This window comes from Denticeps clupeoides, unplaced genomic scaffold (genome assembly GCF_900700375.1).
Source record: "Denticeps clupeoides unplaced genomic scaffold, fDenClu1.1, whole genome shotgun sequence".
Classification (NCBI taxonomy): domain Eukaryota; kingdom Metazoa; phylum Chordata; class Actinopteri; order Clupeiformes; family Denticipitidae; genus Denticeps; species Denticeps clupeoides.
This window is the reverse complement of record NW_021629767.1, coordinates 53,137-108,275: the sequence shown is the minus strand read 5'-3', so window position 1 is coordinate 108,275 and position 55,139 is coordinate 53,137. Positions and strand designations below refer to the sequence as shown.

General features: G+C 43.8%; 3 protein-coding genes and 2 pseudogenes across 16 annotated transcripts; 4 read left to right on the top strand and 1 right to left on the bottom strand.

The window, feature by feature from the left end:
- Positions 1–415: 415 nt before the first annotated feature.
- On the bottom strand, positions 416–871 carry LOC114773753 (5-hydroxytryptamine receptor 7 pseudogene; annotated as a pseudogene).
- Positions 872–2,666: 1,795 nt separating this feature from the next.
- Positions 2,667–5,027, top strand: LOC114773755 (C-factor-like; annotated as a pseudogene).
- A 3,615-nt stretch (positions 5,028–8,642) lies between these two features.
- Positions 8,643–17,637, top strand: LOC114773752 (pantothenate kinase 1-like). 2 transcript variants are annotated; one of them, XM_028965924.1, is made up of 7 exons: positions 8,643–8,955; positions 11,478–11,830; positions 12,055–12,308; positions 13,856–14,032; positions 14,131–14,254; positions 15,329–15,454; positions 15,574–17,637. In XM_028965924.1, the coding sequence occupies exons 1-7, from the start codon at positions 8,745–8,747 to the stop codon at positions 15,631–15,633; spliced, it is 1,305 nt and encodes a 434-aa protein (XP_028821757.1). In that variant the 5' UTR covers positions 8,643–8,744; the 3' UTR covers positions 15,634–17,637. The 2 variants fall into 2 exon arrangements, with proteins under 2 accessions (XP_028821757.1, XP_028821758.1); XM_028965925.1 differs by lacking the exon at positions 8,643–8,955 and adding an exon at positions 9,238–9,569.
- A 2,069-nt stretch (positions 17,638–19,706) lies between these two features.
- LOC114773751 (monocarboxylate transporter 12-B-like) lies at positions 19,707–23,160 on the top strand. Of its 2 annotated transcripts, none has more exons than XM_028965923.1 (8): positions 19,707–19,893; positions 20,028–20,155; positions 20,268–20,371; positions 20,462–20,605; positions 20,778–21,146; positions 21,922–22,162; positions 22,252–22,511; positions 22,863–23,160. In XM_028965923.1, exons 1-8 carry the CDS (start codon positions 19,870–19,872, stop codon positions 22,991–22,993), a joined length of 1,401 nt encoding a protein of 466 aa, XP_028821756.1. In that variant the 5' UTR covers positions 19,707–19,869; the 3' UTR covers positions 22,994–23,160. The 2 variants fall into 2 exon arrangements, with proteins under 2 accessions (XP_028821756.1, XP_028821755.1); XM_028965922.1 differs by having other exon boundaries at positions 20,004–20,155.
- Positions 23,161–25,586: 2,426 nt separating this feature from the next.
- Positions 25,587–51,296, top strand: LOC114773749 (actin-binding LIM protein 1-like). Of its 12 annotated transcripts, none has more exons than XM_028965913.1 (25): positions 25,587–25,799; positions 33,961–34,095; positions 35,528–35,711; positions 36,475–36,584; positions 37,234–37,360; positions 38,180–38,273; positions 40,657–40,744; positions 40,905–40,963; positions 41,548–41,592; positions 43,018–43,095; positions 43,393–43,551; positions 43,672–43,716; positions 43,804–43,839; positions 43,960–44,089; positions 44,984–45,091; positions 45,578–45,625; positions 46,687–46,812; positions 47,291–47,376; positions 47,695–47,815; positions 47,910–47,965; positions 48,065–48,125; positions 48,812–48,819; positions 49,116–49,190; positions 49,949–50,029; positions 50,110–51,296. In XM_028965913.1, the coding sequence occupies exons 1-25, from the start codon at positions 25,706–25,708 to the stop codon at positions 50,221–50,223; spliced, it is 2,268 nt and encodes a 755-aa protein (XP_028821746.1). In that variant the 5' UTR covers positions 25,587–25,705; the 3' UTR covers positions 50,224–51,296. The 12 variants fall into 12 exon arrangements, with proteins under 12 accessions (XP_028821746.1, XP_028821747.1, XP_028821742.1 ...); XM_028965909.1 differs by lacking the exon at positions 25,587–25,799 and adding an exon at positions 27,885–28,254; XM_028965915.1 differs by lacking the exon at positions 25,587–25,799 and adding an exon at positions 29,975–30,354.
- The last annotated feature ends 3,843 nt before the right edge of the window (positions 51,297–55,139 follow it).

Below are 55,139 nucleotides of genomic sequence, written 5' to 3'. Positions count from 1 at the left end.
GGGGCAGTGATGGCCTAGCGGTTAAGGAAGCGGCCCCGTAATCGGAAGGTTGCCGGTTCGAATCCCGAGCCGCCAAGGGCCACTGAGCTAAAGCACCGTCCCCACACACTGCTCCCCGGGCGCCTGTCATGGCTGCCCACTGCTCACTCAGGGTGATGGGTTAAATGCAGAGGACAAATTTCACTGCGTGCACCGTGTGCTGTGCTGCTGTGTATCACATGTGACAATCACTTCACTTTTTTTTTACATTTTTTTTTTAAATGCTGTAAATGGAAATGTAAACAATGACAATCACTTCACTTTCACTTTTTCACTTTCTTTATGAACCAGAAGAGCACCAGTTAATCTAAATATTGTCTAAAGAGGTAAGTCGCTTTGGATAAAGTAAAGTAAATGTAGAATAAAGTGTGGCGACTCACCGGTCTATACTGATCAAGCACAGCGTCATGATGGACGCGGTGCAGCACATCACATCCATGGCGATGAAGACGTTGCAGAAGAACCGTCCGAAAACCCAGCGGCCGCCGATCAGGTCCGTGACGCTGACGAACGGCATCACGGCGAGCGCCACGGACAGGTCGGCCACGGCCAGCGAAACGATCAGGTAGTTGGACGGCTGCCGCAGCTTCTTCACGAAGCACACGGAGATCACCACCAGCAGGTTGCCGCACACGGTGACGAGCGTGAGCGCGGTCAGCGCGCCGCCGATCAACACCTTCTCCGCCCGGCCGCGACTGAGGATCTGCTCGCCGCAGCGGGACGAGACGTTGGCCGCCTCCATCGTGGAGCCCGGAGTCGCCGCGGCCACGACCTCGCCGGCGCCGTGCGCGACGCTCAGCATCCGCGGGACGGGCGCGTCGGAGATCAGCATGTCGGGGTCCCCGGCGGGGTCCCTCCGTCGGCGACACCCGGCACCATGACGCGCGCCCTTCACCCACCAACTTCGGGAAGTTCTCCGCGGCGCGAGCGTGCGCTTTTACGCGCGGCGAGTTGGCACGTGCGAATGACGTCATGCGTCAAACTGCCTTCGTTCTGTGAACTTTCTTTTCACACGCACCTCGCAAATGTGCAGAAACACGAGAATCTTTCTGGACTTGGTCATTAATCTAAGAAATGAATAGTGTGCTGTGATTTATTTCTCCAAATTACTCGCATTAATAAATAATATGTAAATAATATGTGTAAATAATATGTAATTAATGTACAAAAATAATTATTTTGTCGCCAGTGTCCCTGGTAAACGTAGCACCTAAATGACGACAGTAACACACTTTGTCAGATGGCTAATCGTAAAACCTTCCCAAGCCCTGTTTATCCGGCCCAGGAACACGTCGCGGAAGGAGACTGCGGGGCATCGGTCATATAAACGAGGCAAAATGTCCCCGGGGTGGATCTGGATCCAGATCCGGACCAAAACTCCGGACGCCGCTACTCTAGCGCCATCAAATGGTCACATGTTCTCTGTCTGCCTTAATGCGGAGAGGCTTGTGCAAAGCACCATGACAGGCGCCCAGGGAGCAGTGTGTGTTGGGACGGTGCTTTGCTCAGTGGCACCTCGGCGGGTCGGGATTCGAAGCAACAACCTTCTCATTACCTTCCATATACTTGTTTGGCTTGCTATAATTATAATTATATAAGTAATATATATATACACATATTATATATATGAACGAAAGAATGAATATATGGAAAGAAACGAGTGTCTAGGTTCGTGGAGGTAATGCTGTGCTATGTGATAGTCAGGGGGAAAAGATGCTCAGACCAGGGGAGACAGTTGAACTTGCTATTATATTTAAATGGAAATAAAAAATAACATGTACACACTAACAGCCGGCATTCACTATAAAAAAACAAAACAAAAAAAACGTCTCTCTTATTAAAACCCATAACTTAATAATTAACGCGTAACAATATTTATAAAGTCTCTCTCTTTTTCCTTCTTACCAAGTTGAGTTGTGTTTTCTCCTGGTCAAAAACGATTGCAAAGTGCTGAGTTGAGTTCAGATTTCTCTTCTTAGTCAGTGCGTTATAATCTAGTAGGTTTTAGTCAGTAAGTCTTAGTCAGTAGGTTTAGTCAGTAGGTTTTAGTCAGTAAGTCTTAGTCAGTAGGTTTTAGTCAGTAGGTCTTAGTCAGTAGGTGCACCCAGGTAACAAAGTCAATGTCAGATCAAGTCCTACCACACCGGTGACTTGTATGATGGAGAAGGAATGGAGTTGTTCCCTCTCAAATTGGGGAAGAACATCCCTTTCCCGGTGGCTCGCCATCCCCCTCGTCAGGGAGAAATCCAGCTTTCAATTTCCGACCTCCAAGGAAGGCTCAATAGGAAAAAAAAGACACAGACATTCACAGGTTCTAGGTAATTTCAGGTGCTGCCTTGTACTGACTAACTTGCTAACACAAAATGAGGGCGGGACAAATCTTGACAGGCACCCAAATAACTTTAATTAGTCGTAGTCTGGTTTACCATGAGTGATAAGAACAACAAAAAAAAAACTTTTCATAAATTACACCCTCCCTAAATGAAACGAGGGACTCTTTCTACTGGGTTTCATGTGACTGAAGAATATTCAGATTTGTTTAAAAACATTTTTGGTTTGTGTGTTTCATATTTAAGCCCCTCCCCTCCGTTTCAACACAGGCCACGCCCCTGTGACGTAACCGTGTCATGGCCGCCGTGGCGGTCGTCCAGGGGGCCAGCAGGGGACTGGGCTTGGCGTTCTGCAGACACATCCTCCTCCACAGACCTTCCGCGGCGCTGGTGGCGACGTGCAGGCGGCCGTCCGGCGCCGCGACCTGGCGCGCTGTCGGCGCGGGCAACCCCGGAAGAGTGACCGTCCCTGCAGCTGGACGTGGGCCGGCAGGAGGACGTCAGGGCGGCGGCGGACCGCGGTCCGGCAAGCGTTCTGGCCGGGCGGACTTGGTCGTCAACTGTTCCGCGACGCTGCACCCCTCCGGGAAAGGAGAGACGAGCTTGAGGGACGTGTCTGCCGAGGTGCGTTATATTAAATAATACGGCAATAACCAAATAATAGGAAGGAATCAAGCTTTTCAAGTGACAGAACACACCAGACTGATTGTTGCTGATAAAGTTCCTCTCTACGTGTATGAAGATATTCCACCATCAACAGGCATTTCCACAGTTTTCACATTTCACACATTTGATGGCTTTTTTTTAACTCCACATGTGTTCATTCATAGTTCTGATGCCTTCAGTGAGAATCTGCCAACGTAAATGGTCATGAAAATAAAGCACATTGAATGAGAAGGTGTCATTCAATCCATATATATGGACAGCCACCCCCCAGTGGGGGTTGAGGGGTTAAATAAGGATGCTAGTGTAACAAACTCACAGTGTGTAACCAACTCACCTATGAACCAGAAGAAAACAAAGTCACAGGTTCAAACCCCACCCACTACAATTTTGTGTCCCTGAGCTAGTTGGATGCATTAAAAAAGTCATCAAATGGGTGAAAAAAGTGTCATACCCTTATCATCAGTATTGAAAGGGGCAGTCATAAATGTAAGTGTAAGTGGGGTTTGAACCTGTGACTTTGTGGTTATCTGCTTTAAAGGCGAGTGTCTACAACCCAACCTGTACTCTGCACAGTGATTACACAATTGACTCTAATCTAATATGTCCCTTTTAAGGATGTCATGGCCACCTTAACAACAAACTCGGTGGGTCCTCTGCTGATGGCGAAGTACTTCTGTCCTTTGCTTCAGAGGGGGGGTGGGAAGTTTGGTCAGCAGCACCCCGAGAAAGCGAAGCAGCACAGTGGCATTTTAATAAACATGACGGCCAGAGTTGGATCCATTGGAGATAATGGTATGTATAACAAGAATATTTAAGATTTTTTTATTTTAAGTTTAAAAATGGCATAGTCTGCCAGACTATAATAAGGATGGACTATGCCAGACTATGCCACCTCACAGCGAACCCACAAAACTCTTGCCATATGTACATATCTATATGCATATAGATATAAAGTCTTGATCACCACAAAGTGAGCTCCATTCAGTGTCAGTAAAAAAAACACAAGACATTAAATATCTACACATTAAATAAAAAAGCAGACAATTAATACTAATAAAGGACTGACTGAGGATGTCATTGTTGAGACCTGTCGTTGCTGTGAGTGCATTTTTGTGGGCTGGAATCTCTAGCATCTCTAGTATACTATCAGATACAAGAGATAGTGAGCAATAAGCTTGGACAGACACACTCCACACCCATTCACTCACACTTACGGACAATTCAGAGTCACCAATTTTACCTAGTGTGGATGCCTATTGTTGGAGGGAAGAAACCGGAGAACCCGAAGACCCACAGGAAGAAAATGGAGAGCAAGGTCTGAGATGAGATGCGAACTCACAAACCTTGGAGGCACTGAAACCATTTTCCCATTGAAAAAAAAAAACTGTTTTGCTGTTCCTACACAACATAGTCAGAATGTGATACTGTACAGTATGTCTAATTCTGTGCTGCGTATGTGCGTGTTGCCACCCTACAGTTCTAGGAGGCTGGTACAGCTACAGGATGTCCAAAGCAGCACTCAACATGGCCACTAAGAACCTGTCGATCGAGCTGGGCCGAAACCGCCAAAAGGTGGTGTGTGTCTCCCTGCACCCAGGCACAGTAGACACAGACTTATCAAGGCCTTACCACAAGAACGTCCCCAAGAACAAGCTCTTCAGCGCCGACTATTCTGTGCAGTGTCTCATGAGCATTATAGATCGTCTCAATATTGACAAAACTGGAAAGGCGTATGCTTGGGATGGTTCAGAAATACCCTGGTGAAGGACTTCACATCAATTCTCTCTCTCTCTCTCTCTCTCTCTCTCTCTCTATATATATATATATATATATATATATATATACACACACACACAGACGACTATGGCTGTTATTTTATAAACAATATTGTGACTTTTTTTGTAGTAAGACTTTTAAGGGTTTGGGTATCAGGCAAACAATGCAATAAAGTGTATATATTTGTAAGAGTGGGCAGTCATTGACAGAAGCAGGAAGGATGAATAAATCTTGTAAAAAAAAAATTTAATAAAATCATTGAAGTGTCCTGAAGATAAAATGCTGGCTCGTTGAAATCATGTTGCTGTGTATTAATGCTGCTGCTGCTGTCGTGGCCTCTAGATGGCGACATTTACTTTTGTTCGCATGGGTTTAATCTTTCAGAAATACAGTACAAAACATCAAAGAGCTGAATACACTGAAATACAGTACAATACACACAGTGGGGCAGTGGTGGCCTAGTGGGTAAGGGAAATGGACCCATAATCAGAAGGTTAGCTGCCCACTGCTCACTAAGGGTGATTGTTAAAAGCAGAGGACACATTTCACAGTGTCACTGTGTGCTGTGCTGCAGTGTTTCACAATGACATTGACAATCACTGGAAAAGATTCAGATTCAAAATACTGATGTTGGCCTACAAAGTCAAACATGGGGCAGCGCCATCTTTCCTCAGAGCCCTTTTTATACCTCGCTCTGCACCTCACACTCTCCAACCCTCCTGTACTGCTCGCCTGGTCCCTCCACCGCTGGAGACACTCGTCAAGTCTCTCCTCTGATGTGGCCACAAGGTGGTGGAGTGAACTTCCCCTCAAGGTCAGAACAAGTCGCTTTGGACAGATGCTGTTAATATAAATGCAGCTGTGCACACAAGAGCTCAAAAGTTTAGGGTCAGTTAGAATATATATAGAACCAGTCAAAAGTTTGGATGCGTCTTCTCATTTATGGGTCTTGCATTTTTTGTGATTGCCATTGTGAAACGCTGCAACACAACACACAGAGACACAAAATTTGTCCTCTACATTTACTGAAAGTAGCCTAGCGGGTAACACATTCACCTATGAACCAGAAGACCCAGGTTCAACCCCCACTTACTACCATTGTGTCCCTAAGCAGGACACTTAACCCTGAGTGTCTCCAGGGGGGACTGTCCCTGTCACAGGTAAATGTCGTAAAGGCAAAATGTAAATGAAATGATTGTCATTGTAAAACACAGCACAGCACACAGTGCACACAACAAAATGTGTCCACTGCTTTTAACCCATCAGGCATGAAAGGCGGAAAAGCTGTGTGTGGGGAGCACTGTGAGGGGACAGTACCTTGGCGGCTTGGGATTTGAGCCTGTTTGAGCCCGTCTTCTAAATGCTGTAAATGTAAATGTTCATTTATACACACTTGTAGACCTATGTACATTCATACATATATTTATAATCAGTATATATATTTAGTATAAACATATTCTACAACTTGTACAAATAACAAATTTGCACACATCCTTGCACATTGTTGTTGATTTTGTTTTCTTCCTTGTATGTGCTTGCACGTACTTGTCCAATAAACATGATTCTGATATTGGATTCTTCAAAATGGCTCCATCACAACCGCCCCAAGTAGGAGTGTCCATTTTTGACTGGTACTGAATTAGGCCTATGTATGTGTAACAGAGTAGTATGTGGTTAAATTATTTTAAATGGTGCAATGATACCCTCTAGTGGTATCAAGGTACAGTGTAGTAGGAGATTGCATGAAATTGCTCAAAGCAATTCAGGACACTGAATGGGTAGGTCACGTTTTGAGAGGTCTGGCATAAACTATGTTTTACTGGGTTATAAGTACACAGAAGCCATTATTTATCATGCAGTTTGGGTAGTGATTCTTGCTCACTATTTTGAGATGATTCCATGACATGGGGCAGTGGTGGCCTAGTGGTTAAGGAAGCGGCCCCATAATCAGAAGGTTGCTGGTTCGAATCCCGATCTGCCAAGGTACCACTGAGGTGCCACTGAGCAAAGCACCACACACTGCTCCCCGGGTGTGAATCTGTTAAGATTCATTCATATAAATTAGTTAGTTAGGTGGTAATCCGGAAGTACACTACCCAGTAATTGTATTTGTATTGGTGAGTCTCATGTTTCACTGTGTTCATGTGGTTTCTTATTTAATTCTAAGAAAAAGGGTTCACTTGAATTATCCCTGGTGCTACGGATAAAATGTGTTAATGCAGATACTAAGAGTTTTGAGTACATTATGCTTAAGTGTTCAGTGCTTTTCATATCACTTTATGATCACCAATGTGAGAGGCCTTATTTAGTTTGTTTTGCTTATTTGTACCTTTTATTACATTTACAACCAAGTATGTATCTGCATGAAGTTGTGCAAAAAAAAAAAGCAATTCAGGACACTGAATGGAGAGAGAGTTATCCAGACCAACCGTAGGCTAATTCCCACCTACTCCACTGTACCTTGCATGTATTACAGAAAATTAAAAGGGAATTCGTGAACCACCCGGCTGTCCAGGTGTCTAATGGTGTATGTGGAACCGGTAGAATGGTGCTGCGGAGGTGAACCTGTCACATACGCCCTTATCCAGAGCGACTTACAATCAGTAGATACAGGGACAGCCCCCCCCTGGAGACACTCAGGGTTAAGTGTCTTGCTCAGGGACACGATGGTGGTAAGTGGGATTTGAACCCGGGTCTCCTGGTTCATAGGCGAGTGTCTTACCCCAGTAGGCTACTAGCACCCCTGTCACGGGTGGGCTGGACATGGCGGTGAAGGAGGACGCATTCGCATGATCACAGGACAGGGGTTTAATACGAACTTCACAAGACAGGGGAACATGAACACGCACAATGACCCGACGGCGAACAGACACGAACAGGATAGTTTTATACAATTATATAAATAGAGAGCAGGTGAACACGATCAGGGAACATTACACGAGACGAACATGAAACTCCGGTCCGGACCCCGGATCCGGAGTCAACCCCTGCCGGTCCGGATCATGACAACCCCACATGTAGAGTGTGTGAGTTCTTAGACCAGCTCCACCACGCTCACCTCTTCCACCTCCAGCCAGACTCCTCCTGTTTCCATGACTTGCGACGGGACAATATGACAGGTGTGCGCGCATTCAGGACGCCGCGTAACTTAATCCGCTGTGGGGGGGAAAAAACACGCCACGCAGCGATGGCGCAATTCCAAGACCTCGGACAAAAACAACAATTGTCGCCTTATTCGCGCCAGTTGCGGGCGGAATGGGCGCAGTAAGGCGCGCCGCGTGGTTTCAATGGTTGGGGGGGGGGGGTCATTTGGAACAAAAGACTGCGAATATGCTCCCTCGTTTACGATACGTGAACAGCAATAGATTTTCTTTCTTTGTCACATTTTTCTATCACCGTAACATCGCCGATAATAACAAATGATAATAAATGAGAACTAAACCATGACTTGAAAATCACAAAATCACTCTGCGCTTTTTACTGCTCTTTTTTTGTGGCTCTTTTTCTCTTTTCTTTAAACATTGTAACTCATTTGCACACCTTCACCCTACCAGTTACACATATTTTATGTTAAAAACGTGAAAGTGTAATATTTGTTTATGTTTGCAATATTTGCATATTGGTTCATTGTTTACTTGCAACATTTGCAATACTGTGGTCTGTAGCGGTCGCAAAAAGCATTTCACTGCATATCATACCGTGTATGACTGTGTATGTGACAAATAAAATGTGAATTTGAATTTGATTTGATTCCTGCGCCGCCTGTTCTATTTATAGCCGCCGCGCGGCTGCAGGTGGAGCGGCGACGCGCAGCGCGCCCCCGCCGCAGTCGGTGACGTATCACGCCGGCCGTCGGACCGGGAGGCTGCGCGGCGGTCGCGCGACCGACGGCGACCTCCGCGTCCTTCGAACGTTTCCCGCGGCGAAGGTTACATGGCGTTCTCGGCGGCGATGGACGAAGCGGACTTCGCGGTGGACCAGGGCGGCCTGCAGAAGGCGTTCCGCTCCCCGCTGGGCCACGGCGCCGGCATCGACGGCCTCCACCACAACCACCACCTCCTCTACGACCCCCAGGCCAGCGGCTCGCCGGCGAAGCGGTGTCGGCTGCGCAGGCGGGTGGACTCGCTGAAGAAGAACCGGCCGCGTGAGTTAATATTATTATTATGATTCTAATTATTATGATTATTATAGGCGGCCCCGGTACAGGCGCTTCTGTCCAGATCGCAGTCGCTGTCGAGGCTAAAGTCACGTTTTTTTATTTATTTTATTTTTTTATTATTACTATTCTATATTTTTGTTTTTTCTCTCCTCCTCCTCCTCCTCCTCTCCCCTCCCCGCAACTGATTTGCCTCATAATGCGTCGCGCCGAGCGGCCGAGGCGGCGTCCGCCTCTGTTGTTGCGAGTCCTCGGCCGCGATTGGCCGGCCGCGGGTCAGGAGGTGTGTCGACAGCGCTCGTGATGAAAGGGCTCGGCGCGTCGCGGCCAATCAGCGCGCAGCGACCGTCTTCACGCGGTCGTGGCGGACACGCCCACCGCAGACATGCGCCGCACTTCCAATTTCTTACACGGCAACCAAAAAAAACCCAAAAAAAAACAGGAAAGAAAAAATCCCGTCAAAAAGTTCTCGACGTCGCTGCGCGTTCAAACGGCTCTTTTAAGAGTTTAACAGTTTTAATCGCCATTTACTTTAAAATTCCTGTTATTTTCGCACTCACCTGAGCTTCGCAGCATGAGACTCATAACCACCAAGAAACCAGGTAAGCGACCAGGCGACAGTTTCTGTGTGACAATGTTTCCTTGTTGTCGTGCTCAGGCTGGAGGGGAACGCGGTGTGTCCAGCACGCCACTCGTCTCTCCTGAATTCCTCCTCTCCGTTCCTCTCCCTCTAATCCTGTCTCTCCACATTCCATCGCTGCATCTTTTTATTCGTCTGCTAGTGGGATAAGAAGAGTCTTTCTTAGTCCCACAAGCGACTCTTTACAAATAAACAATGCTTTAAACATTGGTTTAATTAAATGTTATTAACTGTTATTAAATTGTACTGAACATAATTCAGTTTGAGGAATCCCAAACCTCCGTGATAATGTAAAATCTATGGTGGGGGGGACAGTGTCCACCATAAAATGACACGACACCCGAAAACAAAGTGCACGTGAACAAAGTGCCCTATTCGTTACTTTATTTTGGCAGAGTCGCTTAACTTCTCTGCCTTGCGTTGGGTTAATATGCCTGTGAGGGCCAAATCAAGGCAGAAGTGCAGCAAGTTTGCTAGAAGCCGCCTTGTGTCACCGTTGGCATGTTGGTGAGATCGAAGCAGGATGAACTTTAGTAACCTTCACCGTCGTCCTCACCGTAATCAGTTGTTTGGTGTAATGGGGGACAGAGGTGGATGGTTATAATTTTTTTTTTTTTTTTTTTTTTTTTTTTTAAGAACACAATTCTTACTTTAAATGTTTTTTTTTTTTTTTTTTGTGTTTTTTAGTCTATAACCCCAGTTTCTATGTGTTGACTTTTTGCCTTTATGCTCGTTCACTTTCCCTTTCTTTTCCTTGTACTATTGTCATGCTTTTTACACTTCTCCTCACACTCAGTTGTCCCCCACAAGTGCCCCTGCCATGTTCTCTTGGTGTCACCATGGGGAGGTAAACAGACCTTTCACCCACATGAGCCGTTCCGTCAGTCACAACGTCACACTGTCACACCATCAGAGGCTTTCCAGTCACCGGATCACTGGAGTGCAGCCCAGGTCCCGGCCACTGAGCTGCGTTGTCAGCTGGCGGCGTTAATTCCTCACACCTCGCCCAGTCCGCCGCTCTCGTCACACAAAGCACATTACGTCCGCGGCGGGAATGAGGAGCACGAGCGCTTTGCCCGCGGCCCACAAAAACGAGATTTCCGGCTGGCGCTCGTAGAGTAGAAATCTGTTGGGGTGTGACGTGGCCCGGAACACCGGCGGTAATTACAGGTAATACGTTCAAGCTACACCAGCTGCGGCATCCAGACTCTCGTTCCACGTGTCTGCAGGTCAAAGTTCATATGCAAAGTCATTATTCTTTTAAAATGTGTTAAATAGCTTGATGTTGAAGTAAATTTACTGACAGCGTGTTTTTATTCTTCCAAAATCCAATGATTTCTGAAGGATACATTTTATTGCAATTATTACACGTCTGGAAACATTCTAAAATATAATAAAAATGTTTTATGCTTGTTTATTATAGTCAGCTAGGTTTTACCATGTAGTCTCAAAAACGTGGCATTACCACGCTCGGCCACCTATCTGCGTGTGGTGTCGCGTCACTCTCCTCTCCGGTGCAGTCTCCATGGCAACCGGTTGCCAGCGGAGGCAGAGGCAGTCTGACCGGTGGCGTTAACCTAGTTCACGGGACGGCACGTTGACACGGAACATGCGTTCGGGCAAAACCCCTTCTCATATTCGCACTCCTCACCGATCCACGTTTCATTGAAAATTTTCCATGCCGGGGCGGAAAGCCAAGTAGGTTACTGCCTCCTGACATGTAATACTTCACCGTTGTTTTAAAATGCCGGCTTGGTTTTCACAGTGAACCGATTTAGTAAATTGTGCAAATCACAGCCAACATATTCGTTTCAAGTTGCAATATAATCATTTTTTTTTTAAAGCCCCGTTCTGGTCTTTTATCCAACAGCCTTTCCCTGGTTTGGGATGGACATCGGCGGGACGCTGGTGAAGCTGGTTTACTTTGAGCCCAAGGACATCACTGCCGAGGAGGAGCAGGAGGAGGTGGAGAACCTGAAGAGCATCCGCCGCTACCTGACCTCCAACACCGCCTACGGCAAGACGGGGATCCGAGACGTGCACCTGGAGCTGCGCAACCTGACCATCTGCGGCCGCACCGGGAACCTGCACTTCATCCGCTTCCCCACGCAGGCCATGCACCGCTTCATCCAAATGGGACGAGACAAGAACTTCTCCAGCCTGCACACCACGCTCTGCGCCACTGGCGGCGGGGCCTACAAGTTTGAGAATGACTTTAGAACGGTGTGTAAGACCCTTAACCCTAAGTGTCTCCAGGGGGGGACTGTCCCTGTAACTACTGATTGTAAGTCGCTCTGGATAAGGGCGTCTGGTAAATGCTGTAAATATAAATGTAAATGAATCTGGCCGTACAGCCGTAGCTCTGATTTGTTTGCACAGTAACTTGTAACTTGTTCATTAACCTTTGCTGCCGCGTCCCCGTCCCCAACTTTTTTTTTCCTGTCTAGATGGCCGATCTGGAACTGCTGAAGTTGGACGAGCTGGATTGCCTAATCCACGGCCTTCTCTACGTGGACTCCGTCGGGTTCAACGGTCACCCAGAGTGCTACTACTTCGAAAACCCCTCGGACACACAGAACTGTGTGAAGAAGCCCTGTTGCCTTGACAACCCCTTTCCCATGCTGCTGGTGAATATCGGGTCGGGGGTCAGCATTTTGGCCGTCTACTCCAAGGACAATTACAAACGAGTGACAGGAACCAGGTCAGTGCTGGACGAAGCGGGAAAACGGCGAGTTTGGACCTTTCCAAACCGGCCCTTTCAGATAATCTGCGACTCGTTCACACTCAACCTCGTGGTCACAGTTGCTTAGAACAAACACAGACGTGCAAGACTCTCGTTTAGGTTGCGCAGAGATAAGCAGTCCAGATAAGCAGTCTGCAGCTTGCCAAACCCATTTCAGAAATTGCTCGGTGCGATAAACCTTTGTCCCTCGCGGCAATATTGCATAATCTACCTTTTTTATGCAACATGAATTGGCATGATGAAATGCGGCAGACGCTTATTATGAAAGTGGCGGCGTTCTGATCTTGGCCTCCGTCGAACCGTTCGTGCAAACAGACGTTCTGTGCAGGCTTGCTGAAGTCGGACGCGGGCTCCGCTCCGCGGTGGAAGCACTGTATGTAAAAGGATCGGGATGAAGGACGAGCCATACAGTGCCCAACGTGACACCGCCGCTGCGAGGACTAAATTAAGCGCTGTGTCCCTCGCCGCGTGAAACCCGGCTGACACCAGAAATAGGCTTGACGGAGGCGCACTATTTATGTGGGGAAAGGTTCAGCTTCAGAACTGGACTCGGGCCCACAGCGGGTCATCAACGGTTTATGATGTGACCTCTGTGACCCCCCATTTAGAGTGCAAAGATTACTGAGGCCCTAAATTCTCATATTCTACGGAGTTCCCGAGTGAATTTCTCTTTTCCGTGTTTACGCCGTTTTTTTTTTTTGTGAAAATGCTGACATTTTAGCCCAACATCCAACCGGATGTATAACCTCAAACGCATCCTACATACACCAAGAAATCCTGTCTACGGTGCACATTTCTAATGAAAAGACGAGGCTGGAGAACGAGGCTCCAAACAAGGAGAGCGGGGAGTTACAGCGCCACCTACAGGTGTGGAGGGGGATTAAAACGGCGTTCAGGACGTTCTCTGCGTCTCCGTGTGGACGACAACATTTCAGATAGCGCTCCCGCGAGGACGCAGGGTTTTTTCTTTTTAAGAACCGAAAACCTGTTTTAGAGAAAAGCATTCTCGGGTAGGGTGGGCGGAGCTTGAGTGAAGGAGTGAGATTACGTTTTTTTTATGGTAAGGCTGTCGGTCCATCTCCTCACAGTAGAACCCCAAGCGAACAAGTCTGTTTTCTGGGAACCTGTGATGAGGCGACTGGAACAGACCACCCCTGTTTCCAGCCGGTCTGGGCATTACCTGGGCATTCACACGACTTTGGTTACTGGGGCAGTGGTGGCCTAGTGGTTAAGGAAGCGGCCCCGTAATCAGAAGGTTGCCGGTTCGAATCCCGATCTGCCAAGGTACCACTGAGGTGCCACTGAGCAAAGCACCGTCCCCACACACTGCTCCCCGGGCGCCTGTCATGGTGCCCACTGCTCACTCAGGGTGATGGGTTAAATGCAGAGGACAAATTTCACTGTGTGCACTGTGTGCTGTGCTGCTGTGTATCACGTGTGACAATCACTTCACTTTCTTTCTTTCTTTTCTTGGTTATGCCTCACTGCTGCTTTTCTCTTCTCAGTTTGGGTGGAGGTACCTTCCTGGGCCTGTGCTGCTTGCTCACGGGCTGTGAGACGTTTGAAGAAGCTCTGGAAATGGCCAGCAAAGGTGACAGCACCAACGTAGACAAACTGGTGAAGGATATCTATGGAGGAGACTATGAGCGGTTTGGTCTTCAGGGATCAGCTGTCGCTTCCAGGTCATTAAACCGGCGCATTTCCAAACACATACTTGACCCCGTGTGTGAGATTTCATGTGTACAGCACGTCTAACATCTTGGGTGTTTACCTTTTGTAGCTTTGGCCACATGATGAGTAAAGACAAGAGAGAGAGCATCTCTAAGGAGGACCTCGCCAGAGCCACGCTGGTCACCATCACGAACAACATCGGCTCGATTGCACGGATGTGTGCTGTCAACGAGGTACGGTGTTGGTAGACCTTGCTGCGGGTGTGTGTGTGCAACTCGTAGATCAGATACAGGCTTTAAAAAAACGTGTTTTACGGCGCTGCTGCACCAGAGGAAGGAAGTGGAACGGCCTTCCAGGTGGCATCATCTCTCAAGCACAAGAAGTCGTAACACTGATGCTGCGCTAATTCTGTGTTTGTTGCTGGACACGTTTCTAACTGAATGGCATATTGTTCATTTTAGAACATGGGGTAATCTTGGCATGGAGGAGCCAACAGGATGAGCTCTTGGTACTCTGAGCTTCTTTACAGTGTTGCCTTGTAGCCTGGTGATCAAGCAGCATTGTACAGGGCTAACAGAGCACTCAGAACACCACTGCAGAGCACAGAATCGTGTGCAAACCCCATTTTGTGGCCTGGTGTGTCTTCTGTGACCAGTTTTGTGCAACATGATTTTTCAGGTGTAATAGCACCTCCTGCTGGACTTGTTCACTAATGTATAAGTGAGGTGAAAGTGAAGCGATTGTCATTGTGATACACTGCAGCACGGCACACGGTGACACAACAAAATGTGTCCTCCACTTTTAACCATCACCCTGAGTGAGCAGTGGGCGGCCATGACAGGCGCCCGGGGAGCAGTGTGTGGGGACGGTGCTTTGCTCAGTGGCACCTCTGATGCACCTTGGCGGACCGGGATTCGAACCGGCAAACCTTCTGATTGCGGGGCTGCTTCCTTAACCGCTGGGCCACCACTGCCCCCCCCCCACCCCCCCCGAGACGAATCATGCAAATTTCTCAGATGCCCATTTTGACTGGGCATCTGAAGTGATACATATTTAGGAGACAGTGGTGGCCTAGCAGGTAAGGAAACAGACCTGTAATTGGAAGGTGCCACTGCTCCCCGGGCGCCTGTCATGGCTGCCCACTGCTCACTAAGGGTGATGGTTAAAAGCAGAGGACATGTTTCATTGTGTCTTTCACTTTCAAATAGATGGATAAATCTTTTGTTGTTGTAGTCCTGTGTGCTGGGCGCGGGTAACCCTGCTTTAAAACATGCCTGAGTTCACCCATGTCTTTGTTTACCTTGCAGAAGATTGAAAGGGTGGTGTTTGTGGGGAATTTCCTGCGGATAAACACCGTCTCAACAAAGCTGCTTGCTTACGCCATGGATTTTTGGTCCAAAGGCCAGCTCAGGGCACTGTTTTTAGAGCATGAGGTGAGCAAGATAATTTGTTTAACCAATTGATTCATTTTCCGTTGTGCAGAGATGGAGCCATTAATGCATTGGAGCCTTTTAGATTGACTGACTAATCTCTGTCTGTCTCTTATCTTTAGGGATATTTTGGAGCCGTTGGGGCGTTTTTAGAGCTGCTGAAGTCCTCGGAGGAGCCTTGAAGAGACGTATCTCAACTTCTGACCTCCACATAGAATGACTGTACAGGATCATGGGAATATGGGTAGGGGGTTGGACAGATGGTGGGAGGAGTCTTTTCATGATGTATCACTATATAATATTAAGTAATATTAGCAATGCCCCACCCATTTCTGGGTCTATATATAAATAACTTATCGAGACATACTTTATTATTATTATTTTGGCTTGGAAAGCCCAAATCTTGTTCTTCTGTTTTTTCTTCTTCTTACGTGGATACACCCGTATCCGTGTTACGCCCGCATGCGTCTTTTCCCATAGAAATAACATGGGACCACTTTTTGACGAGCTCCCTCTTTGTGTTCATTCACTTTATTTCCCAACTGGCCACGCCCACATTCCTCCTTTTTAATCTCCTCTTTTTTTTTCCTTCTTTCTTTCACCCATTCACCTATAATGGGAAATTTCACCAGTCCCCAGTTCTGCACATTTGACATTAGCATTTGATGCTAGCATGATAGCATTAAAATGCTAATATGCATACAAAAACCCAAATTTCTTTACTAATTTTCCTGAAATTATTTTAATAACAATTCTGCTTCACCCTTTTTTCTCTCATCTCCTTAAATTTTACAATTTCATTCCCCAAAATTAACAAATTTATTTTTAAATTGAAAAATAATCTTTTCTTCTATTTATCGCTTAATTTTCATAGAATTGGCTAAAATTGTACATTTAATGTAACAATGATTCCACTCTTCCACTTCTTACTTTCATCCTCTCATCTTCTAACCTTTTAACTGCTTTCCAAGCCAAAATCCAAGTTTGTTCACAAACTTTTTTAGTTATTATATTTTTTGTTGATGGGGCAGGAGTGGTGGGGTCCCTTTGGGGTACTGTGTGTAAATAGCTTCTAGGGAGTTCACCAAAAGCCAAACCCTGCTGACATTTTATGTGTGAATTCCAGCCTTCTGGCACCTTATCTTTTAGTTTTTACTCTGCTGGTTCAGGTGAGCCATATACTGATCAAAGTTCAACATTGCTTTTGTGCTGTTTTGTGCTCCTCCTCTGCGTTTGTCTGTCAAACCTTAAGAGATTTTCAGTGTTCGAATGTTGTGCTCTGCCTCGAGATTTTTTCTTTTTTTTTTTTTTTTCTTTTCTGACCTCTCGCAAATGATCATGGCCTTCATAGCCTCACCTGCCTGGTTTCTTTACTTCTGTATGCAATACCTCTGATATAGTTTAGAATACGCTTTCATATGTTTCCATGAACTGCTGAGTTCCTGACCTCTACAAAGAAATGCCTGCATTATTACTGTACATTCTCAACATAATGGCTACAATGCATTTTTGAGTCTATGCATTTAGTTTGAAAAGGTTGCACTGGATGGTTGTATCTGTTCATGTGGAAGGAATGTTTTTGCATGAACCTCCCCCCTTCTGTTTCAACTGCTTTTATGTCCATACAAATTTTATGGAATGGACATTTTCTGTTTTAGGTCGAACAGGATGTTACAGGACGAACTAGCTGACTGTAATCTATATTCCCTGAAATATATATTCACCTGTCACTGAAAGGGTCCACTTAAACATTTCAAGAAATGCACACATGCACTGTTAACCTAAAGCCAAAGTATTCTGAGAAAATGCCAGTCAACCACACCTCTATGTGCAAAGTCCAGTTCTTAATATCTGTGTCAGTTTAGATTATAGAGTTTTCAGAGAATGTCTTTTGTATGTCTTTCACCAGATTTTTGTCTGTTGTTTGAACATATTGAGAGATCTCTATACCCCTTGAGGCTAAGTCAAAATTACCATGCTGCCCTCATCACATGTGCCCGTTTATTCCTCTGCGCAAATACTTTGTCAACTTGCCTTTTTTGTCCATTTGAAGTAGTACACCCTTTTAAAAATCTCTATCCAAGATGTTGTCTTCCTCAACTATAGATTAGGATAATTTAAGGCTTTACTGCGCTGAACATGATGCACACTGGACATGGGTCTTACCATCCCTTTCAATCTGTGTCCCCAGTTAAGGCCTGCTTGTGCCACAAAAGTAAATGACCGACAGTATGCATTTTGTACACACACACACACATGTGCCACAGCCAGACACGATTGGTTTGTCCATCAGCCAATACGTTTTCAAATGGGACGTTTGAACTTGGTTCCAACTGGTCTAGCTTTATACATTTTTTTGTATCTCACTGTGACAAGCAGACATAGAATTTCAGAAAGACACACCGTATGCCTCTATCACCTCGTCACCATTACGTTTGACCAGTTCTGAACTCCCAGGTATTCTTCTTCCAGCAATAAGGCAAATCTGTCAAAAGTGTGTTGTTTTTTTTGTTTTTCTTCCATTTGGCTAAACTATGCATTGACTGGCTTATCCAGCATGTACTGCTTTTTAAAAAAAATCTCTGCGTCCACCTTTTCTGCAAGTAGTAGCTTTGTAGCAGCGTACTTGTTGACTTGCTAAGCTTACAAAAAGTAGTTTAGAACTGGAACAAAGGATGGGTATTCTGTTGCTTTTCTCCCTTTTCCCTTAGTCTTGGCTCTGTTTGTTGCCTTTCCTTTATTATATTTTACTTTATTATAAAATCTTGGCTTTGTGCATTCTCATTGTTTTTCCTTTGAATGCCACTGTAAGGCATTACATGGCCCATTTGTCCTGTTTGAAAAAAGATATAGTATATCTGAATCTTGCATTTGGTCTGAACATCTGTGCAGTCGGTGGGAGTTGTAGAGCCGTCGGTTCTGGGTGCAAGCCACGCTGCAGTGGTGTTTAAAGGTGTCTGGATGATGGTGTGTTCAGCTCAGGTTCTTTTTAAAACTTGCTGCATGTCTCCTCTAGTTTTGTTTCTATCTAAATGTGTGCACTTAAGAAAATGAATCAGTGTTTATAATCAGCGAGAACCTGATTCATGTACAGAATTCTGGGTACAGTTTGATTTTTGTTTTTTTGATCATCCTCATATAGCACATGTATTGTACTGTAAAATGGGATTTTTTTTTTTTTTTTTTTTAATGTTTTGATGTTGGTCGTGTGATCCATGTGTATCTATTGTTTTAAATAATTTCTATGTAAATTACTTGCAAAAGAAAGTATAATGTCACACAGGATTCATTGTCAGTAAAGGAGCACTACTGTTTAAATTAATTGCATTTAAATACATGTGGTAATATAATTAGAAAACAACTGGATTTGGATTTGTGTAAAGCATACTGCTAGCCTTGTTTTATGTTAATTTAAGTAATGAGTATGAGGCAAGAGACAGTAAAAAAGTATTCCTGACAAATGTTTGAAATCTGATGTTAGTCTGCTATGCAGTCACAATTTTTTCTATCATGTTTCATCAGTCATACGTGTTGAGTCTGAAAATAATTGGTTCCATTCTTGATCACAAATTTCAATGGATTTTTCTTTTAGGTGTGGAAATGTATTTTTAAAAGTCATGGACCCCAGAACTCTGCTAACTGTTAACATAATGGGGTTTTAATTGCTTGGGAATCTGACTTTTAAAAATGTTTGCTTTGTGGGATACAATATGTGTTACATGTTCCTGATATAAAGGGCATTTTATATATATATATAATGTAATAAATATGTTTAGCAGTCATATATGTGTTTCCGCTTTTATTAAAAAAAATAAAAGTATATATATTATTCCTGCATTATCATACAAACAGTACACTACTTTTGTACAAAAGAGAAAAGGGCTGTGGTGTTGCTTTTGATTTTAAAAATTAGACATACAGTACCCGACACACCTACTCTTTGTTTGTAATGGAGATTAAATATGAGGCCATTTTAAAGAATCCAATGCAAGAAACATATGTAGTATTTGTTTTTAATAAGAAAAATGCGACCTCTGCTTTTAACCATCACCCTCAGTGAGCAGTTGGCAGCCATGACAGGTGCCCGGGGAGCAGTGTGTCAGGATGCTGCTTTGCTCGGTGGCACCTTTATTTTCTTATTACTACTTCTTGTTTATTACATGTGTAACTCACATGTATTATTTCATAGTCCTGCATCTTCTATATAGTAAAAAAAAAATATGCAAGACCCATAAATGAGTAGGTTTGTCCAAACCTTTGACTGGTATTATATGAAATCATATCTAAATCTAAAATTTCGTTAGATTTCAGTGCTGCTGATTTGCAAGACATCATTCTGAGGATATCTCTGTGCCCATAGAAACGCAGCAGACACCATTGGGATTTGGTCTAAGGAGACAAATATCGCACCTGATGCCATGAAGCTGTGTTTGTGTTGTCAGGTCAGTGTTCATGAACAGCTTAACCACGCGGCTGGCAGTTTTCTTAAACTGCCATTTCTACCAAACATGGCATGATCATGACATTGCTTTAAGGGCATTTCCTTGTTCAGAATCATCAGGTCGTGTGTTCACAGCGTTCATGGACTTGCACCATGGACAAAGGCAAAAGGAACCTTACCCCCATTCCCCCAGATGGAGGATGGGGCTGGATGATCGTGGTTGCCTGTTTCCTGACCACCTTCTTTGCCCGTGGAATCACCAGGTGAGAACATTCTGACTTTAGAACCAGGTGCTGCTGTTGCGTGCTTGGTCAGCAGGTGCCGCTGTGTGTTCTTGGTCAGGATTGCTGCTGAGATGTTCTGGACTGGTTACAGGTGCATATCCGTATTCTTCGTGGAGTTCCAAATGCAGTTCTCGCAGGACTACTCGAGGACGGCATGGATCCACTCCCTTGTTGACTGTACAACAATGTTATGTGGTATCTGGAAGGTTCCGACTCATACAAATGGCTCACATGCATGCCCGATTCTTTTAACTTGCTAATGATGAAAGGCTCATTGTGTTTCAGCTCCTCTTGGAAGCTTAATTGGGGCACGCCTGTCCCATAGAATAGCAGCCATTTTGGGTGGAGTTCTCGCCACCATTGGCTTTGTGTTCAGCTCATTTGCTACTACCATGGAGCACCTTTACCTCTCACTGGGCATTATTACAGGTGAACATCTTCCTCTGCATCATCTACATCTAAAAAAATCTCTGATTGACCCTCCCTCTAAAGAACATTGAAGAACAAGATTAAAATAGACCGCTTTTAAAATGGAAACAAATGAAATGCATGTCATATGTTTAAGTTCTGAGCCAAGCGTGCTTCCTGTTTTTATTTGCAGGAATGGGATTTGCTCTTAGTTACACACCTGCAGTGGCCATGGTGGGGATTTACTTCCGCGAGAGAACGGCTTTGGCTTATGGTATAGCCATGTCAGGCAGTGGCATTGGAACATTTCTGCTGGCCCCAGTCGTTCAGCTGCTGATTGAGTATTACACGTGGAGAGGGGCGTTGCTCATTGTTGGAGGACTCCTGTCTCACCTCTGTGTATGCGGCGCCCTTATGAAGCCCCTGGACGAACGAGAAATCGGATCAGGTCAGCTGGAGACCAGATTCACGGAGGTGTTACAAGCTAATGAGGCGGATGCGGCCGAGCCAGCTAATGTGGCTCTTCAGAATGAAAGGCCAGCAGATCCATTGCCGGCGAATGGTGAGTTAGTGGCTATAAGTCAGTTCAGCGTGTGAGCGGTAGGAGACAATAACAACAACTGGGAAATTTAAGCAAATTATATCCCTGCGATGCATGTTTCAGTGTTTAAATATATGTAGGTGTGTCACGTCAACTCTGGCTCCACCCCCCACGACACGCCCCGCCTCCCCGGAGTATTAGGGTCTGTGTTTATGTCTTGTGTCAATAGTAGGCGAGGACAAGGTGTAAATATATTTAAAGTAGATTTACCAAAATAACAAAAGTGATTCTATTTTACCAATCGCTGAAACAGACTCGAAGTGAATGTTGTGTCAATCAAACAGTGAAGTTAACTGGCCTGTTTATGTGTTTCCTGTGGCAAGTGTTTCGATCTGAGCAGATGGAACAATCAGTAATACACTGTTTAAGGTGACAGAGACGTCCTCCTTTCCACGGATATGTCCTTTCTGAGACTTGAAAATTGCATGGGCATCAGCACGGGCATCAGTTCCACTTAATTTAATACAATTAAGCATCATGCATGTCTGGTGTATCACACCATTTTTTCCATTTTGATTGACTGCTTGTAAATTTGTTCCCGTGATTGGTTAAAGTGTTTCACACGTTGTAAATTAGCTTTACGAAATGTTAATTTGATTTGCACTTGTCAGCCATCGTAATTTTAGCCCTCTGTTAAACCGTGATGAACTTTTCAGACTTTTCTTGAGCCCTAGAGAAGAGTGTCAGCGAAGTGAATGCAACTTCCTTGTTCCCGTTGCTGTAACTCTTGACACAGGTCCCTCGAAGAGCTTCCAGAACCATGCACACCAGCTGTGCCCGCCGCTCAAGGCAGATTTCCTGCTGCTGTCACTGTCCTTCTTCTTCCTGGCATGTGGGTGCACTGTACCCTTTGTCTACCTGGTGCCCTACGCACTCGGTGTAGGTTTAAGCAACCAGCAAGCTGCCATTCTCATGTCCATCTTGGGTGTCACTGACATTGTGGGAAACATCACTTTTGGCTGGCTCGCCGACAGGAAGTGAGTTCACCCATTGTTCTCACAACACCGGCGTTGGCTTTTTTTCCAGAAAATTCGAGTCAGTGTTTGAACATCATCCCTCTCTCCAGGTGTTGGAGGCCATGTCGGCTGGCCAGTTACATGCTGGCGGTGGGGCTGGAGGGATTGTCCTGTCTCCTTGTACCAGTGCTGCAGGGTTTCCCGGGGCTGTTGGCCTTTGTTCTGCTGTATGGGTACTTCGATGGCGCCTATGTGGCTCTCATACCTGTTGTGACCTCTGACATCGTGGGGCCAGCCTACCTGTCTTCTGCACTTGGACTAGTGTACTTCCTGCATGCAGTTCCATACCTCATCAGCCCACCAATAGGAGGTTTGCAATGTCAGATACACATACCATTGTCCAATGATTAAGTGAAAATAATTGTCAAAATATAGTTAAACCGTAGTTCCAGACAGGGTGTCTTTGCATGTCTTATTATTTCATTACATTTGAGTTTTTACATTTTTTGCAAAAATATGGTCCTTTTTCCTGAAATCTTAAAGGTAGAAGACTGTCAGGTTAATGAGTAAAATCAAACGAAAGAATGAATTTAACATTCAATGTGTATGACATAATTACATGGAATTAATTAGAAAACATGGGTGAAAAAAAAAATTACAAAGTATTGTATGTGTGTGCGCTATAGTTAATATCTAATATTCTTATTTATTTTTTTGACAGGTTGGTTATTGGACACCACCGGTTCATACACGGCAGTGTTCTTCTTGAGCGGTTCTTGTCTTATGTCCAGCTCTGTGGCCCTGGCCATTCTCGCATTACACCGCTCCAGAGTGAAACCAGCACACCTCTGAACATCTGCCAAACATTTAAAACTGGACGTATGTTCAGTCCAGGGTAAACTAACACGGATTGGGTGCTTCATGTGACTAAGAAAGTTTTTTTTTATATTGTATTGACTATTGTGCACATATTTTTGCAAATATTTGAGTTATTAAAATGCTGGTCCTTCTCTAGCAAATTCACACAATGTAAATCTTTTATGAGTGTTGAATATGTGACACACACTTAGTATATTCTACCTATGTAAAATGCATAATGCGTAAAAGTCTATAGCAGAAGAATTATGTTATTCCAGAATCTGCATTGTCCATAGTCAATATTCCTGTTATTGCTTTCACCAACTTAAGTAACATGGGCTAAGTGCTCAGTGTCCCATCGAGCCCGAAATACCGAACCAACCTTCCCTTTGCACGTAATAAGTAATATTTTGAAGCTATTGCAATGAGAATTTAATATTTAGCATATGGAAACAAATGAAAGCCCTTCCAGCACACAGTTAATTGACAAGTTGACATGGGAGTGTGCCTTGTGGGTACTGGAAAATTACAGCACAAATTTATAATTGTTCATATTTTATTTTACATTTTTTTTTGTGTGTTTTTACATAAGGGTTAATAAGTACATCAATATTTGAGGCTCTCCAAAGCAGGGAGCTTTGTCTCTCTCTCTCTCTCTCTCTCTCTCTCTCTCTCTCTCTCTCTCTCTGTACACACACTGAGGGGCCACTGAGCAAAGCACCGTCCCCACACACTGCTCCCCGGGCGCCTGTCATGGCTGCCCACTGCTCACTCAGGGTGATGGGTTAAATGCAGATGACAAATTTCACTGTGTGCACCGTGTGCTGTGCTGCTGTGTATCACAAATGACAATCACTTCACTTTCACAGACATATATATAATTCTATAATAATTTTTCTCTTCTATATAATAACTTTTCTATGAGTAACAAGACAATAGACAATACTCAAAGTTCAGTACCTTAGACAGCTCCCTGGACATTGTCTCATTGGTTTGCGGATCTCTGTCCACAGTTGACATGAAGACAGCTGGCATGGGAGTAGATCCAGTTTTAGCCTCTGAAGGTCAAGCCTACGCCCATCAACCACCCTGCAGCATTCAGAAAAAGCTGGGCCGGGCACAGTAGCTGATTTAAGTGACCGATTGCTGCATACAAAAGGGACTAATGATGCGTGGCCATAATTGAGAATAGGGCCATGCAATATTTAGTGTTTGCATTGTATTGTTTTCCCAGAACAAGTCATATTTTATTTATTAAACAAGTGCATTATTCAATATCAAAAAATGAGGCAGAATCGTTTGAAAAAAAAAAAAAAAACTACACAAATATCCTGGTTTGACATGCAGTAAATGCATAATAGTATACAGAACTATGTTTTTGTTTTTCTCCGATGCTGTTGGTGTACATGCTGTTATGCAGCTTTGTAAAAATTTCCTCAACCAGCAGATGGCGCCCTTTACAAAGCTTCACCGCTCTCTCTGACCCTCACTCATTTACATTTCTTGCATTTATCAGATTCCCTTATCCAGTGTGCCTTACAATAAGTAGGGACAGTCCCCCCATGGAGCAACTTAGGGTTAAGTGTATTGCTCAGGGACACGATGGTAGTAAGTGGGATTTGAACCTGGTTCTTCTGGTTCATATGGTGACTACAACCACCCAGAGGGTCATAGGTGATATCTGGCGCCACTGCCAGATATCACTTTCCATAATGGCTTCTAATCACAGTCTATCCTGGGACACACACACATACGCACACCTTTCACTCACGCAGTCACACCTATGGACAATTGCTCAGTGTGCAACCATCATCGCAGCAGACAACTTTACTTGCTTCTTGTTAAATGAGGGATCAGAAGTCAATGGCCACAGACACTGGAAATGAAGTTTATACCGTATAATATACCATATAATATACCGTATAACATACCGCTAGCTCTGACCGGCACGAGAGCGTATTCGATAAGTGTGAGTGTGCAGAGGTGAGGAGGCAGGAGGCTTCAGTAGAAAGCATGTGCGCCGCGGGCCGGACGAGACTGCGTTGGAAACAAAGAATTTCCGCCGTTTCCTGAGCGGCTTTCAAGGGCACAAGCCATTTGCTGAGAGTGTTTCTTTCAGTGAAGCGCACGGTCCACATCTGTGGTACCAGAGGGCGCCTGAAGCTGGGATTGCCCTGTGACAGACAAGTCTCCAAAAAGAGAAAAACTCTATCGATGCACCATAATTCGTTTTATTTCCAGAGAGTTGACGTTAGGTCTCCGTTAATTTATGGCCATGGTCAACATTAAGCAAGCGCAAGTGGTAAAATGTAAAATCTTCGTTGTTCCCAGGTGACAAAAAGCCACCAAGGCCCCAGTAATTAGTGGTGGTTATGAGAGCAAGAGGTAGAAAACGTGTACGTCCTGAAGGCCTGTCTGCCCCGCCCGCCCGTACCTGTTGCTCTGCAGCAGAGCCCGGTGGGAGTGTGGGGCAGCATTGCCGCGGTAACCGGAGCCAGTCCGCTCCTCCTCCTCCGACGCCGGCCCAACCCTCCTCACACCTCAGCACTTTCCTGCGCGTGGGCGTGCCGGTGTGTGAGGGCGCAGGCCCTGCCAGGAAGCTCCCAAACGTGCGTGCGCGTGCACGGCCTGAATTATTGATGAGGATGGCGCGAGCGTTGGAATGTTCTGGCGGGGCGAGCGCGTGAGTGCGTGAGTCCGGCAGAGATGGGGGAGAGGAGTGCGGTGCGGCAGCAGCATCCTCCCTACGACGGGCTCTGCAACTACGCCCAGAAGATAACATCCTGCTTCGGCCTGGACGGTAAGGGGACAGGGGGCAGCGTTATTACATGGATTACATGGAAATGACTGAGTCTGTGTGTGTGTGTGTGTGTGTGTGTGTGTGTGTGTAATTTCCCTGCCTGTGTTCGGGTCTTTTTTTGTCGCGGTGGTGTGTGATGCTGTATAGCGCACAGTGCAGGCTACACGCCGAGAGTCGAGTCAGGATGAGGAGAGGCAAGAAAATGGGTCACATGTGCAAAGTCATGCTGTGCTGCTGCTGCTGTATGCGTTCAATGCATTGAAAAGGTCGTGCGGTGCATGGACTGGCATTCTGAGTCCGGTTCAAAGTGCTGTTCTAAGGACATTAGGACGAAAAAATAAGCCACACCTATAGAGCTCCATATTTTCCAAGGCACGGAAAGGCACAGCGGCATTGCATATACGTTCTATTTAAACCGACTGATTCAACTTCTCTCGACCCCATTTTCACGGGGCATCAAAGAACCAACCAAAAATGGCGGGTGGCCCTTACAAAGCAGAGTGCTTTATCATGGCGACCTGAAAAGTGCGCTCTATAATTCATAAGTTGGCCCACTACTCAGAGGCTGATGAAAGTCAGAGGAACATCGGTCATCCGCCCCTCTGTCCAAGCCGACCCCAACCCCACCCCCTCAGCAGGCAAGAACATGTGATTGCGTTTTTTTTAAAGAGAGAGAAATAAGAACGATTTAAGATTTACCCACGCAAATCTGCACAGCGCGTACCATCATAATCCAAGCAACTGGAGACTAGAGTTGTTTCTGGCAGCCTGTCTTAATTTTAGTTTTAGTCTAGTCTCTCGTCAAGCTGTCATTTTTTGTTTTTATTAGTCTTAGTCTAATTAGTCATTTTAGTCTAGTCACGTTTCAGATGACTAAAAGTCTGAGCATTTTAGTCTTATTGAAGCCACAATTATCCACGAATATTTGAGTCAAATTTTAATCAACAAAAAATTATGAAAACTAAACTAAAAAAATTGTTTTAATCAATGAAAATTATATTTTAGTTTCTATTTTTAGTAAAATTAATTCTATTTAACCCATTCAATATTGTACAAGTACTTAGTAGAAGAGACAGAAACATAAATTTATTTTATTCAAACACATTTCACATTTAAAACAAGGTTATCTCATTATTATATTGTTTCTACCTTATAGACTCAAAAATACATAGACTCTACATCCGTCCAGTGGCCACATTTCTCCCCATGTTTTTTGACCACACATTCTGTTTTCTTTTCCACTTCGTTGTAAAGAAAGTGTGTCCAAAGTTGGCTTTGTCTTTTTCTCCCAGCCATCTGCAAACCCACCACAAGCATTCTGAAATCGAATTAGTGTAATTTCATAACTCCACATATGCTCATTCATAGTTTTGGTGCCTTCACTGAGAATCTACCAACGTAAATGGTCATGAAAATAAAGAAAACACATTGAATGAAAAGGTGTGTCCAAACTTTTGGCCTGTACTGTATATTTCTTTATAGCTATTGTCACAAGAACAGCATTTAAGTCTCGTCTTATTTTTGCCATGTCATAAAAGTATTTTGTCAAAAAAATTTAGTTGACCAAAACAACACTACTGGAGAGACCTCAAAAAACAATTTTCTTTACAGGGGAAAGGGGCATTAATACTGAAGACAGCCTACCTTCACATAAAACCTCATGTTTATTAGTAATAACTACATAATTAACTGAATCATGAAATATCAATCACTAATTTTAAAGTCCATGTAATGCACCCAGCCAAATACAGTTGTGCTATCAGCAAAAAATAGCACAAGGAATATTACCAAATAGTTTTATTTGTCTGAGAAATTCAGTGCCACTAATGATAATATGCATCATGCATTCAGAATTGCAAAACCAAACATCATATTTTTGCAGGTGCTTGTAAGTTTGAAAGATGATGACTTTGAGATGAGACACCTGAACCCACCCTCCTCTGTAGATAATTGAGGCGACTCCACGTCAACAGTAATCTTCTTATGTCAAGGCAAGGATCCTCCTAAGCGGAGTTACATGTTGTGAGCTGCTTCTTGCCGCGTCGCTGTCTGTCATCAGAGCCTGTAGGGCAGCACTGTGAGGGTCTGTCCATGTTCTGGTCTTCTCTGAAGCCATCGTTTGCTTGGAGTACCCGCCACTTTTATTTATTTTTTCTTTTTTGCGGGGGTTTCCACCGCTTGATGTGAGACTTTGAACAGGACAAGGCAGAAGCAGCCATGCCCTCTCTGCCCACCCTCAACAGCCTGGGAAAGCTTTGTGGTTCGAGCCGCAGCCAGAACGTGAGGCATTGCCATGTCAGACGCCGCAACTCAGTCAAACGCATGTCTATCATCGAGGATGGCCATTTGGCAGAAGTGCTCTACCTCATTCCCAAGCAGGCAATGATGGAGCAGCTGCCTTTCCTAAACCCACGTGACTACTACCTGAGTGACAGGTTGAATGACATTATGCCAGGTAGGACATTTGGGGCATGATGAATACAAAAGTAATTTTCTTCATCAGCAATAAATTATATGACTTAAAAATGAATATTACTATATGTTCAATTAAATTATAGTGCATTCCAGGTGGCACCTGCACATCGGTTGTTGATAAAATATCAAATAATGTAATGTAAAAATCAACACTAAACATAATCTTAACAGTTCATTAACAGTTCATACTATTTATGAAAATGGAATGGAATTATAGTAAGTAAGCTCTTATTTCCATCACTTGCTATAATTAGTTTCACATTTATTTTGACCACAGACACCTTTTAAGTTAAAATTATTTAATGCTTTTCTAGGGGGCTTTAAGGCTAGTACCAAAATGCATATTTTGTGGCATAAAAAGCATCAGCATCAGGCTACTAAAATGTGGGTACAACAGTTTTATAGATGAGCAAGGGGATAAGTCTTGTCTCTTTTCCATGAGGATTATCTATGTTAAAAAGTAAGATTCTAATCTGCAAATATAGTGTTATGTTAAACATCAAATTTTATATATATATTCTGATCTGATCACACTGTATTATGCTTATTTCCAAATATTCTGTCTGCAAAATCTGGGATTAGTGTTGTCGCTTGATAGTTTGGAATCTACATCAAATTAATTATTACAAGTAGTGCTGAATGGAGGCCCATTTGGACATTACAATATGCATTTACACTAAAAATGTACAGTAATTTTTTTTAAATATACAGAAATATTTAAGTAAACGTTTTCATCATTTATGATGTAGTCGTGTGTCCCACCCCTCTGAAAATGATAAAAATAGGTTGGCTGGACTATTTTGGGATTTGAAAAGGGCTGCATTTAAATGAATTAGCTACTTAGGTAGTGAACCATGGGTTATGTAAGTGTAGGTAACATTACACCATCACCCTGCTAAAGCTTGTCCTCGACTGTTCTGTCTACATTATCGTCAGTATGTATTTTTTCCACATTAAAAGACATCGACGTGCAGGATTGCAGGTCTAACATCAATATTATAGTTCATAAAGCATGTGGTGAGCACTGAAAATCTCTTAAGTGCCATTCAAGGTCTCCTCCTGTGCCTCCTGTATTATTCATGACGGCATAGCATGAATTTCATTGAAGGTTGTACTATGGAAGCCATGAATCTCTATTAGAACTAAAGTGCATCCTGTGGAACTTGAAGATTGTCAAGGTGCCTTGTTTCACGGGATGGTTTTGACTGTCAGAAGAGGTTTTAAGAAGATTTGTTGAGCGCATATCTGACAGTGGTTATTATTGGCCGGGCTTTAAAGGCAGTCGTTCATGTTGTCCTGTGCTCTGCAGGATCTGATTATAGAGCTATGGAGAAGGTCCGTGGTACCAGACATCATCAGGCCAGCTTTCCTGCTGCTAAATCCTCTGCTAAGTTGCCTGAAGTCGCCAGAGTCACTATTGTACTCCGGTTTGTTTCGTTTGCTCCTGAAGGACAATATATATAGAAAGGATTAAAAACGAGGCAGTGGTTACCCCAGACGATCCCAGTGTGCAGTGAATAAATAACAGAGCTCATTAATAGTCTTATGGAGAGAGCGTTAATGGCCGGTTAGGATGGCCGGAGTGGTTAGACGCTTTCAATTATGTAACAAAAAAAAAAAGAAAACATTCCTGCTACTGTTCAGCCCAACACGGCTGCATTAGAGCCTTGAGAGTAATTATGGCCATCCTCACCACGAAAGGGAAGAAGGTTCCTTCTGCCCCGTAATGTACAGTGAGTGTGTGTGCATCAGAGCGAGAGAGAGAGAGAGAGAGGCTTGATGAATCTGCATTTATCACATGGCTGCAGCAGCGAGCAGGATACCGCAGTGGAGGGATGGGTGAGACCGCGACAGGGTGAGACGGAGCAGGCGAGGGGGAGGGGAGCCAGAAGGAGGGACAACGGAGGAGCCCAGAGGCAGACCACCACCTCGCCGCTTTTCCTCTTTTTTTGTTGCTTCGGTCACTCTGCTGCTCCCAGTCTCCCTGTGTCAATGCACTCTGCTGCCTTTGGGTCCCTGGGGTGATTTTTTCCCCTTTTACTGCACACCAAAGGACTAATGGTCATGGTCAAGGAAAAAGGTAACGTGGGTCAGAATTGTCTATTTAAAAAAAGTACATCCTTCATGATGTCCGTGTGTGTGTGTGTGTGTGTGTGTGTGCGTGTGTGTTATGTGTAAGTGAGAGTTTGTTCCACTGATGCAGCTCATCTGGGGTGTGAACATGTGCTCTGTGTTTAGGACTGACACGTGCAGATGCTCTGTACAGTGCTGTTACCGTGGGAGCCTCTCCCTGAGTTCTAATGCCGTTTTCGGTGGAGTTCGGTGGGTTGCAGGTCAATGTCTGGGTGATTTAGCTCTTTTGAAGCTTCTGTACAGATGCCTTGTGAAACAGGTTTGATGTTATATAAGATGCTGGTGTGCATCCTCATACCGACCTCTGCAAAAAATATTCCCCTTCTCGTAAATAAGTGTATTAAAAAAAGCTCTTTGTGGAGCTTATACATTAAAAAGTGATTCTGATGCTAGTGGTTAAAATAGGCAGATGAGCAGAGAACAACTGTGGACATGCACTTAAAGCACTGCAGCTGTTGCTATGGCAACAAGCTAAAAGGTACACCCCATTGTTGCCGACTCTGGTTTCATTCACTTATCACCATCTCATAAAGTAACTTCTCCACCTTTATAAAATCAGGCACACACCCAGGAAACAAGTGTATGGACAATATGTATATGTATATGTAAGTTAAAGCTTGTTGTTTTTTCTACATAAGATGAACTTTCTGTTTCATTTCACCATAAACATATGGATTTAGCCAAAGCTTTTATTTACATTTACATTTAAGGCATTTGGTTGACGCCCTTATCCAGAGCAACTTACAACGTGCTTTCAAGTTACCATCAATGAAGAGATCAATTCCGGTTCACTAGGACCCCCAACTATGAATACAATCTTTTTATTCACTCTGCTGTAGATTCTGTACACAAGTTCGACAATAAGAAGGTTACAAGTTCATCTAAATATTCTCTAAAGAGGAAGGTCTTGAGCTGTCATTTGAAAATACTCAGTGACTGAGCTGTTCTGACCTCGAGGGGAAGATCATTCCACCACCGAGGGGCCAAGACGGAGAAGAGTCTAGATGAGCGTCTTCCTTTTCCTTCAGAGATGGAGGGACCAGGCGAGCAGTACTGGAGGCTCGGAGTATACGAGGTGCAGTGCGAGGTGTAATAAGGGCTGTGAGGTAGGATGGTGCTGCTCCATGTTTGGCTTTGTAGGCCAGCATCAGTATTTTGAACCTGATGAGTGCAGCTACTGGGAGCCAGTGGAGGGAACGTAGCAGAAGGGTGGTGGGGAGAAGTTGGGAAGGTTGAAGATCAGTCGTGCTGCTGCATTTTGTATGAGTTGTAGATGCACTCCAAAGCTCACTACAATTCTACCAAGTAATTATTTCAGAATCTGTTGTCACCAGCTAGTTTACTAAAGCCCAAATGACAGGAGTTGGTGAGCTGAGGTCTATGTCTATTCCATAATTTTTCCTGCACATGTCATAACTTGGTAAACTTATACACATTTTCCCTATTAAGCTATTAAGCAGCAGGCCTTTCTTTCCCTGCGGTTTACGCAGGACCGGGTTGGATAAATCCTGTTCACGGTTATTACATTCTGTGCTAGAGCTGAGCCTGATTATAGGACCCACCTGGGTTCCATGTAAAACTACAGCCACTAGGAGCCACAGACCTTGACTGGATGACCACAGACATTCTTGGTCTATAAATACATGGAGACAGAAGCCGTGCGGGGGGAGATGATACGGCTGTGTCTCTGCCTCATTCTGTTTTCTGCAGGTTTATTGTTCTATTAACACTTGGTTATGAGCTTCAGTGCATCTGTTTCTTGCCTGGAGCATCATGCCTGGAACAAATCGTGTGGATCATTGGAATACACTGTAGCCTGCTAGTGCACAGTACTGCCTTGCTTTTATAATCAGTAAATGGGTCAACGCGCAACTCAGTGCTTGAACTTTTAAAATAGCATTTATTAACTGGTTGTCTGAGAGGATGCTAGAGTATTCCTGTGCACACTCTCGCTAATACTACAGAAGATCTAGATCATCGGCAATTTCCTGATTTGTGTCATGATTTGACTTCTGTATGCAACTTTTCCTTTACATTTTCCTTTCATTTACACCATTTATCAGACGCCCTTATCCAGAGTGACTTACAACCAGTAGTTACAGGGACAGTCCCCCCCCTGGAGCAATTTAGGGTTAAGTGTCTTGCTCAGGGACACAATGGTAGTAAGCGGGGTTTGAACCTGGGTCTTCTGGTTCATAGGTTACCCACACTAAACCCTACCACACTAAATTTTAATTTGACTAATTGTCACAGTGCACACAATGAAATGTGTCCTCTGCATTTAACCCATCACCCTTAGTGAGTAGTGGGCAGCCATGACAGATGGAGCAGTGTGTGGGGACGGTGCTTTGATCGGGATTCGAACCAGCAACCTTCTGATTAGTGGGTCACTAGTGGGTAACGCGCTTGCCAGTGTTGTTCAGTTACAGAATACGGTTGTACGTTCTTCTGAATTATCACACAGGCTGTCATGCTGGTTATATTATACAGCAGGACAGATGATAAGGTGATATAAGGAATGGGTTTCACTTGGGCCAGGTCAATAATGAGTGACCTTTCTTTTGATCACATTTTTAGACCAGTCTGCTCATGATGTGGACTCTGAAGTTTCTCCTGCCAGAAACATGTGCTGGGAAAATGGCATATTGTTAGGTGGAGTTGCACAATTTACCCCTCAGGTCCAGACAAAGTGTACGACTGACAGAGTGAGAGGTCTAAGGCCCAGCCGTGCCATGTTCTGAGGGCTTTGTTTAGCGTGGGGTGGTGCAGGGGGTGGGGTAAGCGTGCATGAAAAGACTCATGCATATTTATAAGCAAAAGGATTTAGGGGTGAGCTGATGAATTGTATCTTGCAGTGAGATGCGCAGGCAGGCGTACATTCACAGATGCAGACGTGGCTCCTCCTGTATCTTTATTTTGTGCCTGGATGAGGGTGGATTAGGAGTGTTTGATATGCACCACTCCAGGACTCCTCATCCCCCTTGTGGATTAGGCCTGGACAGAGACACGTGTCTCTAGGGCAATGTGGCCGACATGGTTAAACATGCAGTTTCATATGCTTTTGCGGGGCAAGCGGCAGCGCCAGACTTAAACAACACATAAAGAGCGCCCATAAGGTCATGGAGAAGCATTTTCGTTTTCCACTGTTTAGGAAAACTCAGATCCATCCATTTTTTTTCTGTTTACCAGCATAAGAGACGACTATTAACAATTTGCCATTCCTGCTTTTCTATAATAGCTGTACCATCAATGCCACGATCTTCTGTCTCTTTCACATGTCAAAGGGAAATCTGTCCCAAGAGGGATTAGCGACGCCTCTTCTCAGCCCCCTTACGCATAATCAGCATGCCCCATTGAAGTGGAGGTTGCTTTTTGGGACAAATAACGTTAATTAGGCAGCCATTCCTCTAGCAAAGCAACCATTGCAGCAATGTCCAGGCAACTGGCTTTGATTTTATGAAAAATATCTATTATTTATATGCATGAATTTGCAGTGTGGTCTGAAAGTAGAAATAGTGCATTCACGTGTGCATGCCTTTCATTTTCTTCACAGTATCTCATGCCCAGGACAGTCACCACCCGTCAGAGAAGCCCCTGATACACTGCTCCAAATGCGGGGAACCATGCAAAGGAGAGGTTCTGCGGGTGCAGTCCAAGCACTTTCACATCAAGTGCTTCACATGCAAAGGTACATGTTGCTATTTTCAAGGGTCTATAAGACCAGTGTGGCCTGCAAATGGACATCATGCATTGTTGAGTCATTAAGAACTCACTCAGTTACAGAACCTCATCTAACAAAGACGGTCATTAAATAACACACATGTTGCACTCTTCAGCTACTCTTTTAATGTCTGGTAGGACATCCCACAGAGCAGAGTAACTTTTACATTTTGCAACCAAACTGCTTCCCCTTAGCGAAAGCATCTGATTATTTTAAAAACTCTGTAGGACCAAAAGTTGTAGCTTAAGAATGAACAGCACAAGAGATTTAGAGGGTTTTATCTGACCATCTGCTGCATGAACATGTTACTCAGATGGGTAAAGATTGTCAGCAAATCTTTTTAGCATGTCGTGTTTTCCTTTTTTTTGCTCACCTAACCGTGACTCTGTGACAGTGAATCTTTTGAATTTTACGCTTGTGACATATGACGTATGTGACATGATTAAAAATCCACATCTGGAGTGCAGTATTTTAATGTGACTTTTCTATGTTGAAATGTAAAAGGGCTAAGAATCTGATACATTATGGTCATAACATGTCAGAAGATGCAGCTCTATGGAGTAGCCATTGGTCTAATTGTTCGAGTTTGATCGAGATATAGTGAAAATGTAAACTGCATTAGGAACTTTAAAACATTCCATTGCCAGATCATGACTGATTAGTATATACATTTAAACTGTTTTATGTTTGCCGCAGTGCGGATCCATTTAAGCCTTATTCCCATCCCAACCCAAACTCTTGTGAACTGAACGTGTTGTACCCGTTGCATAACCCTCCGTGTCATCAGTGAAATGTACAGATTGCTTCAGTCGACTGTTCTGAATGGAACACGGTCGGTCATTTTGCTTACTGGTCCTGTGCATGTATTTAGAAAAATGAAAAACAGAATGTTCTGGAATGCTTTGTTTGTCATCCACTTGGGGACACACCCCTTTATACTCCAGCTGACTGGCCTCTGCCATCCCTAGGCTCTGAGAGTCTCACACTGAGCCCTCAGATTCCCTTTATTTGCAATACTGTGGTCTGTAGTAGTCGCAAAAAGCATTTCACTGCATATCATACCATGTATGACTATGTATGTGACAAATAAAATTTGAATTTGAATTTGAATTTAATGTCTTCATTCAACAAAGTGCCACATTCATTAGTCTGAGATATGGCTGTTACAGTACAGGTATGATAAACACAATGAGCCGTGTTCCACATTTAACAGTGAAATCAGTGCCATTACATACATTTTGTGGTGGATTCTGCTTACGAGAGTGGCCACGTGAGCGGGTCTGCTTCAAAAGCACATTTACTGACACTGGATCAGCAATGTCTGCATTCTGTAGCACACAGGAATGGAATTAGATTAGAAAAGGTATTAAACGGCGTCCTGGACTCTGTACCTGTGCAGTGTGCGGCTGCGACCTGGCCCAGGGCGGCTTCTTTGTGAAGAACGGCGACTACCTGTGCACTCTGGACTACCAGCGCATCCACGGCACCCGCTGCAATGCCTGTGGGGACTTTGTGGAGGGGGAGGTGGTGACTGCACTGGGCAAAACCTACCATCCTAACTGCTTCGTCTGCACCATTTGCAAGTGAGACGGACTGAATGTACCTTCATAAATATACACTCAGACACACACACACACACACACAGTGGGTGCATTTGTAGGCAGATAATCAATAATCAATAAAGACCAGAACTTTACTGGAATATTTAATGGAGAGAGAGAGAGCTAGCTTGGCAGTAATTGACTTAGAAAGTGACGCAGAGAACTGTGGGGGAAAAATGGCTGTAAAACATCTCATACATTTAAGGTGGGCATTTGGGGATAATTCTTTGTATGGCATGTCAAGGCAAAAAGGTCAGTCACACAGGGACACGTTGCTTAGCTTAACAACAAAACTTGGACTTAAGAACCGCTTCAACCGCATTGTTTAAGTAAAATTGTACTTAAACAATGTGAGGCAGGTATCGTGTGGTAGTGGGTGTTTTTTTTCACAGCCCTTTGAAAACATTTCTGCTGAATGCATGTTTAAAAGAGGTCCATAGGTCCACACAGTGGCACCGTGGTCAGTGACGTGGCCTCACACTTCCAAGCTTGTGAGTTTATATGCTCGGCCCAAGTTGGCGCAGGTCTCCACTGGGGTCTCCAGGTTCCTCCCACCGTCCAAACACTAGCTGGATTTGCGACTCTATATTGACCCTAGGTGTTAGTGTGTGAGCGAACTGTGTGTGTGTGTGTGTGTGTGTATATGCCCTGTGGTGGGCTGGGCTGGGCTGGTCGATTCCCGCTGGCAGGCGGAGCCTGCGTGCCAGAACTTAGTGAATGAATTCTGTCTCCTGCTCTTTAACAGACGGCCATTTCCTGCTGGGGATCGAGTCACGTTTAATGGTAAAGACTGCCTGTGCCAGTACTGCATACAGCCAATGTCTCCTGGACCCAAAGATTTCATGGGACCAAGCAGTAAGTTTCTATTGCACATTACGTAGAGGGAAACTGAAAGCTTTGTGCCTTTATTATACTTTTTGTGCATTTTACTGGTAAATCATCAATACATCCTCTGCAGCCATTGGTCAGTAACCCATCAGTGCACCTTTACAGACTGCATGCGACATTGCAGAAGTGCCCGTACCTTAATTATTACACTGCACATTATTAAATACTTTCTGTCCATAACCCGCCAGTAAACCAACTGTGACTGCAGCCGAACCAGAGGAGGGCTTCCATGAAGCAGTTGTGAGTCTGTAAATCTACGGGCTGCAAATGTTTTAGTGGATGAAGAAAAACAAAGCAAAATGTCACATTTAAAATGGTGCTGAAGCTACCGCAGACAAACAGAATGGCATTTTCATGGAATTCTGATGTTATGATGAATTATGACTATGATGTGCACTCTCCAGGACATACGGCTGTAAATTATTCATCTGTTTGGATCTTCTAGAGTGCCTTTCTACTGCCGCCATTAACTGATCATATTATATGAACAAGTTCCCGCTATGAAAATAAGGTCTTAAAAATCATTGAAATGATAAATGATAAATGTACTTGCTATGGCTCGTATTAAATGTTCGCCACAGCTGTGCATGCACTGTGTGTTGTGTGTGTGTTGCAGGCTGTGCCGGCTGCAGCAGGGATATTAAGAATGGACAGGCTCTCCTGGCCCTCGACAGCCAGTGGCACCTGGGCTGCTTCAAGTGCAAAGCCTGCGGCAAAGTTCTCACTGGGGAGTACATAAGCAAGTGAGCGCCGCAGGTCTCACAGACACCAACACATTTGTTCACATTTGGCAATTATTGGATCATTAAAGGAATGATATTATATTTACAGAATTTATCGCTTATACAGAGTGATTTACAACCAGTAGTGACAGGGACAGTCCCCCTGGAGACACTCAGTGTTAAGTGTCTTGCTCAGGGACACAATGGTAGCAAGTGGGGTTTGAACCTGGGACTTTGTTGTTGTCTGGGTCGTAGGTAGGTATGTTTCTCACTAGGCTACTTCCATCCTATTTCTGGGATATAATTGACCTCATGTTTCTTATACTGAACATCTTGATGCGCTTATGTTTCATCAACAGAGAAACGATGCAACCCTGATGCAACCCTGCCTCACCGACACCAAAATAAAAAGAGCTTATTGGCAAATTGTTTTTATCTCCCCCTTATGGTCTCCAACAGACATTATAAATACATAGAAAATAAATAGAAAAATTCTCTTATGCTCTTCATTTAGTCTTATTTTACATTTTACATTACATTTACAGCATTTATCAGACGCCCTTATCCAGAGCGACTTACAATCAGTAGTTACAGGGACAGTCCCCCACTGGAGCAACTTAGGGTTAAGTGTCTTGCTCAGGGGCACAATGGTAGTAAGTGGGATTTGAACCTGGGTCTTCTGGTTCACAGGCGAGTGTGTTACCCACTAGGCTACCCACTAGGCTACTACCACCCCGTATCAGTTTTGTAAACCTCATTGACTCTCTTGTGGGATGTCAGGTCCAATGTTTTCTGTATCTCTCTGTTTTTATCCTCCCATCTGTGTCCCTCCCTGTTCAGAGATGGAGCACCTTACTGTGAGAAAGATTACCAGATCCATTTTGGAGTCCAGTGTGAAGTGTGTCAGCAGTTCATCACAGGAAAAGTGCTGGAGGTGAGCAGAAAAACAGACAAATCCTCTTGTAACATAACATAGGTTGTTTTACAGTTAAGCAACCAGAGATGTACACAGACACACACTCACACACACACACATGCAGGCCTGGCCCCCAGGCATGATTTTAGGTGGCCTCATGGTAAATTTCAGTATAATAATATCATTATTATTATTACTACTTAATGAGTTTTGCTAAGCAGGTAAATTCATGTGGGCTAGTTCTTTTGACATTAAGAAACATTAATAGCATCTAGTTTTAAAGATAGTGGAAAGTTACACAGGGCCAGAGTCTGGTCAGACATATATGAGGGAACAGACAGAAATTTGAAGGGGGCATATATTGGCAAGGGAGGTGGGGTGGGGTGCTCTGGAGACCTCTACCCAAAGACATGTCCAACTTGGTTGCCCAACCTGAAGGCTGAGCTTACGGTCACTGAGGCACACCACCCCCTGACCATGACAAAGTGGCAATTCCTCATGGGGAAACAAAATATTCCTTATCAGATTATAACTAAAAACAAAACATTTACCTTTATCGAATATATTCAAAACCGACAGAAACACTTCTCACTATTGCCAATATTAACAAAAGTAAAAAAGGGCTGGCATAGTTGAAAATAGCATTCATCTAACAGCAGTAACGTTCTCTTTGTGAAAAATATAAATATAAAATATAAATATAAAAAAAATAATACATCACACAGTGTCTGCCGAGAAAAGCTCTGGGCCTTGGAGAAATGTGGTTGATGACCCCAATGAAAATGGCCTTAAAAATGTCTTTAAAAGTCTTAAATTTGTCTCCCTTAATCCTGCAGAAACACTGCATATACACACACACACACATACTTAGATACACAGACATAGAAGATTCAATAGGCCTACGTAAAGTTCCTCCTTTTAAAGATTAGGATTGGCTAAGGTGTTGCAGTTGAGTTTATCTTGCAATGGTCACACACTTTCCTCACAAACCACACACACACACACTCATATACTACTGCATGCATGGTAAGTGTTATAGTTTACTAAGTATTTCATAGTAATCTTTCATACTTAGCAAATTATTATTCCCTTCAGGAAAGTATTCATCTGCAATCACAACACTTAACATCTATGTAACATAGTTATGTTATCTTATTTAGAATATCTTATATAAGATCTTATTTGTGATCTTTTCACTTGGTCTACTAAGTAAAGTGTGTTGATGAACTTTGACTTTATACATCCAATTTCAATTTGGTGTCCAGTCTTCTTATTTGTGCAATGTACATAGTATGACTTTGTCCAACATGTTCATGTGATGTGACATCTTCACATTTGTCCTTTATCTAGTCAAATGTTTTTGACTCAGATCCATAATTGGATGTCAGTTATGCTTTTGCAGGTCACACACACACACACACACACAAACACACATACACACACACACTCAAAAGCTGTTCTGACAAACGGAAATTTTTAGTTATCATTTGTTCCCCTTTCTCAGTCTTTTTATACACTTTGCACACAAAGTGTTTATTGGTGAAGGGTTTGTTTCGTCTGCTGAATTAATTTCAATATCATGCATTTAAGTATTCAGGATTTTAAAAAGAAATAGAGTGCAAAGATCATTACCATGTTCATGGCATAGACTGCCTCTCTTATGAAATATTGCAACATTTTCCTGCTTCTTAAGACCGATCGTGAACAAGAAAGCAAGACTGAGACGGTAGCTAGGGTTTTTTCTGCTTATATAATGTTGAACAAATACCATATGTATGTTAACAAAGGCACTTAAAACTATTTACCGTGGTCCAGTGTGTCAAACTGCTTGGAGGATTGTTCATTTTTATTCAGACTGGCATCAGTGATCCATATGACAGATTACACCTAGTTTTTCCTGGCAGTCCTTGTGTTCTGTCCTCCAGAATATTGTTCTTAACGTCGAATGTCCTCTGTCTCCACCGAACTGTGTTCCTGTGGCCTCAGGCTTACAGACACTGAAGATGTCCTCTGAGCCACTTTGGATACAGCCTTGGGCATGGGCAGTAGTCTATAACCTCAAAATATGTTATATGATTAGTCAATTGTAGTACATTACTGCTCCAAGTATACAGTTATTATTACTTAGAAATCAAGTTATAATGTACATTGTAATTTAGTTGTAACATAAATGTAATGTTGTAATGCACAATTTACATTAGATAACTGCTTAGACTGAGAATCTGGTCCCAGGCTCTTTTGTTTCCTTTTCACACCGACTATTTGACTCTCTGCCCAATGAAGTTCTATTTCATGCAAAGCATATTTTCTTGACCTCGCTGTAATTTACAAAAGTGGACTGCAAATCGACTCCTCTGTTTTTATAATTGCTTTTCAATCTTTGCTTTGGGTCTGTGGTCAGGCTGGGGACAAGCACTACCATCCCAACTGCGCTCGATGCAGCAGATGCAACCAGATGTTCACAGAGGGGGAGGAAATGTATCTGCAAGGTACCACAGCACATGCTGAAATTAGATTTATCTTTATTAAACAATAAAATTAGATTTACCACTGCATACTCCTCACTGGGTTTAGCCTGATGTGTGCATTTTTATTCTTTTCTTTTGAATCGGTCAATTGTGTGACGTAGTGTTCTTTGTGGTTTTGAAGGATCAACAGTGTGGCATCCTGGCTGCAAGAACACGACCAGAACAGAAGACAGACAGAGGGTAAGGGATCAAGTTTTGGTCAAGACATTAAAGGATTGCTTTGTCTTAGGAAAACTGGTTACTTATTCTTCTATGCATGATATGATCTGGCATCCACACTAACAGAAACTGTAAACTATGAAATTTCACTGTAAGATTGAAAGCAATTCATATTTCTTTATGCCAAACTTTTGTGTCTTTGTCCTGCCAAACACAGGATTGGGTAGTTAATCAGGATTGCTGAATGTGAAAAAGATCTGTCCTCCAGTAGAAGTGGTTTCTGTAGTTTACACTAATGCATGTTTTACAACAGAAAGAGTGCTGTGCACAGCAGACTAATGTCCTCATTTGCCATTTTCCCTCCCAAGAGCTCAGCCTTGTTCATCAAAGCAGCCGAATTATAGACTAGCTGGCAATATCTGTTAAGTGCTTTCCTTGGTCGGGTCATCCAGCTAGGGCCATGGTTTTAGATCCAGCAAATGCAATCAACGCTCAGAAACTTGCGGTGTTTCCGTTGGTGACACCAGCTCAGCCTCGATTAGCAAACTGGATCTGAGTCGTGTCGGAGATCCACTTTGTGAATCCCCCTCTTCCTTCCTCCACAGCTTTTGCTACCATCCCTAACCCTTCTTCACAAAACGCAAAGGCAGGTACTGTATTTGCTATTAGTTGTGCAAAGGCATCACCTGACCATGTGCTGCCCCCTGGGGGAACTGGCCTGCAGCGCTGCTCTCTGTCGCCCCTAGTTACGCTGAGGAACTAAAATCCATGTTAGTGCCTGTGCTCTCCTGCTGCTGACAGCCATTAATGACTGTTTCATTCCGAACAGGGTTGATAAGACATTCTGCTGACATTGCCGAACGAATGAGAGCTGTGTGCATATGCTGTTTGTGTGCGGGAGGGTGTACTTTGTCACCAGGACCATGTGGACATGTGTGATTGTCATGCTGTTGGCTTGTGCATATGTTTGTTGTCTCAATACCTCCAGTTTGATTGATTGGGTGTGTCCTTTATTTCCGATTCCATAATTTCATGTTTCATTAAATCAGGAGTTGGCAACCTTTAACACCCAAAAAGTCATTTGGACCCAGTCATTTGGACCGGGTGCCACAAATTCTTTTTGACATGAAAAATGAAGATAACACTGCATATGTTATTTTTATTTTTATGCTATGTAAAAAGAAATACGCTTGTATGTGTGTTACTTGTAAAAAAAATAAATAAATATGCAAAGGAAATACTGTAGGGGGGTGTTAGCAAAAATTGCACACAATTTTTACGGCTTAGTATCACTAGCACAAATATGCATGTAGAAGCCAATGATGTGACAAATATTCAATCACCGTGACAAGCCTAAAAACCCAGCAGGACACGTTCGTGAAAAAGAGGATATGGCATTTGTGAGGCATATTTTGAGTGAATTATTATTTATTATTTATTATAAGCTGTGGTGGAGCTGCATGGTGAGGATGAAGAGCCAGAGCCGTGGGCTGCCGACCCCTGATCTAGATAGACACAGTAAAGTTTTTTAACTGTTTTTTTTTTTTTTTTTTTTTTTTTAGCGAGACCCTTGCTAAGCCAATTAGCGGTGACAACACATGTCACTTCATGCAAACTGCTATTGTCATACATACATACATGCAGCAGGTTTTTAATCCCACCACATATTCTCTGCAACTCTCTGCTCACGTGAAAGGCCTCATTCATTCTGCATGCTGGCAAATGAATGACAGCATCATTCTGTAAATTTAAGGAAGTTATATGATTGTTGCAGTGTGCCCTGTCTGGGATAACTCATGAAAAGTTATTTTTCATGCACTAAAATGCAGGTGGGGGATTTGTTCCCAACAGCAAAAAGAATGCTGTGTTCATAGGAGTCGATTAATTCTGGTTCATAATGCATTTCATGTATATTTCAGTATAAGTGTTGTGCCTTTATCAGAGTAGGCATTTTCAAAGTTTATAAGCATATATAAACCTTTAGTAATGACGCACATCTGAATTAGGAAGACAGGTATGTCTGTATAGCTGTAGAAATGAAAAAGAAATCCTCTAATTTCGTTCATGTTCCACAGCCGACATGTTCATCATCCGAAAGTATTTGTTCCAGACCTGGTTCAAGCATACCGGGCTCACCGGGTCATACGATCTATGTGAGTGCATACCCATATACAATACATATATTTTCCTGCTTATTTACCTATTATTGTTCTATGCATCAAATTTAACCAATATGTTAATCAATACCCATCCACTTAGAGCAAAATAATCAATTTAACAATATAAAAACATCTGGTAAAAACCCTGTTTGAACTGAATGTTATAAATGGCTGTAGTCGGTAGAAGAATATCTCTTCATCTTAGATAGATGGATAAATAGATAGATATATCAGTCCTGCAACCCTTTTTGTAACCCTTCGTATGTGTGTCCTCTTGTGTTGTGTGTCCAGGCAAAAGTAGACAATGAGATCCTTGATTACAGAGACCTAGCAGCCATCCCTAAAGTCAAAGCCATTTATGACATTGAGCGTCCAGATCTGATAACCTATGAGCCCCTTTATACCACGTCACTCGATGAGATTCAGGAGAGAAATGAGAGTTTGGGAGAGGTAAAGCGGATTTTCACTGTATGTGTGCATCTGAATTTGACGGAATAAATGAACAATACGTCAGGAGGCCTTATGCAGCCTATAACAACCTGAACACTTTTGTCGACTGTGTGTTAACAGTTACACACCTTGAGGCGGGAGCGTTCCCCCATGCCTGATGACCGCGTAAGTCACAGAAGCTTTTCTACAACTGCTCACGTGTTCATTTAAAGAGGCAAAGCAATTATTTTTTTATTCTGTTCCATCCATCAGTCTTCCAGAACCATGTCACCGACACCCTGTGCTGAGGTTAGTGAAGTACAAAGGCTGCTGGTGTCTGGAAACAAATGAAAATGTGCCTGATGGCAACCCCCACTGGAGTAAGTAAGCATGTATTTTATACTTTTTTTTTTTTACTTCTTGCCTCAGGGCTGTCATGACATGAGGGAACGCATCCTCCAGAGATCCACAAGCCAAGGCTCCATTGGCTCTCCTGTCTACAGTCGTCAAAGTTACACTCCAACGATGTCACGGTCGCCACAGCATTTTCACCGACCAGGTAGGTTTCTAACGAAAGCAGCATGCATCCACGTTGCAGCAGAACTTTACTGTCTTTATTTCCATAATGTGGAGTATTAAATTATCAAATTATCAGACTGTTGGTGTGTATTGTACACTCCCAACACAAGCTGAGATCCGAAACACACACACATCATAAAACAAACGACGGTGGTAATAAATGGCAATGGAGGAAATATATCTGTATTTTTTAACACTGGGGGTTAGGCTACAGCTTCTTTCTTAATTTTCTTAAATAGTTTTTTTGCCTGAAGCTGAGGCAAACTTGCACACTTCCAGTAGTCATCTGGTTCAGGTCAGGGCCCCCACAAATGAAGGAATAGAGAGAGCAATGACACAGAGAGCAACATTACCTGCATTACCATAATGCTTGTTTAAGCGCTCGACTATTTTGTTCTGGAAACAGAAGCATTTCTTTTCTAATTATATGGCACGAATATACCACAAATCACTAACAAATCATTGCTTTTTTTTTTTTCTCTAATTTTCTTTTTAAACTTTCAATCTTTTCCTTAGAGTTTTATGCTGTAGTATTTCCCCTACAATCTTCTGCAATATTTTCCACTGATTGCCCATAACCACATGGCTCAGCTTTATTCTTACAAGACATTTAGAGCCAGATATTCATGACGCTGCAAAAGACGGGCGCTGCCGGAGCCTGCTAATGTAACATCATGTCTTCAGAACAGATACCAGAAAGAAAGGGCTGCTTTGTACTTTAATACTTTTATAAGTTGCATCCCATCAATCCCACCAAAGTGAAGCTCCCATCTCCTTGCTTTCTCGTATAGCCATGCTGGGAGTCAGTCAGGGTTTCCCTCAGTCTGTTGCCTCAGTGTCTGTCTTTCTCTTATCTCCATTGTTCTCGTTGGAGGCACTGAGCCATCCAGTGGCAGAAGCTCCCCCCTCTCCTCCCATTGGCCAGACAGTCGGCCGGTTACACCGCCTCTCTCTATGACCCCTAAACACTTTCACCTCCCAGGTAGGAGACAGGAAGCTCAGGAGGAGCCATGTGTGCATCATTCCATTTCTCACCTTCCTCCTCTTGCTGCCCAATCCGCTGCGATTTCTTCACTCCTTTGCCCCTCAGATCGCTTACTCCTTTCTTCTCCCACCATTCACTGCCCACAAATCTTTTCAAAGACCTCTCTGTTACACTGAAAGTGCAGTTAAACGATGCTTCTTGGTGGCTGGTCTTAGCAGGAGACATCGGCAGCTGTTATTGTACGCTCCTGGGCTGCCAGCAATTCGCATCTCTTTGCTAAATATAATGCGATGCATGCAGAATGTGATGCTCTCTCCTCTCCAGCTTCCCAGCATGACCCTCTCCAGTCGTGCTCAGTTCCTGCGATTCAGTTTCAGCCAGAACCTGTATACTCACATGCAGTGTTTTGCACGTACCGTGAAGGAGGTCTCTGTGTTCGATGCAAATCAAGTTGAGTTTTCGTATCCGATTGCTCCCTTTTAGATCAGGGCGCAAACATCTACAGGAAGCCGCCCATCTACAAACAGCACGGTGAGTCCATTTACGCAATGTTTCCACCAAGCATCGTGTCTGAATACTTGATGATGCCAAGCGGAGCAGAAGATGTCATCTCTACATTTCTAAATCAACATTATAATGATGAAATATCTGCCACATGCTTTGGTTAAAATGCTGCAATTCGGCACTGATCAAAATAGCCAGTTTCAGTCGCTGGAGGTCATGACATCAAGAGACACCCACATTCATACTTGAACACATCGGGAGATGCAGTTGAATACAGTTGAATAAAAGGTTGTGAATAAAAGGTTGATTTGCAAATAGCAAAAATGTGCACATTAACCATTAACCTATGTTTTTTTGTGTTTTAAACATTTTCTCTTTTTTTCCTTTTTATGAACCGTTCTGTTCATTTACATCTGTTTGCTTTCCATTTAAACACCACCAATGTCATCATGAATGTAAGTTTGAAGTCCTTCTCTACATCAAAATGATCATTACAGTTTAATGTAACTAAAAATAAGTTCAACTTTACAATCAGATGCATTCTATAAAGAGAGCTGTATTATAATGTTAAGCACATCTGATATTATTATACAGCTGGTCAGATAAGCAGTAGACTTTAGACCTGCTGTAACAGTTAAAAAGTTATTTACCATCAGCCCTTAACACCATCCAAATACACAATGGTAGATTTTCTACTCATGTCATGCCTTAGTTGTTAAAAATAGTGCATAAAATGGAGTGCATAAAATATATTTTCTTTAGTACAATACTCATTTGCTTTGCTTATAACAGAAACGTGAGGCATTGTGTGTATTCTGAATTCTTAAAATGCCACAATGTGAATTTCTAGTATGTGAATATAGTATGAATTCTGAAGTCTCTCGTTTGCACCACTAGCAGAATGAACTGCGGTATTATTTGTAATATACACTGTTTATCTGGTGCAGTTCGCATTTGATAAAATATAGAATATAATATGCAATATAGTACTCCTACAAGACCATAGAGTTAGGTGTTAGGTGGCAGCAGCATCATTAGACTGAGACTGGACCATGCGTGATTCACGTGATTTACTGACCTAGATTCAGCTGTCTTTGCAACCCAAAGCAAGTCTGCTGATGACATCATCAAGTCGTCCAAGTTCCCCTCTGCCTTCGCTCCCAGTCTGGACGAAAGTGACTTCTGGCCCTGCCCGCCTTCCCAGGCCTTCCTAGGTAGGCCACCCGCTGGGCTGCTGAAGCGCTGCTTACCCTAGGGGCATGATGGCGGCACCTTCCCCCTACAGTTTCATATCCAGGATCTCCCCTCTTGTCACGAAATATGTCAGAGGCGCAGGGCTGAGACCGACTTCAAACACAATCTGTTTGTCTGTGATGTCTCATATTAGGGATATGTGCTTGTGGACATCTATCATGCTGCTGCTCGTCTTCTGTTTGCTCCTTCAGCATGCATGTTGAGATAGTATTTTTTTTAATGGCGGCAACCCACGTAAATGTCTGTAACATGTCACCTTTTTAATTTTTATTGCACGTTTTCATATTCATTCTTTTGTTTACTGTTCTGTCGCTTTCTACTGCACCGTCATGAGAATGTAGACTTGAGACTGAAGTGTTATCTTGAGGAGCAGCACCTACGTTCCGAGGTTCTGTAGGTCCACTAGGAATTGGTTATTTTGATGGGTGTCTGTCCCAGGATCAGAAGGGAGGCGAAGGTCGAGAGAGGAAGAGGAGGAGGACTTTCAGAAGCGCAGACAGCTTCAGGAGGAGCACCTCAGCAAGGTGAGCATGCCAAAGGACTTCCAATGATCAGAAGCAACCAGTGAAACTGAAATACGTTTAGATTTTACATTACATGCATTTTATGGCATTTATCAGACGCCCTTATCCCGAGCGACTTACAATCAGTAGTGACAGGGACATTCCCCCCCTGGAGACACTCAGGGTTAAGTGTCTTGCTCAGGGACACGATGGTAGCAAGTGGGATTTGAACCTGGGTCTTCTGGTTCATAGGCGAGTGTGTTACCCACTAGGCTACTACCACCCTGGTAGTAAACAATATTAAATTTTTCACCAGTTAACAGGATGTTTTGCCCACAGATCCAGTCTGGTCTGGGGAAGCTGATCCTGAAGGAGGAAATGGAGAAAGAGATGAGTCGTGAACTCCACGGTCGAAGTGTCTCGGCTCAGCGCTACGATCCGCAGCAGAACTGCAGAGCAGGTACGGTGCGCTTAATCAATCAATTCATTCACGATAAAAATGGACCTATTGAGTATGTAAAATACAGTTTTTGCTTGTGCTGTTGTTGATGCAGATCCAGCGTCAAAAACTTCCTCACTGCCAGGATATGGCAAGAATGGGCTGCATCGTGTAAGCTGCCTTTGTCATTTGTTTAGCGGATGGACCTACGTGGTGCTTGATGTGTGTTTCACGCTACATCGCTGTGTTTTTTAACTGTCTCCACCGCAGCCTCAGTCCACAGATTTCATGCAGTACAACAGCTTTGGGGACGTATGTGGTGGCGCTAGAGGTCAGTGGAATCTGAAATTGTTAACAACGTGAAAGATGTAACATTAGAATATGGGGCAGTTCTTCAGTTAAGACGTCCCTAAGACTACTTTATGAAAAGATGTATTGTGGCACTCGGCACAGCACTAAATTAAACGGACTGGTAGAAGTGGATTGGACACTCGCCTATGAACCCCACTTTGTGTCCATTGTGTCCCTGAGCAAGACACTTAACTGACACATATCTATCTATCTATCTATCTATCTATCTATCTATCTATCTATCTATCTATCTATCTATCTATCTATCTATCTATCTATCTATCTATCTATCTATCTATCTATCTATCTATCTATCTATATGCTGTAATGCACCCTCAGGATTATATAAATAACATTTACATTTATGCAACTTTACCTTTCATTTACACCATTTATCAGACACCCTTATCCAGAGTGACTAACAATCAGTAGTTACAGGGACAGTCCCCCCCTGGAGACACTCAGGGTTAAGTGTCTTGCTCAATGGCAGTAAGTGGGATTTGAAGCTGGTAAAAAAACAAATACTGAAAGGTTCTTGAAAGATGCCTTTGACCTTTCACTATTGCACAAGCCCCACTCGTAGCACCACGCCCATTACTGCCTGTTAGGGTTTTTTTAGCTGATGGCCACAGAGTTTAATGTTGTATGTTTATGTTCTTCCCTCAGAATTTCAGGTACGTCTGGGATCATCTCAACCAGGTGCCACCCGTTGTCCTTTAAGCACAGATCCCACTGCACATGTCACATGTTAATGAAATGAAAATCCACACACACGTAGAACACCCTCATTTTGCCTATGGTATGGTTTTGTAGAATGATACCCCTGCATGCTTTTTAGAGGTATTTTCACAGCGTAACAAATTAAAGAACGTCTTAAGTAGCAGCATGTTTCTCGCCATCTCTTCATGAAATTCCGAGGTCGGTGTGCAGCGTTTCTGTCACTGCTGTATCTCTTTCTTCTCTTCTGCAGCACATGCAGGACAGTCACGTGCCACTAGCAAGAATGGACAGGGGTGTGTCTATGCCGAATATGTTGGAACCAAAAGCAAGTATCTTATCATTTGACCAATTCAGTTTTGTTACCAGTTGCTGTAAAGCTACATATAATCGTGGATGCAATCATCCTATATTCTACTGCATACTATGGAAGTAGAATTTACTGCCACTTTTTAATATAAATGATTGGTTTTACATCATAATATGACTGCGTAGAATATGACCAAAAACATGATGTTTGTTTCCATTAAATGAAAGTGTTTTGCCATGGAGCTCTTGTAAATTCATAATAAGGATGTTCCTCAGTTTCTCCCATAAGACTGTGTGGATCAGTCGGGAATCGGATGATGTCATGTTTTCACCTGGGCGCTCCCAGTGCTAGTCTCTCTCTCGAGAAACTGCCTTATTATGGGCAGTTTATTGCACAAATCCCCATTATAAAAGGGATTTATGCATTTTCTGACACTCCCTTCACAGATTAGAGAACGCACCTGTCTGCACCTGCCTACACACCTTCATCCTACACTGCTGTTCACCACAGTCATAATCAATTGCAGTTATGATGAATAATCAAGACCATAAATTATCTAACAGCATCACTCACTCACTCACTTTCCAGCGGTGGCTGCCGGAGGCCATCCTGGGACACTGGACACATGCACACTCAATTTGGACACAGTCAATTTTAACAATTTTCAGTCAGTCATTGTGAAACCTCCAGCAACGCTTAGAGGTTAAAAAATCCTGTTTAGTGGACAGATCTCCCAGTAGAGAAATCTCTCAGCTCTCTGGTTCTCCTTAATGAAGGTGTATCCCTATGAGATGCTGATGATCACCAGTCGAGGGCGCTCCAAACTGCCCAGAGACGTGGACAGAACCAGACTTGAGGTAGTTTTTTTTTTTGCAGCTTGCACGAATATTCTGGACATTCTACAGTCTCATCTCGCCTTGTTGACCCTCTCCTGTAGCGCCACTTGGCTCCGGACACATTCTTCGAAATCTTCGGGATGGAGATCCAGCAGTTTGATCGTTTGCCATTGTGGAAGCGCAACGACATGAAGAAGAGGGCCAAGCTCTTCTGACCATGCTCTGTAAAATAGTCCTGCTGTTCCTTTACCTGTCTTCCTCCTCCATTCACCAACTGTGAAAAAGTAGCTCAAGCGTCGGAACCTCGCAGCTTTCCGGACGTCAGACAAGAGGCAGAATCCATTCCAAACAGATGGAAAACTTCTAAAGAAGAATTGGTAGTGGTCAGTTTTTTTCCCCTCTACTCCATACCCATCTGGAACAAGCATATCTTCATCTGACGGATGACTTTGCGTTAAGTTTTGATACTGAGGCTGGTGAAAGTTTACACAGAGAGGCAAGTGGGGTCACCAGCAACTCCCCCTACCTTTGGGTTGTTACCTGGCTAGTAATATAAAATGCTTATTCCTGGATATCTAACCTAGTGACTCTGCCACTAATGACCAGGGTGTAACTCAATGCCTTACATGCTGTCAATAGGGGAAATAATCATCCTGTAACCGGAAAAGGGAATTTACCTGGCAGTCCTTGTTATTTAACTGTGAAAGATTCCTGTTCCTATAGTCCCTCATTTTGATAACCATAGAAATGCCTACCAAAAAAAAAAAAAAAGTATTGTATTATAACAAATTGCATATTTCCCTAAACCCACACTGCCATTTATTGCATTAATAACCAATGGAGACAGCAGTGCTTGAATCACTATGTGTGTAATATTGCTATGCCAAAAAGGCGGGACCCCACAATTCAGCCATCATTCATCAGATCAACACGATCCACTCTGTGATTCGGGTATAACTGTGGCGCCCCGAACGCAGGGATATTTCAGAGGACCAAACTGCAAACAAAAAGCCAAGATGTTGAAAATTTCTGTCGGGCCCTTTGTTGCAGCTTTTGCTGTGTGTATCTTGAAGAAGCAGGGAATTATTCTCTCTCTCAGTGTCTCTATCTCTTGCTGACTCCTAGAGTAGGACCTAGGTTCTAGCGAAACGGTTTTAAAAATCCCCTCTTAATAGGTCGACCAACGAGAAGAGGTTTTGATAAAGTTCCTGTACATGCAGCACCTTTTGAAGAACGATTTTTCTGATGTAAAAAAGCAGATGGAGAAATAAAATGCAGCAACCCATCACGTGTTGTTCTTGCTTTCTTTCAATACACCACACTTCACCATACAAAAAAAGCCTTTAAGTTGGTGTAAATTACAGTGGAAAAAACACCACAGATAAAGAGGCAGGATTCACGTAAAAAAAAAGTTCACATCAGATGTTCTTTTTTAAAAAAAATTAAAGCATCACTTTATAATTTATGTTTTAATACAGAAAGTAGCACCGACACAGACGTGACACATTCGACTACTTTGGAATAACAACCTCAGGCCACAAGTGGGCAGCAGAGAAATGTCTGAAGAACACCCAGGCCCCCAAAACAAGAAGAAAGCACAGCGAAGGGCGACATGGCCCTGCAAAATGAAAATTAAAGGAACTTGTTGTGTGAGAAGCTCTTCTTCAGCAACTTTGCCTCGTTGAGAGTGGGCGAAGTCAGCCAGACGCATGTTCCCACACTCGTCTTTTTAATTAGAGGGTTCGACTATGATTAGTGAGCGCATGTGTGCGCCGAGCGTAATCTACGGCAGGCGGCTTGGTTTTGTGCACGTACTTTTTCATGGGTTATATAGTGATATTTACCAGACTTGGCACGCCGTTTTACTGCTGTTTGACATCATCTGTCCCTGTGCCCTCTGCACAATAGAGGGCGCTGTACTTCTCTTCCATTCTGATTGGCACACTGCGAATCACCTTCAACATTGCACAATGCACTTTCGATTTTTGCCTATTTATTGTCCTGCACATTGTTTTCATCTCTATACACTTATAGACCTATGTACATTCTTACATATATTTATACTCAGTAGATATCGTTATTTAACAAATTCCACATTTCCACAATCCTTGCACATTGTTGTTGTTTTCTTCTATTCTGTACTTGAGAGACACCATCTTCCGGAATCTAATTCCTTGTGTGTGCTTGCACTTACTTGGTCAATAAATACGATTCTGATTCTGATTGACAGAATATCCTGTATGATTCTACAACAGCTCCACATTACAGTGTTTGCGTGGTGAAAGTGCAGATTTCACTGATGAATTTGAATTTATTGAATTTAAAGAATTCATGACAAGGGCACACTACACGAACATTAAATGAACATATAGTAAATCTATTAATTGTGTAACTCATTATCTCCACACTATCACTCTGTACAGTGCGTTTTTGGAGCTACAGTAATTAAAGTCACTTGTAATGATTATTTTCTGCGCTCTTACCGTCGGAGGATTTTTAGAGATCCGGGATCTCAGGCGTCCTCGCTATTGTCTCCAAATTCCAGCCACAGTGTCAGCTCGCGAACCTGTCATTATGTGGCTATTTAATCATTAACAAAGATCTCGTCCTCCAGGGCCGTGCGCACGCTACACAAGCGGCCGATTACCGAGCATGCTGCAGCGGAAGGATTTTGTAGTACTCGAGGCATCCGTGACAAAATGAGCTGTAACGAAGACCTAGGATCTTTTTTGAGTGTTTTGCGGAGGACGGGGGCCTTTGAAAAGCCTCTTTGTGGGCTGTGAGTTGTCTGTTTACCAGGCCGGGAGACAGATAGACATCTCTGAGTGCAGATCAGAGAGAATCGGTCGCAACAGGGAAAGCAGACAGCCCACAAGGTCCTCGGCTAAATGGATGCTCTCTGTTTTATGGCCCCCGGTGCGCCATAAACACTCAACTGCCCTGCTTGTGTTAAAGGGCGGGGCCGGAGCTTGCACAGCTGGCTCAAACCCGGACCCGTCCTGTATGTCCGTCCCTCCACATGGAGCATCGCTCTCCAGATGGATGCCTTCGTTTCGGCGAGCAAACGAATGCATCGTGTCCTGCTTCCGTTTACAAGGATTCCTGCGTTTTTGTCGAGCTGCAGATGGGCGTGGCAGAGGGCCGGCCGCGACGATCAATACTGTGACCCGCCCCCCTGGTTGAGCTGTTAACTGGCTCTGTCTTTAATTAATCTCCTGCCGGCTCTCCCCAGAATGAAGGCAGCCTGGCGTGTAATTACCCCGGGGGAGCAGTGACGCTACAGACCCCGTACAGGGGGAGGTGGGTGAGGCACGTTGGCCAGTGTCCCATGGGGAAGTGGCCTCCATCAGAACCTGTGACTCATTGCCGACCCATGCTGGACTTCCAGGAGCCCAGGAGCTCCGCAGACGCCGAGGAGATGGAGAGAAGTCTGGCGAGGCGGGTGCACATCACATGATCTGAAACGTCATGATCTGAAACCCCCAAGCAGAGATGCCTTCGAAACGTTGTCCAAAATGTCCTGTGTGAAGTTTAAAGTGAAGCGATACACAGCAGCACAGCACATGGTGCACACAGTCAAATTTGTCCTCTGCATTTAACCCATCACCCTTGGTGAGCAGTGGGCACCATGACAGGCGCCCGGGGAGCAGTGTGTGGGGACGGTGCTTTGCTCAGTGGCACCTTGGCGGATCGGGATTCGAACTGATTATGGGGTCGCTTCATTAACCGCTAGGCCACCACTGCCCCAGTAACCTCTTCTCTCTAAGGACAATTAATTTGTTTTTTTTTCACATTGGTCAATGAACAGGACATCTGCAGCTTCCAGGTTTCCAACTTTTTCTGTCATGTCTCGAGATTAGAATGACACTTTTTTTACTGCGTCTGACTCCATTTTAACGTGCAGCCGACTGTCTGTCTGTCTGTCTGACTGTTTGCACTGAGCAAACAGAAGTGTTGACCCAGAAATCAACACGTCACAAAGCTGTGCTGATTGTGGGAAGTGTCACATGCTGCTGGAGGGTAAGCCTGTCTGGGGCCAGGACCTCTTCAGCATTTACCAGGATAATGGCAGCGTTTTATGGGACCTGTTGCCGCCGGAAAAGCGAGAATGGCTGGTGTGCGTGCGGGTGCCATTTAGCACGTCTTGTTAATCAGTAACCAGTTAAGAGCTTCAAAACTGGAGGGGAGGCATCATGAAGACGGCTTCCGAGGGTCCATTCGGCAATAGGGGTACAACAAGACGTTGTAAAGCCAGACAAAGATCACAAACGCACAACACTCACAGAGACTCACACTCATCGGTCGTTTACTGCCACAAAAGCTCATACAGGGTTCTCTTTCTGTATATGACAGGAACTTTGACCAGTTACAGGAACGGACCGAGCAGGAGGGGAAAGGGGGAGATGAGATGTTCATGATGTCTACAGCAGTAGTAAGTGGGAAAGGTGCATGAAACAAAATACAAAAAAAAATAATTACACGCTGCCGCGCATTTCAAGTTCTCAACTCGTTGGTACGAGCGGTACTTTTTATTTTTTTTCCGTATGACTGTTGATGTATTTAAAGCATCTACACGACCAAGTGACAATAGAAATATCCCACAGGGAAAGACAGCATCAGCAGCAGGGCCACGGTTAATCCCATGGGCTTCCTGCATTCCTGTGAGCGTGGTGATAATGGCTGACCTGTCTGCTGTCTTTAGCCCGATGTCCCTCGGGGAAAGGAAATGGGCACTGTGTTAAGGGGAGCGAGAGGTTGTCAATGAAGCGCCGCAAAATTTTTATTTTTATTACTCAACAAAGCAAACTTTACACTGTAAATACAGTTTAATTACATATATTCATTTATCAGGATGGTGAATGATAAAGGGTTTGCTGGCTTTAGGTTACAGCATTTGCAGGGGACTGGATCCCAGGCGGAAGGCCGGAATATTGAACATATAAATAATAGACCCAGTGCAGGTAGCATGGACACACAGAAACATACACAAAGGACAAAAAAACATGACACACCCTCTACAAACATGACACACCCTCACGCCACGGGCCATTAGCCACAACATCACAGACCCACGGTCAGGAAACCCTCTGCAGCTCTTGTGTCCTCTCTGGAATGGCCTGTGTTTCAAAGA

Bases quoted from the DNA above. Each gene is read 5' to 3' on its own strand.
- LOC114773749 (XM_028965909.1), top strand. From the start codon at position 28,017: ATGCCCTCTCTGCCCACCCTCAACAGCCTGGGAAAGCTTTGTGGTTCG. The intron at 41,593-43,017 runs GTACTGTATTTG...CATGTTCCACAG, and splicing joins TTCACAAAACGCAAAGGCAG to CCGACATGTTCATCATCCGA. The intron at 45,626-46,686 runs GTGAGTCCATTT...ACCTAGATTCAG, and splicing joins GCCCATCTACAAACAGCACG to CTGTCTTTGCAACCCAAAGC.
- LOC114773751 (XM_028965922.1), top strand. From the start codon at position 19,870: ATGAAGCTGTGTTTGTGTTGTCAG. The intron at 20,606-20,777 runs GTGAACATCTTC...TTTTATTTGCAG, and splicing joins CTCACTGGGCATTATTACAG to GAATGGGATTTGCTCTTAGT. The intron at 22,512-22,862 runs GTTTGCAATGTC...TTTTTTTGACAG, and splicing joins CATCAGCCCACCAATAGGAG to GTTGGTTATTGGACACCACC.
- LOC114773752 (XM_028965924.1), top strand. From the start codon at position 8,745: ATGGCGTTCTCGGCGGCGATGGACGAAGCGGACTTCGCGGTGGACCAG. The intron at 14,255-15,328 runs GTACGGTGTTGG...TTTACCTTGCAG, and splicing joins GGATGTGTGCTGTCAACGAG to AAGATTGAAAGGGTGGTGTT. The intron at 15,455-15,573 runs GTGAGCAAGATA...TCTTATCTTTAG, and splicing joins CACTGTTTTTAGAGCATGAG to GGATATTTTGGAGCCGTTGG.